This window comes from Rutilus rutilus (genome assembly GCF_951802725.1).
Source record: "Rutilus rutilus genome assembly, chromosome: 1".
In the NCBI taxonomy this organism is placed as follows: Eukaryota; Metazoa; Chordata; class Actinopteri; order Cypriniformes; family Leuciscidae; genus Rutilus; species Rutilus rutilus.
In genome coordinates, this window is record NC_140209.1 from 68,133,288 (window position 1) to 68,205,376 (window position 72,089).

Sequence of the window (72,089 nt, forward strand, 5' to 3'; positions counted from 1 at the left end):
CTTAGTAAGGTGTTGGGCCACCAAGAGCCACCATAACAACTTTCTGGACTGAAGCTGTTATGGTTTTGGACACCACCGTCATCAAAACACCAAATGAAAGCATATATTTTGGACGAATGGAGCTCCCCAGATTTCAGAGACTTAGAGAATCTATGCCAAAGAACATGAAACTCTTCTGGTGGCACGTACTAGCCCAACACCTTATTAAGACACTTTGTGTTGGTAATAATAATAATATATTTATGAACTATATAGACAAATCTTACCTTAATCTTACCTAACATATGTCAATAGTTTGTGCATGTTAAAATGAATTGGCTATGTGTTACCCATGAGAAGTCGTACATACCAGAGTTTGCATGGCTCCCACTCCACTTGCTTCCATTTGTTTCAAATATTTGCCATGTTTAGCAGTTATACCAATCACCAATACTTTTTCAAGACCATTACACCAATAAATGACCATTATGTAACCTGTATAGTGTTTTAGTGGTATTTAACCTTGATAACTCTGTATTTGGCAACCCTCTTCACAGGGTAATAATCCCGGCTCCCTGTCACTGTATGTCGGCATTCTGAAAGGAAAATATATTATTCACACAAAGCTTAACACTACAATAAACAAGCCATTATAGAATGATAATTAAGCTAGCATGGGTTGTACTTAGTTATAGTTTTCATATTGTAGTTATTATGGTACAGAAGTTGTATTGAACACTGGTAATTTACTGTAATCAACACAAACTGTAGGGTCGGGCAGTTGTGACAAATATATAGGCAAACAAAGACAAGTTAAATCCATGAATTCAAATGAATCTCTATTGTGCTGCCTGGGAGTTGTTAATCGCTTTCTCATAGCAGAGACTAACATGCTTTTGACTGTGAAAACCAAAACCAAAACCAAAAAATGTATGTTACTTTCTGACTATGCTGTTACGTTGCCAGATAATTGCCAGAAGACTGTAGCTAGATACTGCAGCTCATACTCATCCATTTTGTGGCATTCAGTCCACACTCCTATACAGAAAGCTGGACAAGCAGTTCATCAACACACCTTTCCTTTTATTTGGCCGCACAGTAGCAGGAGCAGGGCAGCCTCTTTCCACACCTTCATCTGTTAAACACAGGGAAACATTTAAAATATGTAAAAGATATTTAAGCACAGTTTATAATGAAGACTGGACTTTATTTGTCCAAATGTCTTTCCATGAACAACTAAAACTTTGTTTCAGGGATTTAAGGCAGCACACGGTCAGCACTTGATACATAAATGATGCATTATGGGTGAATTATTCCTTTAAGGATAACCAGGTCCTGCCATTAGCAGGCTAAAGCCGCTGAAGGACTTGTACAATCAGTCTGGAATAATGTCATCACAGTGAAGTAATCACAGCTGAAAATAGCCTATCATTCCACAACTTTATAACCTTGAATAGACAGTTAGATCTTGCAAATCAATTTCCATCAAAGTGCCTAATTAGGGTTGCACAAAATTGACAAAATGGGATATTGGAATATTGATCATGAATATTGTGATAACGATATTAATTTAGATATTCTTAAACAGATGTAAAAACACAAAAATTGATTGGCCCCATTTCTGATATCTTTCGCCTCCGATCTCCATAGTTTTGTTGTGTCCCAGAGCCGCACTCATCATGTGGTGCTCTATAGGGTATGCAACTGGCCAATGAAACGATTACTCTATAGGGTATGCAACTGGCCAATGAAACGATTACTCTAAATCGAAGACAACTAAGCCACACAGTCAACGGACGCATCTCTCCACAAAATAAACAAAATACTGCATACTTTCTGCAACATTTTCATATGATATTGCAATAATGATACTGAGTGAATATATTGTGCACCACGAATAGGAAGACACCGAAACACCCAAACAATGTCCTAAAATATGGGCAAACACAGGCATTATTGAAGTAATGAACTGCAGCAGTTCATGGAATCTGATGAGAGGTTCTGATCATATAATCGCTTTAAAATGTATATTCAGTGGTGGCCAAAATCATTAGAACGGTTAGATTTTTTTAATGTTTTAAAAGAAGACTTCCGGTCTCCAAGGATTTATTTGATCCAAAATACAGCAAAAAACAGCAATATTGTGAAATATTTTTACAATAAAAAAAAACTGTTTTCTATTTGATTATATTTTTTAAACGTAATTTATTTCTGTGATCAAAGCTGCATTTTCATCATCATTAGTCTTCAGTGTCACATGATCCTTCAGAAATTATTCTAATATCATGATTTGATGCTCAAGAAACATTTATATATATATATGCATTTGGCAGAAGCTTTTATCCGAAGCAACTTACAGTGCATTTACAGGGACAATCCCCCTGGAGCCCCTGGAGTAAAGTGCCTTCACTGCCTTGCTCACGGACACACTGTGTAATTTATTATCATTATCAATGTTGAAAACAGTTGTGTAATTTTTTTTTAGGATTATAATAATAATAAATGTTTCTGGACTCTGAATTTGTTTACAGTTTCACATTACACAAAGTAAGAGTATGGTTTTGTGGGGCTTACAACTTATTTTCAATACTCTTCATATAACTCCTTTTTTGCTTACCTTTTTCAAGAGAAACTGGGGAGGCTGCTGAAGGCCCTTCTGGGGAGTGGGGTCTGTTCCCCAGGTTCTGGGACAGCTGCTGCTGTGGTTGTACTGAGGGTGCTAAAAGGGACACTGACTGTCCAATTGGGGACTTCGGTGGTCCAATAAGTGCTGCTGGGGGTCCCGTTGGAGCTGTTGTGGGATTAAGCAGGGCCACTGTTTCCTGTTGATCTGGTGTGACCATTGGTGGTCCTGTTGGGGGATCAACTGGGGCTGCTGATGAAGGTTCATTGAGTTGTTCTGCAGCAACTTGTGGGGTCCAGCCTACATTGTAGAAGTACAGAATTATTTAGAAAACATTGATCGACCTTTTTCACAAATTTACGTCATTTTATAGAACAAACATCTAATCGATTAATTTAAGGGGAAAAAAACGACAGTAGAAATAATGGTTGGTTGCAGCCGTAGTAGCAAAAAGAGATGTGTATAGACCTAACAAGTGCTGTTCTACCAAACTACTTCTACCAAGCAGTATTGATTTAATAGGTGAATGTTCTGAAGACGTGTGATGGATGTTTGAGTTAGTCTGGTGGTTGACCAACTGTGCCATTTTTTTTCTACTGGAATTTTGTAATTAAAATTATAGCATGGCTAATTACCTTGTCTTCCGATTCAATGTCAGAGTTCGTTATAAACAAACAAATAATAAAATATAGGCTATCGTGAAGTTACTCTGCTAGGACCAGTTTTAATTGTAAGCGAAAACCATCAATGATAACCTGAATGATCTATTAGTCAAGAGAAGGCAACCACAGCCTTACCTGTGACAGCATCAAATACAGGACAATTAAAAAAATAAAATAACAGAATATTCTTACCTTGAATAACAATATCATACAGGCCCTTAATTCTTTCCAGGCATGTATGTGATGTCACATTCAGCTGACAGCGGGGTGCCAAAACCTCTGACACCCAAGCATTCGGCTGTTTTCCAGGCTTGGACAAAAGTAAAACCCCCTTAATCCCAGTGCCTGCTATTTTTCAAGCTAAAAATACAAGGACACACACATACAAAGTAACATGTATTATTTGCACTGCAAAAAATGCTGTTCTTACTTAGTATTTTTGTGTTGTTTCCAGTCCAAAAATCTAAAAATTCTTAAATCAAGAAGCATTTACTAGAGAAGTAAAACTACATAAGAAATTCTATTTTGTTTTCAGATAAACAGAAAGTATCTTAAGTGATTTTTGCTTAAAACAAGCTAAATTATCTGCCAGTGCAGTAAGGAAAATAATCTTGTTTTAAGATTATGTTTTTATTAAGTTTTTTTGAATTAAGTTTTTTTTTCTTACTGCACTGGCAGATAATTTAGCTTGTTTTAAGCAAAAATTACTTAAGTTACTTACTGTTTATCTGAAAACAAAAAATAATTTCTTATGTAGTTTTACTTCTCTAGTAAATACTTCTTGATTTAAGAATTTTTAGATTTTTGGACTGGAAACAACACAAAAATACTAAGTAAGAACAGCATTTTTTGCAGAAAATATATATAGCAACATTTGGAAAATAACCTGCGTAACCTGCATAAAAACAATGAAAGCAATCGCATACCAACAACACAGCTTCACCCTGGATATGAGAGGTGGTGCGATGTTGTTTCTGCATATCCTCCCAGCTCTCCCTCTTCTGATCACATTGTTTTAGTGTTTTTTTTAGCTTCAGCTTATGTGGCTGTTCTTCCTGGCATGTGTTGCAAGTTTTGCAGGCCACATTCATTTCTGTATGGCAAACCATACAATTTCGCCTTGTTGACCCTCGGCCTGGCATTTCTATCATAGATAGAGTAAGCGGGAGAGAGTGACAAAGACACAAAAAGATTTTGAGAAGTACTTCTTTCACACAAACAAAACAGGACGAGACTTAAATAAATAAAAAAGCAATACTTACTTGAAGACACCAGGCTTCTGGAAGAGAGGAAGACAATGTGACAATGTTATTAACGACAGCTTGTTATAGGACTGCATAAGATATGAGAAAGAGAGAGTGGAGATTGCACACCACAGAACAGGAAGTAGACTACACTGGATACTGCAAAATTTGGTATTGATCCGAGACCAAGTAAATAAAGGGTTCAATAACGCTGATACCGATACTTTTTACTTTTAAAAGCATGCACTTTGGGTTGATATATGAGGTCAATACATTTTCATGACCTCTAAAATAATTTGTGATTTGAGCACTCAATGCGCCTGTAATTAGTTGTGTGTGTGGTTACCGTAGTAAAACCATTGTTAATTTTTTTAAAGGGCTGCCAGTGTTGTTGTACCCCAATAGGTAAACCTTTTGCAAATTAAAAACTACATTTCTAAAAATGTTTTGGACAGTGAGAGAGAGAATAAGGTAAAAGAAAAATAAAGAATAGAGTAACAATACTTACTTGAAGACAGTGAAGCTTTAGAAGAAAGAAATGGAGATAGAGAGAGAGAGAGAGAGAGAGAGAGAGAATTAGAAATAGAGAGAGTGTGAGAGAGAGAGAGAGAGAGAGAGAATTAGAAACAGAGAGAGTGTGTGTGTGTGAGAGAGAGAGAGAGAATTAGAAATAGAGAGTGTGTTTGAGAGAGAATTAGAAACAGAGAGAGCGTGTGTGTGTGAGAGAGAGAGAGAGAGAGTTAGAAACAGAGAGAGTGTGTGAGAGAGAGAGAGAGAGAGAGAGAGAATTAGAAACAGAGAGAGTGTGTGTGAGAGAGAGAGAGAGAGAATTAGAAACAGAGAGAGTGTGTGAGAGAGTGTGTGTGAGAGAGAGAGAGAGAGAGAGAGAGAGAGAAATCTTAAAGATGTTGCCCTCGGCCGAACCCCTGGCAGTCCCTTAAAGAGTCAGAGAGAATCCAACAACCCTCGACTAACGAGACGCTTCGTACCAGCACCAGCACACAACGTCTTCCCACCGCATCCACCTGAGCCCTGGAGACTCCATCGCCCCGGCCCGCTGTACCCACAGCCTGAACCCCCACGCCCTCGCTTCCGGCCTCCACACCCACATCCCATACACGAACACCACCGTCAGCATCAGCAACACCAAGACCCGAGGCCACCATACCAGCGGAGGAAACAGCCAGGACCCAGAGAAGCCCCGGCGCTGGATAACAACACCTCGACAGCGCAGAGGTCATCAGCCCCGCAGCCAGACGTCCACAGACCCGAGCAGGAACAGCTGAGCTACGCCGCAGCCCTGAGAGGCCCAAACGACACGCACAGCACCAGTCTGAGAGAGATCAAGGACATGCTCAACCTGATCTGCACACGGCTGATGGACTAGTCGTGAGTAAAAGACACCAAATTCAACAGGTGCACCGATTAATATATATGCATGTGTATACGCATGTATAAAAAAAAAATTTAAAAAAAAACAACACTAACAATAACACTACAAATATGTAATGTATGTATGTTTACATTTTAAACGGGTTCAAGTTGAGTTGGTTCTATTCTAGAGGAATGTTAAAATTGTTTATTGACCGCATGAAACCACTGACAATCACAGTTTGGAACATCCAAGGCATTAACTCATCAAGTTTTGGATGTAAAATCAAAACCTTAGATTTTAAGAAAAGTGTTTTAGATATAGACATAATAATCTTACAGGAAACATGGCGCAGAACTGATGAGGTCACTCTCTGTCCCCCAGGATATCGGGAAATACTCATATCGTCCCAAAAACACAAAAAAGTCACACGCGGGAGAGATTCAGGGGGCATCATAATCTGGCACAAACTTGAAATTAATAAATACATCCAACTAATCAAAAAAGAAGAATCTCATATCTGGCTCAAAATTAATAAACAGCTCAGTCAAACTACACGAGACATATTCTTATGTGCTCTGTATATTCCTCCCTCTGAATCTCCTTACTATAACGAGAACATCTTTGAGACCCTCCACAGCCAAATCAACCACTTCCAGGCCCAGGGAAGTGTTCTGATGTGTGGGGATCTCAACGCCAGAACAGGATCCCTACCCGACTACACCACAGACAACGGGAATAACTATATATTTGGACAGAGCTTTCAACAAAACAGTGTTAACTTTTCAAGGACTAACTCTGATACTCAGGTGAATAAAACCGGCAGGCTTCTACTTGAGCTCTGTCGAAGTCTCGGTCTGTACCTCGTCAACGGCAGGGTGAGAGGGGACTCTCTAGGGAGATACACCTACAGCTCATCTCATGGTTGCTCAACAGTTGACTACATGATCACAGACTTAGATATATTCTCTTTCAGAGCATTCACGGTCAAACCACTAACACCCCTATCGGATCACAGCCAAATTACTCTGTATCTAAAAAGGGAAGAAAATACTAACATACACCCACAACCCAGTAAGCTGTACAACATCCAAAACATCTACAGATGGGCTCAAAACAACACTGAAAAATACCTGACCGCATTTGACCATCCCCAAGTGGGCTTACTCATGGATAACTTTATGGATTATGATTATCCTCATAATGAAGATGGCGTAAATCTGGCTGTAGAAAACATAAATTACATATTTGATTATCTGGCAACAATATCTAATCTTAAAACCACTAAGAAAAACCCTAAGCAAAAACAAAAGAATGAAAAATGGTTTGATTCGGATTGTAAAAGAATAAAGAAAAATTTAAGACAGCTTGCAAACCAAAAACACAGACAACCAGACGATTCAGATTTGCGTCTTCATTATTGTGAGGAGCTTAAAACATATAAAAACACACTCAGAAAGAAGAAAGAACAGTACATCCAAAATCAGCTCAAAACTATTGAAGATTCTGTCCAGTCAAACAGTTTCTGGGACAACTGGAATCACCTAAACAATAAGAAACATGAACAAATTACAATACAAGACGGAGACACCTGGAAAAATCACTTTGAACAACTCTATAGCAAATTAGACATGAATATAAATCAAACACAAATATATGAAAAATTAAACCATATAGAAAACATAATTGGCAAACACCAAAATCCACTAGACTACCCAATCACAGAAGAAGAGCTGATGGATAAAATACAGGCTCTGCCAACAAAAAAGTCAAGAGGACCAGACGGCATCCTAAACGAGATGCTTAAAAATATAAACCCCAAATTCAAATTGGCCATCATGAAACTGTTCAACTTGGTTCTGAGTGTTGGTCATTTCCCTGACACCTGGAATAGAGGACTCATAACGCCCATATTCAAGAGTGGAGACACATCAGACCCCAACAATTACAGAGGCATCTGTGTGAGCAGCAATCTGGGGAAGCTGTTCTGCAGCGTCATCAACACGAGACTCGTCCACTTCCTCACAGAGCACAATGTCCTGAGCAAAAGCCAGATCGGATTCCTACCAAATTTTAGAACATCAGACCACATCTTCACCCTGCATACCCTGATCGATAAATACGTCATCAACCAAAACAAAACCAAAATTTTCGCTTGCTTTGTAGACTTCCAGAAGGCCTTTGATTCGATTTGGCATGAAGGCCTTCTTTCTAAACTTCTAGAATCAGGTATTGGGGGCAAAACATATAGCATTATAAAAACAATGTACTCAAACAATCAATGTGCAATTAGAATTGGCCATAAACGAACCGAGTTCTTCACTCAAGGGCGGGGTGTGAGACAGGGCTGCCCACTATCACCGACCCTCTTCAACATCTACATTAATGAATTGGCGAAACTCCTAGAAGAATCAGCAGCCCCTGGCCTCACACTTCACGACTCCTCTATAAAGCTCCTGCTGTATGCGGATGATCTGGTCCTGCTGTCTCCAACAGAAGAGGGTCTACAGCAGAACCTGGACATCCTGCATCAGTTCTGTCAGACCTGGGCCCTGACCGTCAACCCAACCAAAACTAAAGTAATAACGTTTCAGAAAAGACCCAGATGTCAGGGAAAGGGACACAAGTTCACCCTTGGTATGACCAAACTTGATCATGTCACAAGCTACACATACCTCGGGCTGAAGATAAGTGCAAACGGAAACCTAAATTTGGCCGTGAATGAACTGAAAGAGAAAGCAAGAAGGGCCTTCTATGCCATCAAAAAATCTATCCAAATTGAAATACCAATCAGAATCTGGCTCAAAATATTCCAATCAGTCATAGAACCAATTGCATTATATGGCAGTGAAGTTTGGGGTCCTCTCCTAAATCACCAATTCGACAAATGGGACAAAAATCCGATTGAAACCCTGCATGCCGAGTTCTGTAAGAGTATCCTGAGAGTACAGAGGAACACGCCGAACAACGCATGCAGGGCAGAATTAGGCCAGTACCCTCTCCTAATACATGTGGAGAAACGAGCCATCAAATTTTGGAAACATCTAAAAATGAGTGACCCCAACTCTTATCATTATAAAGCCCTTCAGAACCATGAGATGAACCCTGAGAAGAGCCCGCTCATTCAGCTGGTCCTGAGACTCCACACACAGACTAACACCACTAACACTAACCAGCCTCAGGACACTGACACCCTCATCCACACAATCCGGCCCAACCACATTATAAAAGCTCAGCGAGAGCATTACCTGACCTACTGGACTCAAACAACACAAAAACAGAGTAAACTAGAATGTTATTTGGCCCTAAACAGAGACTACACAACCGCAGAATACCTGAGTGCAGTGAAGAACTGTACACTCAGAAGAAGAATGACGAGGTACAGACTGAGCAACCACAGCCTGACTGTAGAGACGGGCAGATACAGACAGAGCTGGCTGCCCCGAGAGAGACGCCTCTGCCCATACTGTGACCAGGGAGAGGTGGAGACAGAGCAACACTTTCTCACCAGCTGTCCCAACTATGAGGACATTAGAGGGACTTTTTACACAAAATTTGAAATACTTTGCCCTAACTTCCTAAAGTTGAACAACAAAACACAATTTCAACACCTATTAGGTGAAAAAAGAGATTGTATCCTACTAGCGGCAAGATACATCGATGCCTGCCACAAGAAGAGAGAGTTGACGACTATTCAATGATGCGCTCACACACACACACACACACACGCTTGTACACAAAACAAACACACAAACACTTACACACTGAATTCTAAGTTGTTCACAGAATTTTGAAATGTTCATAAACTGTTTTACTATTTTTATTTAATTGAATTATTATTATTTATTTTTTTGTACTAAATGTTCAAAATCATTTTATATGTTGTTTTCATGCTTTGGCAATACAAATGTATTTTTGTCATGCCAATAAAGCTTTATTGAATTGAATTGAATTGAGAGAGAGATCGCGGGCGCGATCGAACAGTGGAAACAAAAACATTCTCCGTTTTGTTCAGGACATCATTCAAACTGCAAAGTGTTTACTTATATTTGTGTACACACTCGCAATAAAACAAAACATTCTGCTTGCACAATTACTTAATTTCATTATTATTAATTATCTGCTTTTGTGAAAAAGTGGATCTGTGACCGGTTTTAACGGTGTTTTTGCACCCAGCACAAACGCAGTAATTCATCGTGAAAATACGCCTGCGTATAACTGTTACCTAAATAACTAACTAACTAAATAAATGTCCTAATCACTAATTCTCTCGCTCTATCACTCGTACAATTATCAACACAGCTCACAAACTTCAACTCTGAACCAAAGAGTATAGAAGTCTGAACTGGGGAGACGTCTCCCTCTTATGACGTCAAGCGATTCGTTTGGGGGGAGGAGCAGTTTTAAGCGAGTACTGAAAATAACGAACTTTTTCATCTTATATTCTGCCTTTAGGTATCGAAAAACATAAAAAACAATACATCAACTTGTCAAATGTGTATTTCCCCTAACTATTTTGTGTTCATCTAAAAAAAATTTTTAACCTGACATACACACTTTAAATGATTTCATGGATAGTTTTTTCTGTAATGTGTGTGTGTGTGTGTGTGTGTGTGTGTGTGTGTGATGCAGGTTATGTCCTCAGTCTGGAGCAGATGACGTTCAGCAGATGTCGTGTCTGGTTGAGTTCAGCGGCTGCAGGGTTCTGTGGTTGTTGAGCGGCCGCTGCGTAGCTCTTGTGTTGGGATGGAGGTCCGGCGGTCCGTCTGGGCTCTGCTGGAGGACGAGGGCTTCTTGGTGGCTGAGAGCTTCGGCTGTTATCGGAGTTTCTGTTGTTTCTTGCTGTGTTTCCAAGGGCTGTGCTTTTCAGCACTCTGGCGAAGACTTTCACTCCTTGCTTATTGAGATGTACGTGGTCATACATATGATGAGGCTGTATGTCTTTGTGATGGGCGAGATGAACATTGGGAATGAGTGCGCAGCTTCTGGAGAGTCCACATTATTCCCGTGGATCACGTGGAACGGCACATCGGTGCGTGGCAGCAGTGTGGACAGAGTTAGTCTAGCCTCTGGGAAGAGTTGTGTGGCTCTGATCGCCACCTCTCTCATCACAGGAGCCACACGGCCCTTCATGGCCCTTAAATCATTCGTCCCTGTGTGGATTACGATGTGCTTGTAGTTTTCATGTTTACTCTCAGACAGGATCTGAAAAGCACTTCTAGTGTTTGGGCACCAGATTTTCTTGGCTCTCATGTTTGGTAGTAGAAGTCTCTCATTGACATATTTCCCATTAGAGTCCGTCAGGATAAGAGCATGTGTTTCTCCCGGGTCCTGTGCAGAGGAGCTGTGGATCTGGGGTGCTGGATCAGTCGAGCAGTGAGGCTCTTCTTCCACTGGCAGCTGTTCAGGTTGAGGGTTTTCCATGAGCATCTCTGGACGAATCAAGGGTTTGGCAGAAGACTCTTTAGGTGCTGAAACAGAATTGAGTCTTTCTTTCAGATCTGTGATGAGTTCATCTTTGGTGTGGAGTACTGACTTCAAGGCCGATAACTCCTCCTGCATTTCTTTTCTAACGTCTGTTAGTTTTCTTCCTAAAGTTGATTTTACTTCCCTCAGTTCATCTTTAGTTTTCTGAAGTTCTTCTGTCATTTCTTCTCTGTGTCTCTGCAGATATTCAACAATGTTCATATTCTTGTCCACTTCATCAGACAGTGCCAGCTTTTTTAATGAAGACCTTGAGAGCAGACTGGACCATGACAGTGCCATTTTGATAGAAGTTCAGGGTCAAAAATCTTGTTTCATAATTTTTTTTCAGCATCTTCAAATGCTAAGATCTGTCTGCCTTTACAGATGCCTCTTTTCTTGGTAAAGGTGAGATGTTGACAGAAGGCAGTGTGCCATAAAGGGCTGTGTTCGGTGTAAAAGAGCAGGTTGTTCATGGCACTGTGGTCCTGTTGTTCAGCAAACAGTGTGTCGGGCCTCTCCTTCATCTGCTTGTGTCTGAGCATCAGCCTGGAGGCCTCAGAGCTCTTCTGAGGGTAGATGAAGGGGCGGGGCCAAGATGATGCGTTGGCCATCATTGATTTGGAATGTAAACAATCAACTGAAATAACTGCCACTGTTTTGAATTGTTTTTTTTTATCATCTCCCAGTGGAGATATAAAACTGGTAAAAATGAGTAAATAAGCCAAAAATGGGCAAAATATGACTTTCACTGATTTCTTTAAAATTCCAGTTGTGTCCAAAATGTCCAAGAATGTTTTTTCTGTGCTGTTCTTTCAAACAGGAATCAAGCAAAAGTCCAAAGAGAGAGAAATAGCACTGTCTATTCAAAATGTTTTTACCTCTCTTTTCCTCCAAGTTTTCTTATAGTGGCTGTTGTTGTTGTTTTGCTTGATGTTATCCTCTCCAACATGAGTATCCTCTTCTGCAGAGGTTATCCTGTGATCAGCTTCTCTTGAACTTTTCCTCAAATTCAGGTGTGACAGTGTAAAAAAAAAACCTGTCCAGATTCAACAAAATCTTTGTCTGAGATGTTGTTGTATGTTGAATCCTCTCTTTTCTATGGAAGCTTGTTTCCGCCAGAAAAAATAAAAATAAATAAAAGATAATTGCGACTTTTTATCTCACAATTGCGAGTTTACATCTCGCAATTCTGACTTTATTTCTGATATAAAGTCGCAATTGCGAGAAAAAAAGTCAGAATTCTGACTTTATATCTCAGAATTCTGACTTTATATCTCGCAATTGCGACTTTATATCAGAAATAAAGTCAGAATTGCAAGATGTAAACTCGCAATTGTGAGATAAAAAGTCGCAATTATCTTTTATTTATTTTTATTTTTTCTGGCGGAAACAAGCTTCCATACTTTTCTTTAGCTTGTTAGCAAATAAATCTTATTTTTCTTGCAATTTATCTGGAGCTCAACTCAAGTGTGACTCGTCTCCTCAGAATCCTCTCTCTCTCTCTCTCTCTCTCTCTCTCTCTCTCTGTCTCTCTCTGCGTGTGGGTTGCATGCTGGGAGCGGAAGTGTGGTGGGGGGGTTGAGAGCGGCACATTTTTTAATTTGTTTTCAAGTTTAAATTTATTTTACTGTGGTTTAGTTAAGTTTTTGTTTTTGTTTTTTGTCACATTTTTTATAATTTGAAAAAAGAAAAAAAAAATCTGGGGTGATTTATTTATTTTGATTAAGGCCATGGCGTCTCTCTCAGGCGAGGGAACGCCGGGGTTATCTATTAAGAACGGGTGTAAAGTGTTCTCGGATCAAGCATTTACCGTAGAGGATGTAGGCCTACTTTTAGCAATGGGTGAGACTGTAGGGCACGGAAATATAGCATCGGCATCTAGAATGAACAAGGCGGTGGTGGTGTTTTTAAAAGAGGAAAAGTTTGTAAACAGCCTTGTTGAGAAAGGAATTGTTGTTGCCGATTCCCTGGTGCAAGTAACGCCTTTGCGCGCACCTCCTACCAGGGTTACCATTTCAAATGCGCCTCCGATTATTTCTAATGAACAAATTATAAAAGAACTGTGTTGGAAAGTTTGCTGGATCCATTAAAATGTTGCTGCTTGGGTGTAAAAACGCAGCTTTAAAACATATTTTGTCTTTTCGAAGACAAGTATTCATGTTTTTGAACGCGCAATCTAAGGAATTGGATATCTCGTTTCGCATTCAACAAGGGGACAGTTCCTATATGATTTTTGCAACGACAGATAGCTTGAGATGTTTCGAATGCGGTGATTTAGGACATAAGAAGTTCACGTGTCCGCATAGGAAACAATCAGAAAATGAAAATAACAAAATAAATAAGGATGAGCAAACAGTTCAAAGCGAAAAAAGCGAAAGGCAAGACAAAGAAAAACGGCCCATAGTTGCAAAGGATGGAATGAGTTCAGGGAAAAAACAAAAGATAGAAGCGGTAAACGAGAAGGATCCGGAGGATACGGTTTCGGCAGGTGAACCCGGCGTTATTCCTCAGACTGGATCCCCACCCGAGAAGAGTGCTTTAGATCCCAGTTCAAAGTCAGAGGTGAGTGAGTTTATTTCATCTATGCGAGCTGGGGATAATGCTGTAGGCCCGACTGTTTTGGAGGATGAAGTTGATGCTGTTAAGGAGAAGGAATGTGTTCATGGTAAAGAGTTTGCGAGTGTTAGCGGGCTACAGAATAATGTGAGTATGGAGAGTGAAAACAGTGATGAAGAATTGGAGGATTGTGACAATTGTTCGGAGTTTCCGGAGTTTTGATTGTAGTCAGGCTTTGGAGGATGTGTATTCGGTCAAGGAATTAAATGATTTTCTGGACTTAACTAAAGGGAAAAAGGTTGATGTTGCGAAATATTTCCCAGATGTTAATAAGTTTGTAAAATCCGTGGCGAAAGCACAGAAGACGCCGGGCTATGAGGTCATTTCAAAACAGAAACGATTTCGGCTGAAGAAGTTTCTAACAAGCGTTCGTAAAACTCAGAAAGAAAACGTAAAATTGTCAAAATGGAAAAAATAAAGCACATGGGTGTGGGATCTATCCTAATTTTTGTGTTGCTTCTCTGTCTTTTGTTCTTTTCCCTCGCCCCTGCCATGCAGACTCTTAGACTATGGATCATTGAATGTTAATGGGTTGAGGGATGGAGGAAAAAGGGTTTTACTCTCTGAGTTTCTTAGGCTTAAAGATTCAGAAGTAATATTTTTACAAGAAACCCATAGTGATATCAAAAATGAAACAGAGTTAAATTTGTGGTGGGAAGGAACGCTTTGTTTAAGCCATGGCACCAATGTAGGTGCAGGTGTAGCTATTTTATTTGCAACTCACATAAATGTTAAAATTTTATCAGAAACGGAAATAGAGAGACGACGTATTTTGATGGTGAAAGCTAAAGTTGAAAATCAGATATTCGTTTTTATAAATATTTATGCTCCAAATAAAGGGTCAGATAGAATAATCATGTTTAGAAAATTAGGAGAGTTTTTTAAAAGTTATACTTTAGATGGTATGTTGATCATGGGTGGGGACTGGAATTGTTCTCTTAAAGGAGAACTCCGGTCAATTTTAACATTGAGCTAATTTTTTTGTACATTTGGAGTGCTGTCAATACAGAGAACAACGACAAAAATCGGTGTTGCCTACACCGAGTTATTCTATTTTTAAAATTTGCACCCTGTTGACTTCAATAGGGCAAGTATTAAACCTGCTTTTAGCCTCTTAACATCCTAGATGTGTCATTACAAGTGCACAGGTCATGTGAGTGATTCCTTCAGAGTGAACACGAGTGAATCTGACTGCAGTAGATGTGAAAGATATGAATAAAAATGATGTTATTTAAGCCAGCGCAAATACCTGTATTTACATCCTGTTTTCGGTTGAAGCCCAAAGTAGTCGATTACCGAGTTCACGCGCGTGATCATAGGTAACTAAACCTATGCGCGTGAACTCGGCAATCAGAGACCGTATTCCCCAGCATCAGGGTTGGTGTAAATGTAGGAGACTGGCAGGAGGGGGATGGAAGATTACTGTCTTTTACAACACCTGAAATTAGTCTCTTTGACACAATATCTAAGAAGGCTTTTTATCTTGTTTGTGTAAAATACTTAAATTTAAGAGCATTGTAAGATCTTTCAGAGACCAAATGGACTAATTTAGTTGAATCAGGGGCCTCTCCGAAAGGATGTTGGAGGACGTTGTATAAGAAACCAATCGAGAAAAGAAGTGGAGATTTGCAATGGAGGATTTCTCATTGGATTTTAGCAACAAACCGTTATAAAGTTCATCTAAATCCTTTGCAAGGAGAAGAGTGTTTGTTTTGTGGGCTACCAGAAACAGTGTCTCATATATTTATTGAATGTTTTAGGCTAGAAGGAATTATGGGTGTGTTAAAAGACCTGAGTCATGATTTTGGTTTCATTTTTACAAATAGTTTTTTTATTTTTGCACCTCAAATAAAAGCAAAATTGTCTTGATAAATGTTTTATTTGGTATGGCAAAAATGGCTATCTGGCTGACAAGAAAGAGAAAAATGCAGCTGAATAGTGAAAATGACCCTTTGGACATGTTCAGAGCTCTGGTAAAGAGTAGGCTGGTTATGGAGTATAAGTATTATGAGCTGGTGAATGATACCGATTCTTTCTTCTACTTATGGGGGATTGAAAAAGTTTTATGTAACACATTAACTGTCTTAACATAAATATTAACCCTTATAAATGAAATATGGTTCTTCAAAATAAATCCTCAACAGGCAATGAGAGCCGGCTGTCAGAGTGTTTCTGTTGAACACAAGCACTGAGACCCGGGGGAGAGAACAGCAGAGAACAGGAGACAGACGCTGGTCATTTTTATTCAATTTGTGTAACGTTACATTTTATTCATAAACATTAAAAACACACTCTTTTGTGGTAAAATACGAGCAAAGGTAAAAAAAAAAATGGAATTCCAAAAAATTAAACGGAAAAAAACGAAATTTGGAAAAATAAATAAAACGAAATTTAGGAAAAAATAAAACTGAATTCATTGGGCCCTACATAACTCCGACTGGTTTTGAGCAAAGTATCTGAACAAATAGGGTCCGTGTATCATCCGATCATTCAATTATTCCATTTAATCTGGCAAACCAAAAACGAAATAACGAATCAATATTTTGTTTTTCTGTATGAACCAAATATGAAAACTGACGTTTGTTTCATCGCTTTCAGCTCGAAACGGGAAATATAATAAACAAGGAAACCAAAACGAAATAATGGATCAAATTTACGTTGTCTTTATTTTTCTTTATTTGTAGGTCTAACCATTTCCCACGGTGCCGTCCTGCTTGCTTTGCGCATGCGCAGTGGATAGTTTCAAAGGAGTAGGTCGCTGAGCGCCAAAAGCGGAGGGTCCGGTCCCAGTTGGTCAAACTTTCCAGTTCAAATGGCACTCGAACCATACATGTCTTTTATTGAGGACATGTTTATGAGTGGAATGCCATATCATGAGATCTCAGTAAAGATGCGAGAAATGGGTGTCCAGCGAGGAAGCTCTGAGGTCAGCATTCGGAGACTGCCAAGCATAATATGCGGAGAAAAGGACACACTTCTGATTCAGACCTTGACATTGCTGTCTCTCTCGAGCAATAAATGAGGTAACGTTACGTGATATAAAAAAGTAAAACATGTAGCACACTAGACCAGTGGTGTAGTCTACGTGATGCGCAGGTAGCCTGCTGTATACCCACTAGGAACGGTCAGAGATTTCCGTATACCCACTTAAAATAGCGAGATGATATGTAACAACATTGTTCTGTGACACAACTTTCACGCGTTCATTCATAAATTCACCCCGTCTGGGTTGCGAAGCACTGAAATGACGTTTTCGGCTTCCATAGCCTGTGTGTGTGTGTGTGTGTGTGTGTGTGTGTGTGTGTGTGTGTGTGTGTGTGTGTGTGTGTGTGGGGTAGAAGTAGCAGTTCCTGGATGCTTGCTCATGCATTTCAGCTGATACAGTAGCTACATAACCTCAGTTTGACAATGGTTTTGGCCGATAAGTGTGCTTGAGATGATGTGGACACTTTTTGTGTTCTCACTGTTAATAATATTGTGTAATGAATGAGTGTTGGTGATATAACTGCACACAGGCCTATGTTCACTGTTATTACTGCTACTGATAAGCCTCAGCTTTCAATTATTGTTATTAATAGTTGCAACTTACACTCTTAAATGTGCATTGAAAATTGCCAGCTGATAAAACCTGTGCTCCAGGGACCAGTTTCATAAAACATCTAAGACTTCATGTAGCTCCTAACTGGCTGAGTTAGATGGTGATTAACACTAAACTTTAGAAAATCAGTCTGTTCTCCCCAGCACCTGTAACTGTCATTGGCTGTTAAAGTCTGTGCAGTGTTGACAACACACAGCCTAAGCGGTCCTTCAGGATGCTCCATATTACATGTACATGCATACTGTATGTATTAGTGAGTGTAGTGGTGCTTATGGGACGTCGTTCTGGGACGGGGTGTATGAGGCTGGGAGGGAAAAATCACAGTAAACTCACTACAAAAAACTAGACTACACCTGTCAGGATACAGAGGTAAGTGAATCCAAACACAGCTTTATTCAAGCAAACAAGAGTGCAAGGTGAGTATTCAATGAGTTCAGGTGCAGATACGGTGAAGATCACTCGGTGCGGGGCAGACAACAGGTGAGCATGTTCTCTTCAGGTTAGTTAATGTCAAGCAGTCACAGTTCATTAATACTTGTCCTTTCTCTTTCAGATGCAGTCGTTAGCAAGCAAGCTCGGAGGAAACACAGGAAGCTCGGGAGGATGCAGGATCACAGGTAACATGGAGTCGAACAGGATTTCTGGAGTCAGCGGATCAATGATACAGAGGTTAGTGTTTCACAGGGGAGCATACGTTACATCTCGAAGTTCAGGAGACAACGGATCATGGTCTGTTCCTGTTGGAGGCTTGACCAGGACTGACATCACAGTGAGTGTTTCATGAGTTGGCTGATGAGGTAATTGATGATGAACAGGTGTGTGTGATTATTAATCCGGAGAGAGTGAGTGCAGGTGCGCCAAAGAGGATTCTGGGAATTGTAGTGTATGACAGAGCCAAGGAGAACCAGGGAAACCGTGACAACACCACTGTACTAGACCTAGGCTATTTGATGGTAGACAAACAATTGTGTACCTGTGTATGTGTGTATTTTAACAGACTGGATCAACGTATGGTCGTAAAATGATGGCAGGCTACCTGTCCTCAGGTGGGGTACGTGCAGGGGAATGCCGCATTGGGAGCGTTCTGAGAGCAGCCCAAAAAATGAAAGTTCAGGGAAAACTTGTCTTCCGTCTGCTGTGGCTGTCAATCATTCTCCGTTCAGCTGCAGCATCCCAGCGTGCCTCATGCGGTTACGACAGTCAGCACGGTACAACTCTCTCTGATATGATATGATTCCTCTATAATGCTTGATCTGTATATAAAGGGCTGTGGATCTGCATAAAATGACTTCGTCTTGCTGAAGTGTGTAATGCGGTTTCTAAACGATGTCGTCACTGCTACCGGCGTCTGTTAGGCCTCGTTCAGACTCTCAGTCCATCACACTAACGTACACTAACTGGCATCATACGCAGCATAACTGCAATTTAAAACTGTAAAGAAACGAATGATCTATAAACTGTTGGATAGATATACACTAGGATGTGTATTTTTCATACATTTCAATGCGCACTGTGACTCCATGGGCAAATTGCAAACAGCAATGTAACTTAAATTGTTTTTAATGAATGTATTTCATAAGTATACATATAGTAATTTGTATTTTATTATTAACATGTGAAGATTTTATAGAATTACTGTCCAAAGATTTTTTCAAGAATTGCTGAATTATACACTCACTAATCTTTTAATACTTTCTTTAGGACATGGATGAGGATCTGTTTCACAGTGCCATTGAGAAGACCACCATGGGGATCTTTGTGATAAAGCACATTGTTAAGAATGAACCCCGAGTTGTGGGAATTGTCCTTGAGGGTGTGATTGTGCTTCAGGACCTTGAGAATGTGGCTTTTGCAACTGCAATGTTGTTTGGTCTCATTTATTCTCTTAACCTGAAGCACCCCACAACGTTGCGCTACACTTTTGAGATTTTGCAAAAATCATCATGGAGTTGGATGGGGGTGAGCTCTCTATCAAGGCCCAAAACTTCAAATCCAAACTTCACCTGTGAGATGTACTGCTTTTTCGCAGGATACATGAACTAACAGTTCTGAGTACTGCCTTTTCTTAGGCACTTACAGTTTTGAGGTTTCTTCTACACATTCAGCACAAGTTCTACACATTCAAGTTGTGCAGTGGAGTCAGAGGACAGTTTTTTTATTTCATGAAATCAAATTATTTGTGCTTCAATGTTCTATTTGTTTATAAAGACACAGTTTCATGAATGCAGGTATGAGCTATAACTCATGTTCATGATCTAACATGATGTTCATGATCTTGTTAAAACATTTCTTATGAAGAGTTCACGTCTTCGATCTAAAATGGGCATGTATGCATATTGCATAGAACAGTACTTTTTTTTTTTACATACTAGTTTAAGTCATGTTGATATTTAATCACCAAAGAGATTCTAAAAAGATGTTATTTCATAGTCATTTAAAGATGTCATAAAATTTTGTTCAGTGCTGGACTGACCGTTTTGATGTTTACATTACACAAGGTCTGCACATTAAATGTGTTGAAGAGAGTCTGAGAGAACAAAGTTCTCTTTGAATTGTGCAAAATTCAGTTTTCACAGAAATATGAGATGTTATATTCTTATCTATCTATGATATGAATCTGATGGTCTTCGTAAATTAGATTATATGTCTAAAATAGAGACTGTCACTGCGTACATCAGATTCAGTACTTTTTGTACGTTTTTACATGCATAATTTTGAATTGAAGTGAATGAATGTTCAATAAATGAAATAAATTGTTTAAATGAATGCTTTTTTATTGTTTACTACAAAAACACATTTAAGTAACAACATAAACCATTAAAAATTTAACAAAAAAAATTTATGTAGAGATAACTTGATTAGATTGTGTAGAATTAACATGATCCAGGCATGTATCTAAAATAAAAGAATAATATTCAGCTAACATGACTGAATTATGTTAGATTAACTTAAACAGAGCATGTACACATTACTTCATTAAAATACATGTGATTAACACAAAACTATTGTACAGAAACTATGTGAATGTGTAGGATACTGTGAACCCAAACAAATTATGTGGAACCAGTGTCCATAATTCAATTGAGTAAATCCAATGAATTTTTTTTTTTCAGTGTAGGCTAGTCCTGAATTTTATATGTTTATAATAGACAGGGTTTTGCCCAATAGGGTCTGACTGCAGACCTCCTATGTGGAGCTCAGGCAATCTGGCTGTCATCTTATCTGTCCGGATGTAAATGTCAAGGTTTTTATGGCAAGCCCTTTTACCATTTATTCTTTAAAACTTACTAGTTGTTATTTAAATACTAGTAACTAATTGCACATTTTTGCCATTGCAATCTATGGGGCTCTGTAGAGATCACCTTTTCATTAGTTACTAGTAACTATTCGAATAGTTATAGAATAAAATATAAAAAAATGTGCAATTAGTGACTAGTATCTAAAAATAATTACTAGTAACTAATGGAATAGTCACTAGTAACAAAAAATTACTAGTACTAGTATGTAATCATTTGTTACTAGTAAAACGGGGATAGTTACTAGTAGCTAATAAATAAGTACTAGTAGTTTTTAAATAGCGACTAGTACGTTTTAAGGAATAAATGTTTAAATGGCTTTCTATAAAGGTTTAAGATAACAGATTGGGATGATACACCTCCTGTGCATTTCATTAGCCAACGCAAAGTCATATCATTAAACCGTCATATAGCCTAAGTTAACATTAAAGTTCGGCAGTTAAAATACCTTGTAAATCATATCTTATATCAACATATTCTGACCAGTCGTGAAATCTACAGAATTAGTCTTTGTGTTTTGTGGCCTTTTATCCATGCACATCCAGATAATATTTTTCAATTAATTCTGTGCATTATTGTATCAACTTAAATATTTGACATGAACTGTTTATGTATTACAGTGGTTACCTTTAGTTTACAGAGTTGTGGGTGATTCTGATGTAATTTCCATCCTGACAGATGGGATGAGTCCCACAGAGTTCTGCTGGCAGACCCTTCTGGCCATGTAGCCTTTACCATGCGCATGTATACCTAATAATACCTAGCCTATATCTAATGCTGACTAATATATTTTCTTGCTTGCATAGGGTTCCCGTAACTTTAACCCAATCCCATATAATGCTGAGTATATGGGACACAAGATGCACATGGACCAAAATGAGAAATTGGTCATGTTTGGAGTGACTCGTGTGATTGCTGTAGATGGATACAGCAAGAAAATTGTTGCAAATGCAACTACGCCTGTAAAAAACAATCTAGCCATCTATGAAGAGGTGTACAGGTCAGTGTTGTATGTTATGTTTGATCGAACATATTTTATCAATTGTAATAATATTAATAATTGAGCGTTTCATATGTGTTTATGTAGACCTGCAGTAACACATTATGGAATGGGGGATCAACCTCGTGTGGATCATGGCAAAGAGTTTTACCTGTGCCTCTACATGCAAGAGAGGCTGTCAGAATATAGACACAACCAGCAAAGACAGCCATACCTCCAAACACAGTCACCAAGGGTAATGTCAACCATCTGCATTTACATTACACCATTGGTGAAATGTAACTAAGTATATTAAGCCAAGTAATTCACTTAAGTACAAGTCTGAGGAACTTGTACTTTACTTGAGCATATCCTGCTACTTTATACTCCACTACATAATGAGTAATCTAATCATTTCAAATATATCAATAACCTGGGCCAATTGTCAAGAGTGGTTACAATCAGTACTTCAGATAATACTTATTCTAGGATTTTGAATACAGAACTTTTTCTTATGATGTTTTCAACATTGTGTGGTCTTGGGGATTTTACACAACAAGGTTATTCTTAGTCTATTCACTAGTTCCCAACTGTTAATAACATAGAAACACATTGTTAACAGACCTGTATCATCTCCTTTAAAAACAAAAAAACACAGAATCACACAGTGGAAAGGATGTGGCCAGAAATTAACAACAGAGTGAATTATCCACTAAAGGAGGCCCTCATCCAGCTACAAGATCAGGAAGCAATAGATATGGAGGACAGTCTGACAAGGTTCTGCACATCTAATCTGACCTGCCAGATGTGCCAGATTGGCATAAACATATTTGTGCAATGCTCACAGGATTCCAGGTATGTCACATTTCCCTTACGAGTTATTCAGTTTAAGTGTTTTATCATTGAACATCACAACAAACATTTCTTGTGTTGTTAAAGAGAGAGGGATACCAAATCACCTAGCAGGGACTGGAACACCAAGATAAATCACAACCGATCTTCTACCAGATGCCACAGCTGACATGTATGACAGGGACATGGGATTCTCCCTCACCAGAGTATCTTCATTCGGAAGTGACCCCTTTCTGTCTGAGGCAGACAAAGTGAGAGCAGAGCAGCACTTTGCACATTATTACCCCGACCTTTCAGTTATTTTTGACAGTGCTGTCAATTACAACTATGCTCCCTTCACAGAGGCCTTGATCTGCCTCATTGATGTAACAAAGACAAAGACAAAGACACTGGATTGTGAGGAGCCTTGTTACAGATTGCTGGACATCCGTGTCTGTGGACACCATTATGCAGTTACTACTACAACAGTAGAGGGTGTAAGTATACCGTCTGAAAACACAATACAAGATATACTAGATGAAGAATGAAAAATATTTTCCAATTGAATGTCAGACAGCGTTTCAAAAAGCATCCTTTATGTAACTGAGTCTATGTATGGCATAAGTTCAGTGAGAATTAACAAATTCCTTTCTCTGTCTACAAATGCTCCAAGCACACCCCGTACCACTTAATATCACAGATGTGAATTCCTGAAGTATGCTTAAGGAATGGCTCTTTTTTTATGGATTGGTTTCCTTAATTTCAATTGGCTATACAAAGAACACCAGGAGCAGGACACTTAAAAGAACCGTATGTAAGAAATGTATTTCAATTAATCATAAAATGGCCCTGATATGTCACTAGACATTAAGAAATCATGTTCATTTCAAATACTTATATCACTGACAACAGTAGTCCGGCCAGGATATTGTCATTTAAAAGTGAAGTTGCAGCCCTCAACTGATGTTGATGTTGTCATGCTGTGTTTTGGCCTGATGCCCCACCCTCCACCTATCTACCAATCACGAAGTCAGTAGTGTTTCGGCATCCGGGTTGCCAGCTCTGCTCTAGTTACCACAGCTGCAGCTACAAACGTGTCGGATAAAACATCTGCCTATCTGGCAACCTCGAGTCAGGGGGGGGGAGGGGATACACCGCTCTACAGTAATTTGAAAGTGATTGCAGTACCAGTTTTGGCCACAATCTTACATACGGCTCCTATAAGCTTTTAAATGACCACTACATCACAAATTCCACCAAACAACAACATGTTTGTCAGGGTGAATACATAATTGTTTGTCTTCCTAAGGACAAGACTTACCTCTGCAAACCAGACAAGTGAATGTATCCCTAACATTCCTGGACTGTTCTTCTGTCAGTACCAATGTTGTGTTCCTGTTTCGATGGACCACGTCAGAGAGTCCCTGAATGGCAGTTGTCACCTCAGACAAACCCTGAGCCGCCAGGACAAGCTCCTCGATCTTCTCGAACACACTGTCCAGTCCACCCTCATCATCTCTGCGTCTGTGAAAGAGAAACATCACATGTACATATTAAATAATTAGAAACTGTTAATGTATGCAAATGATGTGACATGCCATTACATTCAGATTGATTATGGACACAAAAATGATTGCTTTTGTGCCAATCAAATATTGCATAAAGTGTCCATTGACTGAAGCTGTCCAATTGTAGGAGATATAGTTGTATCAAAGAAAAGACTCAGATAAACATGGCAGTGTTTCTGGACAGACTGACGGAGAAATGTGCCATTATTTTAGGTGCTTTCATGTAGTCTCTTTGAATATGTTGTATCAGACCAGCTCTGCTCTTTAATTCAGGCCATGCTTAGCCTTTACAGTGCCTGATGTCAGGAGGATAAACTGAGGGGATGTAACAGAAGCCACTGGTAGTCCGACTTACGAGATTCTTCGCCTCTTTTGTTGCACAGCTTGGAAATCAACCTCTGGTACAGCCATGATTTTTCACGAGTTCTGCTTCCAATAAAAGGTGCCTAATTGAGTACAAAATATACAGTATGCATGAATAAAAGCTCACTCTTGAAGATGGACAAGTGAATGCATATTCATTTAGTTTTTATCTGAAATGGCAAAGGTTTGACATTGTTTATGGCTCCAGTTTAAAATGTGAGACTTTATAAATGTTGATGTGACAATTTATAGCCCAATATATTTGCCACTTAGCTGTGAAGCAACTTAAAGTTCATGCTCTTGTCACAGTACATTTTCAAGACACAGGGTTACCTAAACTATAATTTGAGATGGTAAATAAAATTGTTCAAATGAAGCACCTCTTGTTCCTTCTGAGTCCAATATTTCCACTCCATTGTGGTCTGTCAGGATGAGTTGTTCATTGCTTCCTAAGGCATCTTTTACTTTGGCAATCATGGATGGGACACTGGCCTCCTGCTCAGTAAATCTTACAACCACCATTCTGCTGTTCACAAGCTTTCCACTCTGTACCTCTCCCAGACTGACAGTCCTGGAGTTCAGAACAGCTAGATTTAGGTTCATTCAACATTTTTAACATACACGAGAACATTTATATTTATATTCTATTGGCAAGGGCATGGGAATTGAAAAAAATGTGCCTTACCTTGTAAAGTATTACACAGAACCTGGGTGGCACTGAGGGGCTTGCTGAGCTAGCCAACCTGGAGAAGCGAAACTGGCCGCTCGAGGAAGGAGTAGGTAGTGGCCCCGCAGCAACGTTAACACCTGCATCCAGCACAGCCCCGGCCCTATGTATTTCGTAATGGGCCTTGTCCCTGAGGTCAAATGAACTGAAGTGGCCCTCTGCTCCAGGGAAAACTGCCACATTGGTATCGTCAGTGAGGTACAGGCTCTGGCTGGTTACCTAAAAAGTAGTAAGATTTAGGCAAAATCCTGGTAATGGAATTCAATAACCGTATCCACTATTGTTAGGTGCATAAATCCAGTACTATTATCGGTTGCTAGTTTATTAGGTTCACCTAACGTAAGCTAAAATTAATGTAATCCAATACAACAGTCCTGCAAAAAAAGCATGCACAGTTATTATAATGCAAAAGTTATAATGCCATAAATTTATACATTTTTGTTGAAACTGTTTTAGAGAGGCATTCCATCAACTGTATGATCATTTTAGAGGATGGAGCTTGTGGTGCTATTCAGAGCCGGATTATCCATAAGGGCACTTGGGCCAGTCCCCAGGGGCACCAACCATTCACAACCACTAGGGGGGCACCACATGACACAAGCTTTAAATATATTTTTTGCCCAGGCACCACACTGTCTTAATACGGCCCTGGTGCTATTGAACTGTATTTCCTTAAAGGTGCATTGCGCATCTTTTCATGTTAAAAATACCCGTTTTCTAACCCATACATGCTTAAACAATTGCCTGATGGGCTGACTGAGCCCTTCTCTGATCACTGCGATTGCCTCTATAATCCTGTACAGTAAAATAAATAAGAGGGATTCGGGTCGGAATCTGAGACTGGGCGTGACGTCATGCGCGTTCACGGCACGCTCATATGTCTGGCAGGTTTGTGATTGTATATCAGGGGGGAAGTAAGTCGACCGGAAGTTGAAGTCGGCCGCGTGCCGCCATCTTGTAGCAGAACTTCACCTGCGGTTAGCATCCCATTGACTCCCATTCATTTTGGCGTCACTTTGACAGCGAATAACTTTACATCTGAGGCGTTTAAAGACTCCATTTGTCCATTATTTATTTCTAAAGAAACACGACAATGTATAAAATGCTCCATTACCTTGTAGCTTATGTTATGGCCCCGTAGAAGCAGTTTTTGTAAAAGTAGGCTAACGATTGCGTCATAACCACGCGACTCTCTGTCGCACAGTAGAGAGATTACCGTATGGACAGGAGGAGAAGCTCGCGGGCAATCGGGGGGACGTGGAGGCAAAATGACAATATAATTAATCAGAATACCTAGCAAAAGTTGCTCCTGCTCCAAGCTTATGGACAGCTCCTACTCACACTCTCCGTCTCTGCAAGATTCGGAAGGGAATGATTCAGATTTCTCTTGGCACAGCTACTAGAAGACAGACGGGTTGCTCACGTGGTCCGTGTAAAGCTTTGCTCGGTTTGAGTCTGCGCGTCAGGAAAGGAAGTGCTAAGAAATCGCTAAAAATGGGCTTCACTTGTCTCAATTGAGTTCCAATGGGGTCGCTGTGTCCATTTCTTTTACTGTCTATGTTGTATATGCGCCGACGCCGCCATTCTCCGTAGAAAATGGATTCTAAGAGACCGGCTTGTAGTTCATTTCAAACACCAACGCAAACTCCACGTAAGATAAAAAAAAAGAGAACTTTTGTCTAGTGCAACCAAAAGGTCCAAATTGGAGTCAGACAGGCGTCGGGGTAAGACGAGAGTAAACATAGGGAAGGCTTTCAACAAATGGAGAGATCTCCGGTCTGCTCTAGGGCTCAAACGGGATCCTCAGTTGGCTTTTTTCTTGATAAAAAGGTAAGATATATCCCATTCTCTAATGTCTGATACGGCCAATAATGACAATAAATGACGATCCATAAAATGTGTAATGCTTTAGCGTAAGCTAGATAAATGTACAAATTACTGCTTAATTACGATGTATTGCTATTGGAATATGCTACTTAGCTGATCAATAAAACAGGCTAAACCCCCGCAAATCTTCGGCGGATTAGCCTGTTTGGCTTTTATGGTAACGTCATAGTGCCACTTGATTGTTTATTACCTTGAGACATTTGGGTGTACTTTGTTGACCGACTGTGTATGGTATGGTATCATGATTACAATTTTGAGCTTTTACAAAGTTATAACTTATATTGTTCATGAACGTGTTTCCATAATAATAGTCATAAGTGGATACAGTAAACACATAACACAGGTCAACATGGAGATAGATGGGAATAAAAAACGAAGTTTTCTACTACCCCCATTTTTTCCCTCACACATAAGTGTGTTATTTACTCAGTTGCCTTTCCTTTCACATATTTTAAATTACTTGCAGATTTAAAACTTTATTACCTCTGAAGACATTATGATTGTAAACAAAAGATTTGTGCGGCTGATGCTCCTTGGGTTATGACCAGCTCGAGCTCGTGCAAGCGTGCGTGTGTCATGATTCTGCCTTCATGTCCTAGATCTTTCTTGTTTTGAGGCAGGATCATGACAGACCCATGTTTTGTGTACAAGCACATGGCCATTTGTTTGGGCCATGTGCTTGTGTTGTCTCGTTCTCTTGCCCCGCCCCCTTGTTATCCTCGTTTTGTCTTGATTGCTTTACCCATTATCACCTGTGTTCCTGATTAGTTTGCTCCCTATTTAATCCCCTCATGTTTTCTGTCCTGGGTCGGTACATTGTCTTACATTGTCTGTTATCCCCTGTGGTACATTGCTTGTTCTACACTGTGAGTACTTTGTCAGCGACCTGTTATTTCAGTATTGTGAGTTTGTTTCCCGTCATTGTCAAGTCAGAGTTTAGTCTTTATTTGTTATCTAGTCTTAGTCAAAGTTACCTGTCTTCAGTCCTGTTTTGCCCCCTCGTGGGTTTTGTTTTCTGTTTTTGTGTATTAATAAATCTTGAGTGTCTGCGCCTCGTCTGCTTCTGGGTTCATCTCCTCCACATCCCATAACAGCGTGTGCGTGTGGTCCGTGAGCGTGCACACCTCTGGTTGCAGTTTCGCTTGCCGCCAGAGGGGGCGTAGTTCTGCGAAAACTCAGACTCTCGCGCAATGCACCTTTAAAGGGTAACTAAGGGTAAGACTGAGGCTTTAATAATGCTGTTCATTGATTCAAGTAATTTTTTGACATTTGGGTATAAAGTGTTTTAATTCTACAATATATGGTGTAAAAGCGTCTGAGTGCTGCCCTCTTCAGGTTGAACAGTGGCTACTGCAGTTGTGTTTTCCTATTGAAAGTTGTGGTGCCCTGTGACGTCAAGGGTACCAGCTAACCAGGCTCCGCCCACTTTTACAGTATTTTTCAAATATTGCCAGTGGGTGGAGTGAGTCAGGCTCTGACCAGGGGTTTAGTTACCCTTTAAGTTACAGAATACAGAAAGTTACAGGTGATACAGAAACACCTAACTTAACTTATATGTCATTGAGCCTATCCTAATTGACACGATTACGGGTTGGAAAAATAATAGAAACGCCTCTCTGTACAACACAATACTTCAACATCACCACTAACTAACACCTATGCGGCTGCCAACTAAGTTAGCTGTCACAGTTACTTAACAGTTCACCCAATGTCACACATTAAAAACATAATGCTAGCAAACTAGCATTCATTAACTCCGCTGCTCGTCGTACGGTTCACGCCTCGCCGTCGTCCATTAATACCTGACAATGGACACCTCGTCAGGCATTAACCCTAGCTAACGTTACGTATCTTTGGGAGATAAACTGTGTGAGAATAATAAGCAACGTTCGATTGCCATACCTGAAATATTTTAGAAATCTTTTCCACCATCATGTCCTCCTCTCTCAGCGTCACTCTTTTGGCGGCGCTGAAAAGCACAAACGATGGATCCATAATGTAGCACCACTGAGTGACACTGCTTCGTAGGCTGGTTACCTGTTCCACGCGGCTGGAGATTATCCACTGCGCATGCGCATTATTGGCACCGTGGGAAATGGGAAAACAAATAAAGAAAAATAAAGACAACGTAAATTTGATACATTATTTCGTTTTAGTTTCCTTGTTTATTATATTTCCCATTCGAGCTGAAAGCGATGAAACAAACGTCAGTTTTCATATTTGGTTCATACAGAAAAACTAAATATTGATTCGTTATTTCGTTTTTGGTTTGCCAGATTAAATGGAATAATTGAATGATCGGATGATACCAATCATGTAGAAGCGGTCGAAGTCTCGGACGTGGAGCTCTCGTTTATATACTGTCTATGGGAGCTCTCGGCATCTCGAAAACACCGCGCTGATATTGATTCTCGTTTTAGTTCTCCTTTTTTATCCAAAGTCTGCTTGCCATGGTCCATAATGTTTGAACGAAACAACAACAGCGTGCAGATAGACATTGCGAACTCCACAGTTGTCTGCGTCTGTCGCTTTGGTTAATCAGAGGGCTCTGCTCATAGCTCTGGTTACCATGGCAGTACGAGCGGAAACCATAGGCGGAAACCAGAGACAACGCGGATATGACGCCATTGACTGCGACAAAACGGAAATAAAGACACGGTCCGTGTCTTCGAATTAAAATCTTAATTTCTCTGGATTTAGAAGTTAATTGGAACTGTCGGGATAATGTAAATACACAACTTTAAAAAATATATAACATAGATATAGTTATTTTTGATATTTTTAAAGCAAAAAAAATACATATTGTGCCTTTAAAGGGGAATTTATTGAAGTTGAAAATTGCTGGCTCAGAGTATTAAAACAAGATAAGAAAATATGAGATACAATTTTGGGGATTTTTCATCTTTGCATGACAGTTTTATTTTTTCCATTGAAAAGAAAATATTAAAAACTATGATGTTGGGATATTGGTTTTAATCTGTAACATGATTTCTTACATATGGAAAACATAATTTCATATTTCATTAATTATATCACAAACTTCTGCAGCTTCTTTCGATTTAGATATGACAGTTAATTGGAAAGTGACGTGAAAACTTTATCCTTTTCAAGTGAGTCTCAAAGAGCATGTGATATCAAAATGGGCCTGGCCAAAATGAGTGTGAAGGACTTGAAACCCATTTCAATGGTAGAGGGTCAAGGTTTCCGGCATTTTATGAAGGTGGTGGATACCCGATACCAGATCCCTTGTCGGAAATCCTAGCCTGGCAAGCCAGACCTACATCAAGATGTTAGGTCTGGAAACTCACCATAGTCACGGCTCAATCCGAGGGGCGGGATAAACGGCTGTCTTTCAAATTCCCTCTGCACGCAATAGGACAGCGCTTCAACCAACCAGAGCGTTTTCCCAACAGCGGAGCTTAGTTGATAGATTCAACTTTTGCCATATCTGGCCGGCAAAACGACGAACACACATTCCTTTTTTTAAGAATGACTTAAGTGCCGTTCTTTGCTCTTTTCTCAAAGAAAAACTTAACTCCAAGTCCTCCAGAGTCGCGGCCAAAGCCGATTCGAAAGACCGTTGTTCTCCATCAGCAGCCGCCATTCTTTGTTTTCAAGTAGCAGCAGCCAGGTAACCGTCGCAACTCTGTCGTGTATGTTAAGCCCGCCCCCGCCTACTCTACACACAACGTGATTGGCCTGACCCAATCTGGGTTTTTGCAGCGAGAAGGTTTATTGAGAGTTGCTAGACATACCTGGCTGCGAAATACATTTTGCTGCCGCTAGGGTGCGTCTAGATTTCTAGGCTACGGAAATCCATGATGACAGGTGAAATTCCCAAACTGTACGAGCAAGCACAGAAAACAGTAAAGGACTCCATACAATCAGCAAGCAGTCTGGTTTTAACAACCGACATGTGGACTGCAAGAACCACCGAAGCTTATTTGACTCTGTCAGGACATTTTATTGAGGAGATACTGGCAGATGCAGTCTTGCAATCTTACAACAATCCATGTAGACAGGAATGTGCCCATATTGTACGGAAACAGAAACCGTGAAGCATGTACTTCTGACATGTAGGCAGTACTCTGAAGAGAGAGAACTATTTAAGAGGGTAACAAAGAACTCTGTTACTTTGAGCAACCTGTTGAGTCTACCCAGTGGCGCCTCCAGAAATTTTTCATAGGGGTGGCCAGATGGGGCCACTTAAAATCTTGGGGTGGCACACCAAAACTATAAACCATAATTTCAGAATTTTTTTCTACTGTTGTAGTAAACCGGCATATTTTAAAAATAGAATAACTCGGTGTAGGCAACACCGATTTTTGTAGTTGTTCTCTGTATTGACAGCACTCCAAATGTACAATAAAATGAGCTCAATGTTAAAATTGACCGGAGTTCTCCTTTAACATTTTGAGTTACACAACAATTCTGTTTTATTTTGCAATTATATTTGGCATAAGGTGTACATTTATTGCAAACAAAACAGTTACTGGGGAAAAGCAGATACAAATATATTATATTTATATATTAATGTCAAGAATTCAGAAGTGTATATATTTATATAGCCTACACTACAAAGAAATAATATACAATTAAATTATGCTTATTTTAAATGTATTGAGCAGGCTAGGTATATAAAATATAGGCTTTTAATAATCTTTCAGTGCGCAAAACCATGATAATATGAAATGCTTCAAAACAGAGCGCACAAAGCGCGTATGCGCATCGCGGGTGCAGAATGATGTGCTCAAAGCAACATGGAGTCACAGTGTGCAGCGCTGCGCTGAACAAGTGAGCATTTAAAGTCTGCGTGAACCGGAAGTTGCAAACGACTTTTCTCCAGTGCTGTGACGTATTTCCCAGTGAAAAGGAATATTGAACAGAGGGCAGGGTTTTACTCTAGCGCTCCTCCTCTCCATCTCTCGCTCATAGCAGACTAACGGTTTGAGGGGAGTGGTTAAGCGTTTCCCAAACCAAGCCGTCAAACATACGTCATCAGAGAAGGTCCTCCATGCATTTAGCCAAGGCTGCAAAGCCAACTCCGTGTTTCAAATATGTGAGACCTATCACTTCTGCCACTAAAGATTGCTTTATTAATAATCTTCCTGATCAGTTTCATCATCTCAGCATCCCAGATAGCTTAGAAGAACTTGATATTACAACAGAAACGTTTAACTCTCTCTTTTCCAGCACTTTAGACACAGTTGCTCCGTTGCGCTTAAAGAAGATTAAAGAAAATAGTCCAACGCCGTGGTACAACGAGCACACTCGGGCCCTTAAGAGAGCAGCCAGAAAAATGGAGCGCAACTGGAAGAAAACAAAACTAGAGGTATTTCGCATTTCATGGAAGGAGAGCTCGATTGCTTACAGAGAGGCCTTAAAAGCTGCTAGATCTGCTTATTTTTCAACCCTATTAGAAGAAAATAAACATAATCCTAGGTATTTATTTGAAACAGTGGCTAAACTAACGAAAAATAAAGCTTCAAGCACCGAAGTCTCCAAGCAACACAGCAGTAATGATTTTATGAACTTCTTCACTTATAAGATAGAAAATATCAGGGACAAAATTATAACTATGCAACCGTCTACTACAGTATCGCATCAGGCAGTGCATTGTAGTCTCCCTGAGGAAAAATTTGATTCATTCGTTGCTATAGGAGAGGAAGAATTTACTAAACTCGTTAAATCATCTAAATCGACAACATGTATGTTAGACCCTATACCGACTAAGCTACTGAAAGAGATGCTTCCAGAGGTCATAGATCCTCTTCTTAATATCATTAATTCATCTTTGTCTCTAGGATACGTACCAAAAAACTTTAAGCTGGCTATGATTAAACCGCTTGTTAAAAAAACGCAACTTGATCCTACAGAATTAGTCAATTACAGGCCGATCTCGAATCTACCTTTTCTGTCAAAGATATTAGAAAAGGCAGTATCCTCACAACTGTGTTCCTTTCTTGAAAGAAATGATATCTGCGAGAATTTCCAGTCTGGATTCAGACCGTACCATAGTACCGAGACAGCTCTCGTTAGAGTCACAAATGATTTGCTCTTATCATCCGATCGTGGTTATATCTCGCTATTAGTGTTACTCGATCTTAGTGCTGCGTTTGACACCATCGACCACAACGTTCTTTTAAATAGATTAGAACATTATGTTGGCATTACGGGAAATGCACTAGCATGGTTTAAATCATACTTATCTGACCGTTATCAGTTTGTAGCAGTAAATGATGAGATGTCTCATCGATCACAAGTTCAGTATGGCGTACCACAAGGCTCAGTACTAGGACCGCTGCTGTTCACTCTGTACATGCTACCATTAGGAGATATCATTAGGAAACATGGAATTAGCTTTCACTGTTATGCTGACGATACTCAGCTGTATATTTCTTCAAAACCTAACGAAACTTATCAATTCACAAAATTAACGGAATGCATAGCAGATATAAAAAATTGGATGACTCGTAATTTCCTACTTCTTAACTCTGAAAAAACAGAGTTTTTAATTATTGGACAAAAAACTTCCTCACGTAATAACCTAGAATACTGTCTAACACTCGATGGCTGCTCTGTCAAGTCTTCGTCGTCGGTTAGGAACCTGGGTGTGCTCTTTGATACCAATCTTTCATTTGAAAGTCACGTGTCTAGTATCTGTAAAACTGCATTTTTCCATCTTAAAAATATATCTAAATTACGCCATATGCTCTCATTGACAAATGCGGAACAATTAGTTCATGCGTTCATGACCTCAAGGCTAGATTATTGTAATGCTCTACTGGGTGGTTGCCCTGCACGCTTAATAAACAAACTACAGCTGGTTCAAAATGCAGCAGCTCGAGTTCTTACCAGAACCAGGAAGTATGACCATATTAGCCCAGTTCTGTCAAAACTGCATTGGCTCCCTATTAAACATCGCATCAATTTTAAAATATTGCTGATTACTTACAAAGCACTAAATGGTTTAGCTCCGCAGTACTTGAGTGAGCTCTTAACGCATTATAGTCCGTCACGTCTATTGCGATCTCAAAATTCCGGCCAGTTACTAATACCTAGAATATCAAAATCGACTGCTGGCGGTAGATCCTTTTCCTATTTAGCACCAAAACTCTGGAACAGTCTTCCTACCATTGTCCGGGAAGCAGACACACTCTGTCAGTTCAAAGCTAGACTAAAAACACATCTCTTTGACCTAGCTTTCACATAATACATTATAGACTTCTATAATTTAATGTTAGGCTGCATAGATTAGGTCAGCCGGAACCGGGAACACTTCCCATAACTCCTGATGTACTCGTTACATCATGAGAAGAATGGCATCTACGCTAATTTTAGTGTCTGTGTTTATCCCGAGGTTTTCCTGCAGCCTGCCGGATCCAGGCCGTATCCAGATCTGACGAAGGACCTTCGCCTGGACCGATGACAACGCAGTGCTGAAGTGCCAACTAGTCTCTCCCTATGGAGGATCCCTCTACCACTATACAGATAAGGCGTTGTCGGGAAAATTTGTTTCGTGTTCCTACCCCAAAGCAACAAAATAAAATAAAATTCTTTATCAAAATTTATAAGGAAAGACAAGTACTTTGTTTAGGCTTGGCTTGTAGGGAATTCCAAACCTGCGTATTTTCAAATGCACATAACTATATAACCCGTTCTTAATGCGCATGTGAACGCCATCAGCGTTTCTCACAGGTTCGCGTTTAAAGTCTGTGTAGAGGGAATGGTGTCGTCTTAGCGGCCCCTAATTTAATAACAAATGATGGTTGCGACGGAAGCAAATCAATCAAAACTAACTTTAGATGGAAAATAACTTAACTCTGCTATAAAGCCAAAACAATATCTGTTACCTTAAATTATACGCTTATCTCTGTGCATGACTTGACTTGACTTGACTCCAAGGCAGAGGGGAGGAGCATTTTCAGATTTTGATTAAAGGGGTGGTTTACTGCCTTTTTTCTTTGCTTGATTGTGTTTATGGGCTGCAATATAACATGTCTTCGTGTTTCGTTTGTTAAAAAACGCCTTATTTTTCATAAATTTCACCTTTATTGTAAGCCGCTTTCTCCTCTGTCATTTGAACGACCGGTTGACTTCCTGAGTCTATGAAACCACTCCCTCAGAAAGAGGCAATGAGCTCAGATTGGTTAGTTCGGCCGGTGTGTTGTAATTGGCTAAACTGCGTCCGGAATCTTCACGCCCATTACCTTTACGGGCGACAGTTACATGTGCTCCTGGCCCGGTCAAATGTAATGGTGTCAATATTGCCTCATCAGTTTGAGCCAGAATCAGACCCAGAGAGCGGTGATGAAGAGAGTCAAGCAGAACCTCCGCAAACACGGCTCTTACTAAACGTTTCTGAATGGTAATTTTTTTTTAATTATTGTTATTTTCTCAAAGAATTTCCACACGCTGATACTTGAAAATGCTACTGCTGTTTGTTAGCTTTTGAGATACGCTTTCCCCCTGATTAAACATTTAATATAACTGAATACAGGACTGAGTAATACCGTTTTTTAAACATATTGTTTTATTGATAGAATGAACAACCGTTTAACTATTCACAAAACTTACCGGTAGTTTACTCAGTTTGTCGTTTTCTTTAGGTGTACATGTGATAACAGCAGCTGAAGTTCGCTGTTGCGATAATTTTTTGAAGTTTGCACACGTTTCTTATACACACAAAATAACATCGAACTAACTAGCTACTATAACCAAACAGCTTTGGCATTGGTTTGCGTTCTTGATCAAATAAAAAAAATACGTCATAAAGTAGCTATACATGGAAAATACGTTTACAAAATTTGTACATATTACAAATTCGGGTCCAAAATGTTTATACGCATCTGATCATATACTAAAGCCAGCGCTGGCATTTTTTTACATCCTTGATAAAACTAAAACATTACGTCTTAAATTATACAGGCAAATACATTTAAAATGATTAAATCATACTTGCAGGTTGTGGCCTCTGGTTTTAAAGCTGTAACTGCTTCATGTTGGAGTAATAGTTTCTTGTTGAATCCGACATTGAACTCGTGTAGATTCTGGAAGCTGTCTTCCGTAAAATGCGCAGCACAGAGAGCTAAACTACGATTGTAATTGTCAGGAACATAATCAAACTTAAATTTTAACCATTGTTGATGAACTACAGCGTCTGTAGGAAGCCTGAACACAGAAGACCTGACAGCTACAGCTCTCTCCACTATAACTCCTCCTCTTCGACAGCAGAACATGTTCCGGAGGGAGGGTTGATGTAAATGTATGGGTTAGTTACGTATAAAACCCGGGAAGTATCTCGTTGTAGTCCCATTCGAGTCGTTTTTGTAGGCATTAAACTTCCTGATTTTTAAAAGACGATATCTCCGCTTACGTTGAACTTTCAGCGCAGCAACTTTGCAGATACTGTTCATGCACCAACAGCAACATTACACAGTATTTAAAATGAAAAAAGTGAAATAGCAATCAACCACCCCTTTAAAGATTACAAAGCCAAAAAATTTTTTTGTGTGGATTGACTTGCATGGATGAATTGTTCACCACAAAACTAACAATTTAGGCAAACAAAGTAAATATGGTCAATTTTGAATTCATGTGGACTTTAAAAGTTCACGGCACAAAGCAAAGAAATGTCGAGCACACAAATCCTAGTGTCTATCTGTCCAACAGTTTATTGATCATTTGTTTCACAGTTTTAAATTCCAGTTATTGTGCGTTTGATGCCGATTCATAGTCCTTGTGATGTGTGTGATCTAACAAGCACACGGTAGTGAGTCGTTTAAAAACAGCAACAAACTCCAACAAAATAAAGTCATTTTATGCAAATCCACAACCTTATATCTACAGATAATGCATTATAATGTGAATATATCATATTGGAGAGTTTTACCGTGCATCCAACCGGCAGAGGCGCGCGCGCTGTTTGAATACTGAATGGAGAATGATTGACCGCCACAGAGGAGGGAAAACGAGTTTCCATAAACTTAAATGATGTAAATAGACTTCAGTCCCTCACATTAAGCTATGGAATGACTTCAGATGACTTTGTCACCCAAACTGACGCGGTAGTCTTCTTCGTCTTCTTAACTTCTTTTGAAATTGTTGACTGATGGGCACGCGCTGAGCTGTTGCTGTCTGAGCGCGCAACAGCGGCATTGACGGAGGGGCGGGGGGGAGTACTGGCTACTGTGTGCGATCGAAGGTCTAGAGCGGCCTGCCTGCCTGGCTGTGCATTAGGGATGAAATGCATAACTGATGCTACTAAAATTTATACTGGCCAGCGGGGTGGCCAGTGGGGTGGCCAGGAGTCGGCCAAGGGTGGCCACGGCCACCCCTGGCCACCCCCTGGTGGCGCCATTGAGTCTACCTGGAACACAGTCTACAACCAGAGCCCGTCTACGGAGAGCCTGGCCACTCCCTATTAAGTCCTATTGTACCGAATTTTGGTTGTAGTACCACCAGAGTTCCACTGGGGGCGATCGCCATGAGTGCAAAATGAATGGGAGTCTATGGGGCTAGACGGCTAAATTTGTCTCCCTCACCTGATTGCCGTTGAGAAATCTCAGATCTGATTGTAGATTTTGCAAGTTCAACATGGGTTATAGGTCGAAAGTTAAATGAATGAGTACTTATGTCGTTTTGATTTCTTACAGGTTGAGTTGTTGTTGCCCATAACACGCTAGCATTCTGCTAATGACGTCAGATTGACATTTTGAAAGACTTTTTAAAGCAAATAAGTGACTCTAAAAAATCTAACACCCAGCAATGTGTAATTTCTTTGCATCTCCTTTCGAATACAACATTCAAATTACTAGACAAAAAATTATATCCTGAGAAAAGTGGATTTTGAGGGTTTTTCGCCATTCATTCTGCACTCGTCCTGTGAGCGCCCTCATGTGGAGCCAGAGTGGAACTGCAACCAGTTCAGAAGCCGGAAGTGTAGTGAGAGTGAAACTTCTCGCCATATTAGACATTCTCTGCTACAACCAAAGCAGTGATAGAGTTTCTAAAAAACACACAACTAGCAAGAAGACTTTAGCCCAATGCAATTTTTTTTCTTTTTTTTTCTGGAGGTTTGAGCTGAGGTTGAAGCTGGAGGAGCTGAACACGCAGCGCTAGCTGAAACTTGGGCTCTGATCTCCTTTTTTTTTTTTTTTTTTTTTTTTTTTTTTTTTTCAATATACATTTATATATAACTTCCCAATGTGGTCACACCTCAATCCAGTAGATGGCGGTAATGCACAAAGATTGCAAGCTGCCAATAAAATTCACTGAAGAAGAAGAAGAAGGAGAAGAAGAAGAAGAAGGAGGAGGAGGAGCTGGAGCTGCTGTGTTTGAAACCGAAAGTAGGACTGTAAAGACGCCATTACCGAAGATAGATAATCAGCAATCGCTTCACATGTGACAGTAAGTTCGTTAATCTTTTCATAGCTGTAATATCGATAGAGTATTTGCGTCTCAACAGACCTTATGACGAACTCAAACTCAAATACATGATACAGTGGAAAGTTACTTTCGTTATCTAGACCTACAACACGTCAACTCATAAAATGGCTAAACTTGCACTTTTTTCCTTTAACAGGAGAATATTAGTTTAATGTTGACATCTTTGGTTGACTTTAAACAACTAATCATTTCTATAATCTAGATGTGTTCAGTGACGCAGTAAGACTGGGGAAAGGAAGTGTAGATGTAAGCTGCTCGTCCCCAAATAAGGGGAGTGGCAACGCTAGTAGCGTCCACAGTGTTTTCCTCATGATGTGTCGGGGAAGAGAAACACCTGTGTTTCATTATCAATCAGGGATCAAAGCCATTAAAGGTAGGATGAATTTGTTGTTTGGGAGGGTTTTTGTGCGTGCTGCTGAGTTCTTTGCCGAGGCTGCCGTGCCGGGACGTGGGTTGGAGATAGACGCGTGTGACTGGGAGGGATATTTTGTTGGGGCTTTTCCCCGTAAAGTTTGGCGGCCGCCATCGATTTCCTTGAATGCGTGAACCCACGTCCGGTAGCGGGTAAGGAAGCCAGCAGTACACTCTCATTTTTAAGGTTATTGATGTGTGTCTTGGTAGTGCTATGTTCGCTGGGGAGGCCTTATTTATGTGTGTGATTACCGGTCCCCCAGCGCCATTTGTGTGTAAAGTGAGTGCGTGTGCGTAAGGGGGTAGGAGAGCAGGTTACCTCCCATATGACTCTTGTACTGTACAGCTATTGACGACGTCTATGTATTTAGCGTGAGTGGTATTGATGGTATGTCCTGATATTTGGTGTGTATTTATTGGTGTGGTATTTAAGTGATTTATACGACTTTATATGAGGTTTGCAGTGCAATGAAATTATGCGTGTTATGGGTGATCACTAGGGATGTCCCGATACCACTTTTTCACTTCCGATACCGATACCGAAGCTTTGGCTATTTGCCGATACCGATATCAATCCGATATTTTTATTTTATTCTTGAACTAATACTAATAATAATAAAATATAATGGAAGCACTTTGCTCATTAGCCACATAAAAACATCTCACTCAAATGGAGAAAAATACTTTTCCAGTGTATAGTCCACAACAACAGATGATAATGAAAGACTGCCAGCCTTTATTCAAAAGACCTTGAGATATGTTTGGTGAATGAATTTAAAATTAATTTGCTATATTTCAGATCAATATATTTGTTTCCTTAAAATTTTAATTAACTTTATTCTCATCTGAATTATAAATAATTTATTTCTGTATAAAATAATACTACTTTTAAAAACACATTTGATTTTCTTTTTTATTCAATGTAGAATGTGTAACTTAAAAATAAACAGATTAGTGCTCTGTTTTAGGACAAGAAATGAAAACCAATGCAATGATGAATGTCCAACAGATGAGATCATTTTTGCTTTTAAACAGCGTGTGTGTGTGTGTGTGTGTGTGTGTGTGTGTGACAGTTAGACAAGAGTTTACAGTTTGACAAAAGCACAATGTTGTGTTTTACACAAATATAAGTAGGCTAAACACTTTTTGCAGTTTTAATGATGTCCTGTATGAAAATGACGGAGTATGTTTTTATGTTTCCACTGTTCGATCGCGCCCGTGCCTCTCTCTCTCTGACACACACACACACACACACACACACACACTCCAGCACTGCAATCTTGACATCGCAGCCTGTTCATTTTGCTGCGTTCACGCCAAACGCGAATAGAGCGGCAAATTTGCGTCTATCGCGTCTAGTTCGATGCTTGAACAGTTTGAATCCATTCGCGCGTCCAAAGCGAATAGGACGCGCCGCGCGCGTATAATGATAAAGTGAGCGTTTGAAGCAATAAAGACGCGCGTTCAGAGCTAAGGTGGGCTACAGATTAGGTGTCCCTAAAGAACCCGGATATGCGCTTATCTAACAGTAACGTTAGTTCCGTATTACATTAATTAATGTGCACGCGAGATTTATTTATTTTTATACCGTGTATTCTCTGTGTAAATCCATGCACCGAACGTACGTTCAGTACGAATAGGCCTACGTACCGTTCCACCCCTAATGGGTATCGGATCATAGGTTTCGGATAAATTTTTTTCTCCCCTCCGATATCCGATCTAGCGTTTTGGGCCAGTATCGGCACGATACCGATGCCGTGGATCGGATCGGGACATCCCTAGTGATCACATGAATTGATTTAATGCATGTATTTAACAACCTTGGTAACCTCGTGCTGAATATATTGTCCTGTTTGATTGATGCTTTATTTCTCTTTAAGCTTATTGATTAAATGTTATCATTAATTACAAATACATGATTATAATCGTACCTGTCATTGCATCAACCTGCTGTCCCCCCCCTGGGTTTTACTATTATGCTTGTCCAAAAATAAAATTGTTATATTTATATCTAAGAAATTGTGTACTTGAGTGTTTTCCTTGGTTGTTGAGCCACAGAAAATCATTGGTCCAGTAGAGAACCTGTAGTTCACTCTATTATATTGGGGTGGTTACAACTTGGCGTAGTTTTGGCAGTCTGGACTGTGGGCAATAACCAGGAAAATGTCAACTGCACAACCATCAGTACAGTTACCTTCTACATCTAGTGAGGGGCAGCAGAGAGTAGAGGGTACACCTGATACGGCTCAGAATCAAGCAACAAATGCAAATATGTTTATGTTTCCAATGATGATGGGGACACCTTGGTGTCAAAAATTTAATGGAGATCAAATGGTACAGGGGAATAATTTTCAGGATTGGTATAATATGCAGACATCAACGTTTAATATATACCCTTTTTCTGAGGTGCAAAAGGTTTCTGCTATAATAAGTAATCTTGATGGGGAAGCAAAGAGGGAAGTGTTAGCTTTGCCAACAGCACAGCGTACGACAGCTGATCAGATATTGTCATTTTTGAAAAGCATTTATGGAGATATTGTCCCCCTTGCAACCCTTCATGCCCAATTTTTTACTCGTAAACAAAGGACAGCTGAGAATGTTAGGCAGTTTGCCTTGGCACTTCAAGAATTGAGTAATCGGTTGGAGAATAGGGGCGATGGCACCATTATGGGTAATGTTTTACGTGACCAATTTATTTTGGGACTCTGTGATGCAGGATTGCGTAGGGAACTTCGGGGTATGGTTAGGGCAGCTCCTGATAGTTCTTTTGTAGAAGTTAAACAAGAAGCAATTCTACGAGCAGAGGAGTTTGGGGGGGTAAGGCAAGCAGTAGCTGCAACAGTACAGTTAAAACCAGCCCCCGATACAACAAAATTGGTAGAGGAGATTAAACAGGAGGTCTTTTTGCAGTTAAAAGGAGAAATAAAGGAAATGGTTGCTGGAATGATTAAGGAAGTTCGTGAAGGAGTTCAGCACTTATTGCCAAGTAGTGATAATGCAAGATCTAGGTATGAGGTAAGGAGGGGTCGAAGAAGTTCAGATCAATTTGACCATCAGGGAAGACCTATCTGTCGACGTTGTAAACAAGTTGGGCATATTGAAAGACGTTGTGGAGTTGCAGAGGGAGCACAGAGGCCTTTAAACGTTTAGAACCCACTGTACAGGCCCAATCAGTGGGTACATTGGGTAGTGGCCAATCAGAAAAGAAAGATCATTTAATAGGACAATGTCCAGTTGTGGAAGTGGTGATACAGGGGGTTAAAACGCCTTGCTTGATTGATACAGGTTCACAAGTGACTACATTGACCGAAAGCTATTTTAAAAAATATTTTGAGACTAGAGGATCAACAATGTACCCACCAATTCAAAAGTTCAATTTGGTAGCTGCTAATGGGTTAACGATTCCGTATATTGGATATATTGAGGTGGATTTGAATATATGTGGGAAAGTTATACCAAAAAGGGGAGTGCTGATTGTTAAAGACTCAAATGGATCATTGTACCCAGGACTAATTGGCATGAATGTGATTAAGGAGTGTAGAGATTTTCTGATGACACAGACTGGGGATGGTTGTGTAGGGGCAGAAGGTGAAGTGCAGGTTAAGGTGTGGCATCAGATGTTTTCGGTGTGTGAAGATCTGTTAAAGTTTGCTGATGAGTCAGGACAGATAAGTTCAATTTACTGGTCGCAGGGAAAACGAAAGACAATACCAGCACAGTCAGAGGTAGTGATAGAGGCATGTACACGTTTACGACCTGATAGGAAGGATTATGTGGGTTTAGTAGAACCTTGTCAAGATGTATTGCCGGGTCAGTTATTGGTAGCTAGATCACTGAGCACAGTTTCAAAGGGTAAAGTTATGGTCCGAATTTTAAATCTTTCTACAGCCCCAGTGACTCTTTTTCAGCGCTGTCGAATAGGGCAGATTTTTGAGGTTGAGTTGTGTCCAAGTCGGCAAGGAGATGTAGAGTTAAGATCGTTGGATGATGAGACAGTGGAGGTGGGGGTAAGGCAGAATAGAGTGCAGGATGTAGAACAAGAACAGGTGTTTCGGTCGGTGACTGTCCCATTAGACCCACTACAATTTAGTACTGAACAACAAGAGATGATTTCCAAATTGTTATCCAAGCATCAGAAGGTCTTCTCAGAACATGAGGAGGATTATGGGTACACTGATAGGGTGTTGCATGTGATACCAACAGGCGATACAGCTCCAATTAGAGAACGGTATAATAGGATTCCACCAAAATTGTATCAAGAAGTGAGGGGACTTTTGAGTAACATGCTGGAAAATGGTATTATTAGGGAGAGTTATAGCCCCTGGGCAGCGCCTGTAGTGCTCGTCAGAAAGAAGGACGGCACCCTTCGTTTCTGTGTAGACTACAGGAGGTTGAATGGTGTTACACATAAAGACTCGTACCCCCTCCTCAGAATTGAAGAATCATTGGCTTCATTGAAGCAATCTAGAGTTTTTTCAACATTAGATCTAGCACATGGGTACTGGCAGGTGGGGGTGCATCCAGCTGATAAGGAGAAGACCGCCTTTGTGACACCTATGGGGTTATATGAATTTAATCGGATGCCGATGGGGCTATGCAATGCTCCAGGAACATTTCAGAGACTGGTTGAAAGTTGCCTGGGTGACCAAAATTTCGAAACATTGTTGCTCTATTTGGATGATATAATAGTCTTTTCCCCTTCTTTTGAGGCCCACATTGCCCATCTGGATTTGGTTTTCAGCCGCCTGGAGAACTTTGGCCTGAAAGTTAAACCTACTAAGTGCTTTCTTTTCCAGCCTGAAGTGCATTACTTAGGCCATGTGATTGCAGAAGGAGGGGTGTCACCAGACCCTGAGAAGTTGCGAGCAGTGGAGGCCTGGGCAACTCCTCAGAATATTACCCAGCTGCGTGCTTTCCTGGGCTTAGCAGGGTACTATAGACGCTTTATAAAAAACTTTGCCCATATCGCAGCACCCCTGAATTCTATGATGTGGGGGACATCAAAACGACGCATCCGACCGGCCATAGGTAAACAAAACTGCTGGGCATGGGGTGCGGAACAGGACCTGGCATTTAAGAAATTAAAGGACTCTCTTCTACAAGCACCCATACTGGCTTATGCAGACTTTCAGTTGCCATTTTTGTTGTATACTGATGCCAGTCAGACAGGCTTGGGGGCAGTACTGGCACAGATACAAGACGGAAGGGAGAGAGTGATCTCCTATGCAAGCAGAAGTCTCCGTCCAACTGAAAGAAACGATAAAAACTATAGCTCATTTAAATTAGAACTGTTGGCGTTGAAATGGGCTATAGTAGAAAAGTTTCGGGAATATCTTGCTGTGTCTCCCTTTACTGTGTTCACAGATAACAACCCACTGGCTCATTTGAATACAGCAAATTTGGGTGCAGTGGAGCAGCGATGGGCGGCCCAGCTCGCAGGATTTCAGTTTGAGGTGCGATATAGACCGGGGCGGACAAATGGAAATGCTGATGCCCTCTCCAGGTGGCCTGTGAATGAGACTACTGTCAGGACGACAGAGGATGGGATGGCCCCATGTGGTGAGGCTGGATATGTAGCATCTGAAGTGGTTCGTGCCTGTGTCCATGCTTTTGTTCCAGTGGTTGAAGATGTCGTATTGGAGGAGGGTCAGAAGATGGAGGCAGGGACACAAATAAATAAAGACAGAGTTGGCCCCAGCTTACTGGCCGAGTGGGTGAGGGCACAGCGGAATTGTCCAGTGGTGTCACGACTGTGGGTCTATATGGACAGAGGAAGAGGGCCAGTTCCAAAAGAGCGAGCAGCTGAAGACCGGCCCACTCAAGTGCTGCTGCGACAGTGGGCCCGCCTCTGTGTGGATCAGGGGCTGTTGTGCAGGGAGGTATGTGATCCAAAGACATTTGACACATGGAAACAAGTGATTGTACCTCAGTGTCTGCAGAATCAAGTCCTGGGATGGGTGCATGACCACGCAGGACACCTTGGAATGGAAAAGACCCTGGGCTTGGCACGCCGACGTTTCTTTTGGCCAGGACTGGCGCGAGGAGTGGAGAAGTGGTGCCTCCAATGTGCTCGTTGCAATCTGCATAAGACTCCAGTTAATAAAGTGAGTGCTCCCCTTGTATCTATACAATCAGAATATCCTCTGCAGATTGTTTCTGTCGACTTCCTGTCACTGGAGACTTCACGCAGTGGAATGTGCAATATTCTAGTAATGATGGATCACTTCACTCGTTATGCAGTTGCAGTGCCAACTTTGGACCAAACAGCAGTGACTACCGCAAGGGTGTTGTGGGGACATTTTATACAGCCTTTTGGGGGGTTTGATCAGCTGCACTCTGACCAGGGCCCCAATTTTGAATCAAAAGTCATCAAAGAATTATGTTCGTTGTACAACATCAGTAAGTCTCACACAACGCCCTATCACCCAGCAGGAAATGGACAATGTGAGCGTTTTAATCGGACACTGCTGAGTATGCTGGGGACATTAAGGGACGACCAGAAGGAGAACTGGGATCAGTATGTGGCAGAGTTGGTACAGGCATACAATAATTCACCCCATTCCTCTACAGGGTATACCCCTTATTTTCTAATGTTTGGCCGTCATGCGAAATTGCCCATTGATGTGATGCTGGGCCGGGGAGATGAATTCTCAGGCACAACAGGTAGCTGGGTGCACCACCACCATGAAAGACTAGTGACTGCCTATAATCAAGCCAGAAAACACATTCAGAAGGCTCAAGTGCATCAAAAGAAGGGGTTTGACCGTAGGGTCAAGTGGGAACCTTTGTTGGTGGGTCAGAGAGTTATGGTATTGAATAAGAGGGCCAGGGGACAGGGTAAATTGGATGATAAATGGGAACGTAATATATACATAGTGGCGTCACAACCTAATCAAGATATACCTGTTTATGTGGTTAAGAAGGAAAGGGGTGATGGTGGCGAGAGAGTGTTGCATCGCAATATGTTAAGCCCATGTAAGTTTGAAATTTCCTTGCCCTCAGAGGAGGAAGAAGTAGAGGTATTGCATTCTAATTCTGATGTCAATCCTATGAACAGTAATTGGTGTATGTATCCTTGGGTGGGGGGCGGTCTTACAGGTCTGCCAGTACCCACACAAAAGGACGGAGAGACTGCCCGTAATATGGACATTGATGAAGCAACCCGTAATATGGACACTGATGAAGTAACATTACAGACTGCACAGGGGGAAAATCCCTCATGTTCACCTGCTTCACAGGTCGAATGTTCAAGACGGTCCACTCGGGCCACGAAGGGCCTGTTGCCTCAACGTTATAGAATGTGAAGTATTCGAGTGGGAATGTGCGGACACATTTAGAGTAGGGGGGGCGGATGTAAGCTGCTCGTCCCCAAATAAGGGGAGTGGCAACGCTAGTAGCGTCCACAGTGTTTTCCTCATGATGTGTCGGGGAAGAGAAACACCTGTGTTTCATTATCAATCAGGGATCAAAGCCATTAAAGGTATGATGAATTTGTTGTTTGGGAGGGTTTTTGTGCGTGCTGCTGAGTTCTTTGCCGAGGCTGCCGTGCCGGGACGTGGGTTGGAGATAGACGCGTGTGACTGGGAGGGATATTTTATTGGGGCTTTTCCCCGTAAAGTTTGGCGGCCGCCATCGATTTCCTTGAATGCGTGAACCCACGTCCGGTAGCGGGTAAGGAAGCCAGCAGTACACTCTCATTTTTAAGGTTATTGATGTGTGTCTTGGTAGTGCTATGTTCGCTGGGGAGGCCTTATTTATGTGTGTGATTACCGGTCCCCCAGCGCCATTTGTGTGTAAAGTGAGTGCGTGTGCGTAAGGGGGTAGGAGAGCAGGTTACCTCCCATATGACTCTTGTACTGTACAGCTATTGACGACGTCTATGTATTTAGCGTGAGTGGTATTGATGGTATGTCCTGATATTTGGTGTGTATTTATTGGTGTGGTATTTAAGTGATTTATACGACTTTATATGAGGTTTGCAGTGCAATGAAATTATGCGTGTTATGGGTGATCACATGAATTGATTTAATGCATGTATTTAACAACCTTAGTAACCTCGTGCTGAATATATTGTCCTGTTTGATTGATGCTTTATTTTTCTTTAAGCTTATTGATTAAATGTTATCATTAATTACAAATACATGATTATAATCGTACCTGTCATTGCATCAACCTGCTGTCCCCCCCCTGGGTTTTACTATTATGCTTGTCCAAAAATAAAATTGTTATATTTATATCTAAGAAATTGTGTACTTGAGTGTTTTCCTTGGTTGTTGAGCCACAGAAAATCATTGGTCCAGTAGAGAACCTGTAGTTCACTCTATTATATTGGGGTGGTTACATATTCGCAGGATAATCACAAACGCGTAAAAGTAACATCATATCTGCTTAATGCGAGACGAAAAACGGATTGTGAAAAGCACCTGCTAGAGTTCAGCAGTGTCGGGTTAAAGTGAAGGTGAATCCAGTGTTTAAACGCTGTGTTTGAAAGTGACACTTTTATCCTGCGACTACACTTCCTTTCCCCAGTCTTACTGCGCCACTGACACATCTAGATTATAACAATAATATTAGGATTCTGCTGTGCTTCACTACGAACACACGTCAACAAAACCAGGCGAGTCACTCTGGCATTGATTGATAAGACTGGAGTTATTTGCTGTGCCTTGTCAAATTTGTCAGAGTCTGTGGTCCCACTGGAGTAAAAAATTACAAAAACTACCAGAACATGGCATATAAACGGGTCATGGTTGATAAAAGTAATACCTGTGTTTAATTTCAGTGTAAAAGAGAAAAAAGCCAGTAGTGGTAGTGCACACTAATGCAATAATCGACAAACTATGAAGTAAACTTCTGATAATAATATTCTCCTATTAAAGTATACGTTAACGTAACACTCATAAAATGGTTGACCTTACACTTACACAGGAGAATATCAGTTTAATGTTGAAATCTTCGGTTTACTTTAACGTATTTAAAAAAAAAAAAAAAATGATAATGTGTTAAGTGACCCATATTCTGGCAAACCGTTTGCCAATCACGTCTAGCAATCGGCAAAGCAAACTGTGCTACACCATTCACCAACAAGCGATGGGTAACTCACAAAGCACAATGTTCCTTCCTGTTTTCCCAACACGGTACCATACGGCATAAAGTAAGAGGCTTGGGAATAAGAGGCAGGGCACCAGTCTAACAATTTCTAAGTTAAAGTGCACTCAAACAGGTATAAATAGACACGTTTTAGTCAAATATTGATTGTTTATTGCTGAATTAGTAGAACGCAATTATATTTGGAACATTAGAAAATAGCCTATTAATCCAATAAAGAATCCAACGATATAATATAGTGGCATGACAACCCCATTCTTATGTTATATCTTAATAAAATATCGAATTTCTAGTTCACACCTCCATTGTGTAATATAATTGTAAAGTCTATTAACATATATTTTAACCTAATAGTGGTTCTCAAACTGGTGGCCATGCCCCTGTATATGGTTATAATCATGGTGAGATGGTGAAATTAGCAACCCTGCAGCACTTTCATAAGGTTTTAGTTCAATTCTACAAGCTTACCACAACAATTATGTTAAAAGAATTATAAGTGGTTCAATTGATCAACCACAAAGCTAAAAATGACCCATGGGGGTATTTTGGGAAAAAACAATCCTGCTGTGATTGTTCTGTTATTTTTACATTGCTTGCTCAGTTGGTAAACTGGTGTCTTTATTAAATCCTAAAGTGAAGTGCTATTATTTTTTTCATAGTATCAAAAAACATTCCCAAGCCTTTTCCCCCCAAAAATGATGCATTTAGTTTTGAAAATGACAAAACATGAAAATTCTAAATAATTTTGCACGGTGAATCGTGATTCAGTTTAACACAGTGGAGATATGGAGATATTAAACTGGTCAAGTTGTGAAATGAGCAAACCTGCAGTACATTCACAAGGACATGTTTTAGTTCTACAGGCCTTCCATAACAATTAAAATGTTCACATTTTAATGACATTTTTTTAGTGGATAAAATAATAGACCATGTAGTAATTTGCACATTTACTGTAAATATCAAAGATAAAAGTAAATGAGAGTAGTTTAATTTTTAATAATAATAAAAAAAGAGCAACTGATTCTGTGTTGAAGTTTTATTCACAAACAAGGAGAAGTAATGACATAAATGTCATATAATTAGCAAAAACACATTTATTTAAACATGGGATCCCAGAAAAATCAAGGTTTGGTCTGCTCATGCAATCCCAGTGAGACCAGCCTTTGCAACTGAAACATTCAATCAAATACTCAAATAAAAAATATAAAATCGCTTGTTAGTAAATGGCGTGTAGCACAGTTTGCTTTGCCGATTGCTAGACGTGATTGGCAAATGGTTTGCCAGAATATACCCTGACCCAGTAAGACTGGGGAAAGAAAGTGTGGTCATAGGATAAACATTTCGTCTTGCTTAACGCAAGACAAAAAAAACGGAATGTAAAAAACACCTGCAAGAGTTCAGCAGTGTCATTAAAATGAAGGTGAATCCAGTCTTTAAACGCTGTGTTTGAAAGTGTGGCCGACATCACAGCTAACAGACTTTTGTTATAAGAATGTTCTCCAAATATGCAGTGTTGGTTCTGGGAAAGTAAAAATTGTTTTCTTGATGTTTGAGGAACGTTTTTTAAAAGGTATAATGTTCTTCAAACATTCTTTCAATTCAAAAAACACTGAAAGAAATAGAAATAAGACAGCCTTTGATGAACTGAAGATAAAAGAAGACATTAACTCAAGATCTGATTAAACAACTCCACAGACAGCATTACCAACTTCACTTGTTACTGACCAGACTGACTTTATTATTTCTGTCAGACGTCTAAAGAAATTCTTATTGAGAATTAACAGAGGTTTAGATTATGTTTGGTTGAAAATGTTTTGTTCGAGGTCACCATCATGGTGATTGGGCTATGGACCCTTGACTTTCTTTAAGTTGCTGCTTTATCAGCAATTGCAGTCTGTTTTAGTAACAGACAAAATACTGTTTTTTTTTTTTCTGTAATTGATGACTTGAGGAAGTATAGCATTATTGATACATTTAAAACTCAACAAATGTGTAAAAGATCATTTATATCAACATTATTGTTTCAGATGCTGTATGTTGATTTCTGTGAGTGTATATACAGTGCAATGCATAAGTGAATACACCCATGCTAAAGTTGACTAAAAAGAGGAATAAAAAATCATATTTTGGAAATTGAACTTAATGCCTTCATTTAAAAAATTAGGAAAAATCCAACCTTTAAGGACACCAATTTTCTTTGTGAATGAATAATGTATCGTAAATAAATAAATGTTCTTCCTTAAAATACATGGTGCATAAGTGAGTACACCCCTATGTTAAATTCCCATAGAGGCAGGCAGATTTTTATTTTTAAGTATTTTTTTTTTTTTTAATTTAGGATACTATGCATCCTGATAAAGTTCCCTTGGCCTTTGGAATTAAAATAGCCCCACATCATCACATAGCCTTCACCATACCTAGAGATTGGCATGGGGTACTTTCCATAAGATCATCTCTCAATGCAAATCAAACTAGCTTTTAGGCTAACTGAAATAAAACCATGCCAATCTCTAGGTATGGTGAAGGCTATGTGATGATGTGGGGCTATTTTAATTCCAAAGGCCAAGGGAACTTTATCAGGATGCATAGTATCCTAAATTAAAAAAAAAAAAAATACTTAAAAATAAAAATCTGCCTGCCTCTATGGGAATTTAACATAGGGGTGTACTCACTTATGCACCCTGTATTTTAAGGAAGAACATTTATTTATTTACGATACATTATTCATTCACAAAGAAAATTGGTGTCCTTAAAGGTTGGATTTTTCCTAATTTTTTAAATTAAGGCATTAAGTTCAATTTCCAAAATATGATTTTTTATTCCTCTTTTTAGTCAACTTTAGCATGGGTGTATTCACTTATGCATTGCACTGTAGATGACGCTGTCATTGTTAACTTTCTGTAGAATACATGTTTCGTGTTACTTATACACTCACAGACATCAACATTGGGCATGAATAAATGATGCATATTAATTATTTTTTGATTGCCACCATTGCTGAGGTTTGTATGATTAGTGCTGATGTCTAAAGGGGGTCGCACACCGAACTCGCAGCGCCACGTCTTTAAAATTCGAACACATTATTCTCTATGAGTGTACACACACCGGCGGCGCCATTCGGCGTCTGTCCGCGGTGCCCAGCTATGGCTCAGGACCTGGTTCAAAATCCTGCCGCGCCACATAGCGCCATTTACATAGTTTTACATTAAATGTACAGTTATTTGTCTCAAATCGTCGTTAATGTATATACTGACTTCACCCTGTGCTGCAATATACATTTAGTTTTACATTCATTCACAGAAATCAGCTGCTTGAATGAAAATAGCTGATGTTATCGGATTTTCAGGGGATATTCTCAATTCATTGAGTTAACGGACGCTCTGAGGTAAAGTGAATTCAGACTGCAGACTTAGCAACGATTGTATTTAATTGTACAGTACAATCATAACATAGTACAGGCATTATCATAATTTCATAATGTCCTTAAACAACAATATTGCTGGCCATAAACTGAGAAAGTGCGTGTCCGGTGTGCGATACCTCGAGTTGTCCTAGACGCAGCGCTGCGCTGCGTGTCCGGTGTGCGACCCCCTTAAGTGTGTCGGTTTTAACTTTTAAATAATTTTGGACAATCTTACGCAAATTTCTTCAGTGTTACAAATGATTTTTATCACATCTTTTGAGTTTATTACTTTCTAATGTTAAAATTCCAAAAGTGAGAAAAAATACATTAAAAGCAGTTTAATTGCTTAACCACTCTAATTGCAGTCCTTTGTTATTAAAACAAACTTGTTGATCTGCTTTTTCAATGCAGAAATGTTCTCCATAAATACCTGCAATTACTGATAAAGTAACTTGAAAGTCAAAGGTCAAGAGCCCAACTAAAGCAAACACTGATCTCCATGATGGTGACCTCAAACAAAACATTTTCAATCATTCATCAAAATCTAAACCTCTGTTAATTCTCAATAAGAGCTTCTGTAGACGTCTGACAGAAATAAAGTCAGTCTGGTTAGTAATAAGAGAAGCTGGTAATGCTGTTTGTGGAGTTGTTTAATCAGATCTTGATAGAGTTAGTGTTTTTTATCTTCAGTTTATCGAAGGCTGTGTCTGAAGAAAGTTGTAGTTTGTGTTCTTATTACTCTTTCGAAAGATGATTGAAAGAATGTTTCAGGAACATCACACTAACCTTTAAATAACGTTCTAGTAACATTCAGGAAACTGGATATTTTTATGTTCTTGGAATGTTAGAAATCAGTGTTCCTATAATGTTGAATTTTAAATCAAAATTAAGTTAAAAGAATGTTTAAGGAACATTATACTTTTAAAACACACCTCTAATGCCAAGAAAACTGGACAATTTTTACGTTCCCAGAACCAACACTTAATATTTGGAGAACGTTCTTATAACAAAAGTCTGTTAGCTGGGATGTCGGAAATTTGCTCTCAAAACCATTATTTACAGTAACTGGAGAAAAACTGTGTTAAGTTAAAATGAATTAAATGCCATTTAAATAAAATGTGTCAAAATTCAATTGTGTTTTGTGCATGTCCTCTGTGTTCACATACAGGCCTTTACATAAAGTGTCACATCAAGGAGGAGGAGGAGAACCGGACCTGTAAAATGAGTGTGTGTGAGGAGAGAGAGGAGGAGGCGTCTGTTCACACTCAGAGAGCAGCATCTCCAGTATCCAGCTGTGTGTCCATGAAGAGTAACAACTCCATGCCTTTGCCCCCTGTGTTCAGTGATGGACCATCTTCAGGATTCAGCTGTGTGTCCATGAAGAGTAACAACTCCATGCCTTTGCCTCCTGTGTTCAGTGAAGGACCATCTTCAGGATTCAGCTGTGTCTCTATGAAGAGTAACAACTCCATGCCTTTGCCTCCTGTGTTCAGTGAAGGACCATCTTCAGGATTCAGCTGTGTCTCTATGAAGAGTAACAACTCCATGCCTTTGCCTCCTATGTTCAGTAATGGACCATATCCAGGATTCAGCTGTGTGTCCATGAAGAGTAACAACTCCATGCCTTTGCCTCCTGTGTTCAGTGATGGACCTGCTGTGACCTCTGACCCTGTGTGAGTATCATGAAGTTTAGGGCCGGTCCAGATTCTGCTGGCGCTTTATATTATATTATATTATATTATATTATATTATATTATATTATATTATATTATATTAATTGCCCCTAAAAACTACAACACTGGCAATAACACACACAAACACAAGTGTGTGTATGGCTGCACAAATAAGGGTAAAAAGGCTATTTAAAAATTTGGATGTATCCAAATTGACTATATCTATAAATGATAGTCTGGGAATCCAGATAACTAGTTAGTCTCATTCACCTCTCACCTTGTGACCCTATTCTTAAACATAGACTCGAAAATTACATATCCAAACTTAAATGGATGCTGAACTTAATGTGCTGCTTTACATTTATTTTTATTTTCTGTTAATATAAAACCTGTGCCTGGTCACCCTAAAACTGCAAGTCAAAGTGGTAAATCCAACCAAGTTGTCTTTCAAATTTGTCTCAAACTATCAATATGCTCTGGGAGTTTTAGGCGCAGTAGCCAATATGGCCGCTAGGAGACATTCAAACTCCATTTGGTGATTTAAAAACTTGAAGGGTTTGAATTTCAGGAAGGCTTTGGACTACTGGCCTCTTTTGATAAAAGACACATATGATTTTATTGCTGAAGTGAAAGCAAGCAACAACAGATGTAAAAATAAAGTTTAACACTGAACCTATGTTGTGAAAAGCGCTATATAAATAAACTTGACTTGACTTGACTTGACTTGAACTTGCATTAAATGTAAATAAAATGAAAAAGTTTCCACTAGTGGTCCGTCCCAGTTAAAATATTCTAAAGTAACTCCTTAAAATATTAAATAAACATCAATGACTCACACAAATAGTAGTTATGATTCTTACTCCTAAATAAAAATAAATAAAAAAATCTATTACTGACAAAAATAAACAACATTGAAAGTCATCTTATGACAATGAATTAAATAATTCCCCATTAATAAATTTAAGTTTAATTTGACACTATTTTACATTAATACATAGATTTAATGCTCTGTTTGTATTTATAATTTAGAAATTATACTTTTGTGTGCAGAGGGTTTATAGAATGTTTCTAATTGTATTATTAGGGCTGCTTGATTATGGCAAAAATCATAATCACTATTATTTTGCTCAATATTGAAATCACGATTATTTATCACGATTATAGGTGGGTGATATGATCAAAGTCTTATTTCATGATATGAGTCACTTTAAATGTCAGTGAAATTTCACAATTATCAATACTTAAGCAAAAACTAATACAAGGTTAATTATTTTAAGTCAGTGGTTCTCAGACTGAGAGTGGCACAGAAGTTCTAGAACACTTTTTTTTGTAATAATTAAAATAAAAATAAATTAAATGTTTGATATTTATCTGCATTTACTGTGAATAATCAAAAAAAATTAATCAACTTAAATTAAAGGTGCGATGTTGGGTGACGTCACTTCTTGTTGATGTTCGAAGTATTGTCAAACAAAACGGAGGGACCCTCCCTCCTCATCCCATCCCCTCCCCCTCCCTTCCATGTTTCCTGAAACAGTCATGAACGAGTCAAAGGCTTTTCCGATGCAAATTTGGGACTTTGCGCATTGCTTCTCCTTTTCCCTCTTCTTTGCTATTTGTTCATTGGAACGTCGTCTCTTTACGGAACGTTGTAAAGGCATTTCGAGATATTTGTGTGTAGGCTATTTGACCGTTTAGGCGAGTATCTGAAGGCCACAGTGTACTTTTCTTATGCATGTTTAGCCCCGTCTCGGAGAACGCACACAGGAGGACGCCTAGGGAACAGCGTTTCTTTCACGGCTTAATGCACTTTTAATAACACCGTTTAATATCAAGCACTTCCCGCAGTTTATCAAAAGTAGACTATATTTTACAACAATCTTTTTTGGCTGATTTGGATGTTAAGTTTGACTTAGGTAATGAAAGCGCTGTGAAGGAAAGGGAGGTGCGCTGGACAAATGCGGCATCGTCACAATAATCGATTCACGTTGATTATCTTGTTTTCATAATCGTTGGAAGCCGAAATCGAAAAATCAATTGCGATTAATCGTAATTAATCGTAAGCCCTAAATGATAGAATTATTGATTTAACTGCAGTGACAAAAGCTTGAACTAAATTGAGCTGGATAATGACAATATTGTCTTTGACAATCTGCTTTATAGGTGAATTGAAGCGCTGCTAAACTGCAGTGGAAAAGCAAACCGAGCCAAAAATAAAGAGAGCTGAGCCCAGTCGTGCCGAGTCGTACCACACAGTGGAAAAGTGCCTGTAGACATTCTACTAAATATAAGTAACTTTGCAACTACATGTCAACTAACTCTCATTAGAGTATTAGTAGACTGTTGTTAGTAGACTGTTAGGTTAGGGTTCGGGTTAATAGAATAAGTTGACATTGTAAAGTTGCTTATAGTCAGTAAAATGTCTGTTGAAGATCATCAAAATTAGGGCTGCACAATATATATTGAAAAATGATCATTATCACGATAATAGTATATGCGATATCCGTATCATAGAGAGGTGCTATAAATTACATTTATTTTATGTGCCAAGCATTTGTGTGTTGCATGCATGCATAGGTTGTTTATCCAAATTCGACCAATCAGATGGGGCCTTACTATTTTTATACCCGCCTCTTAGTGTACTAGCGGCAAAACTTTCATAAAATTAATTTTCTCAGAAACAGGACAACGATTTTAGAAACCGATTCGCTAGTTTTTGCATGATATGAGGGAATACTCACCCTCTATGTTGTCGATGTAGCTCGAAATACAGACCCTTTCCAAAAAATTTGAATATCATGGAAAAGTTTATTTATTTCCATAATTCCATTCAAAACGTTGAACTTCCAGATTATAGATTCAGGGCCCACAACCTAAACTAATTTAAGTATTTAGTTGTTTAGTTGTACATAATTTGGGCTTCCAGCTCATAAAACCCACGAAAACAGGATTTCAAAAATGTTTAATATTATATGAAATCACACAGTAATTACACAGTGATACCATGGTCATTGAACCAGGTTTTGGTTCTTTTGGCAGTGTGGGCAGGTAGACGGCTAAATGTCCTGGTAGACGGCTGCGTTGACTCTGGATTTAATAAAGCACAGTGGACCAAAGTCCTCTTTTCTGATGAGAGCAAATTTTGCATCTCATTTGGAAACCAAGGTCCCAGAGTCTGGAGGAAGAATGGAGAGGCACACAATCCAAGATGCTTGAAGTCCAGTGTGAAGTTTCCACAGTCTGTGTTGGTTTGGGGAGCCATGTCATCAGCTGGTGTTGGTCCACTGTGCTGTCCACTCAACGCAGCCGTCTACCAGGACATTTCCAGAGCACTTCATGCTTCCTTCAGCAGACAAGCTTTATGGAGATGCTGACTTCATTTTCCAGCAGGATTTGCACCTGCCCACACTGCCAAAATAACCAAAACCTGGTTCAATGACCATGGTATTAATGTGTAATTACTGTGTGATTTCATGTAATATTCAAATTTTTTGAAATCCTGTTTTCGTGGGTTTTATGAGCTGGAAGCCCAAATTATGTACAACTAAATACTTAAATTAGTTTAAGTTGTGGGCCCTGAATCTATAATCTATGGAAGTTTAACGTTTTGAATGGAATTATGGAAATAAATAAACTTTTCCATGATATTCAAATTTTTTAGAAAGGGTCTGTATATAATTTAAAGCCCTTCTCTTTCTTTCTCTTAGGTGTGACAGCTAACTGCCTCACAATATTGTTAACATCATTCACTATTAACCGCTGGACATTCTTGTAAACAGCGAGTGTAATTTACCATTATCTCCATTCAAAAGCGGCTTCTGACGCAGCACCGGATGTAACTGGGCGGGCTGAGACAAAACGTGGAAGCGATTGTGCATAGAGCCTATTGATTTCTAGTCCTTGCATTAGCTTTACTACTAGATATATTTATGGAGATGAGAAATAAAAACCCTCCCTGATCAGCTGTTCGGCCGAGCTTTCAATATTGTTACAGAAAGGCTGAAGCTGAATATCAGAAGAATATCTTTTAGCCTACCTGTTTTGTATTATCATTACATATATAAATGATAAAAAGATAAAAAAGCTTAATATAAATAGCATTTCTCTAGGGAAATGTTATATCGCAAGAAATATCGTTATTACAATACTCAACAAAAATATTGCCTATTTTCCCAGTATCGTGCAGCCCTAATCAAAATAAAGTCTTAGCAGATATTAAACAGTCTACTCACTCTCTAATGACTTGTAGTTCACATGTAGTTGCAAAGTAACTTCTGGTTAGTTTGATTTGTTTAGCACTTTTTAGAATATAAACAGTTTAAAAGCAGCTTAACAGAAGATGAATGTATCATATATGCACAAAACAGCGTAATTATTTTGATTAATGCCAATATTATTTGAGGTTCAGATGAATGATGTTGCTCTCAGTGAAGAGTCTGATCAGAGCAGCATCTAAAACTTCTCTAGGCCGACAGAGCTGATGATATTGATCAAACGCTGCTGTCTGACATTATTGTTATGTTGAGGGTCTAAACACTGTCAAACTGTGGTGAAGTGAAGGTGAACTCAGGTCTGCAGTTTTAATACTAGTATTGATCTAATATTAACTGAGTATTACTAGTATGTTTTTCTGGCTGCCTCTGGAATCTCACTCTCTATTCAGAGCCATTTGCTCTTTATGCATAGAATATGATTGCAGAACAAATACATGTTTTTAATGAATATTGATGGATCAATACATTTTGTGGGAAAATAAATCATTAAAGTGGTTTGTTTTGGTAAAAAATCGTATACATGTATGAGGCGGCAATAACCTTTAAGCATTTTACCACCGACTATCCAGAGTCTGGGTTAAAAAAAAAAAAAAGAAATTATTGCCACATCATACAGTTATAATAACATTTAAAAGATTCACCAGGATGGGGCAAAAGGCCCCCAGTATTGATACAAATACTTTAGCAATAAAGTAATGTGTTTTGCATAATATCTAAGTTAGTACTTGTTCAAAATAATATATGTTTAATAATATAACCGTGTGACGAACGGCTTGATTTGAGACGGGAAAACATATAAAGAGATTAAAAAAAAAACACTGGATGGATTTTTATCATTTTATGATGGTTGTGTACAGGCACTGCCAACACACATTTCAGTACAATCAAATTGTAAAAGTGCATGTACCATTATATGACCCCTTTAAGTATCATCTGTCGCCATTTACAAGTAAATCAATTGCATGTAATCATTTCACATGAACACTGCTTTTTCATCATGTCAGTGTTTCTGTGATATTTTAAAATAATGGTTTCTGCTAAATCTGGTCAAGAATTTTAGCCGCCTTTCTCTTTTATTCGAACATTTTGACTACTGAAATATTGATGTCTCATTACTTTTAATATGCAGGTCATTATCTGCCCCCAAATGCCTGATGTGCATAATTCATTAACAGTTTGTTGGCAACATGGGTAAATAAAATCTGTGTGAGAACTTGCGAGGATCTCCATGTGTGATATTAGGAAGACAGTTTCTACTTGTAGTATGATTTTATATATTTATTAACAGAAGTTATTGTGTCTCTGTTCATCTTAATGTGTTTTCAGTGGTGTGAGAGCTGACCAGATCAGAGATGTGTCCTGTCAGACCAGCTCATCCTCCTCCTGTCAGAAACACATCAGTCATCATGACACAGAAGCAGTCCTGCAGCTCGACTCTCACCAGCCAGTGCATGATGATCTGCAGAGAGTCAAAGACCAGCACAAAACCAGCATGAAGAACAAGTATGAGAGCGTATTTGAGGGAATCAAACTACAAGAGAATCAGACCCTCCTGAACAGGATTTACACACAGCTGTACATCATAGAGGGAGAGAGTGAAGGAGTGAATGAAGAACATGAGGTGCTACAGATGGAGAAAAGTTACAAGACACTCCAAGACACTCCAATCAACTGCAATGACATCTTTGACCCTTCACCTGAACTAGGATATGAGGAGAAGAGAAGAGAGAAGAAGGACAAAATCAAGACTGTTCTTACTAAAGGCATCGCTGGAATTGGAAAAACCGTCTCTGTGCAGAAGTTCATTCTGGACTGGGCCGAGGGAAAAGCCAATCAGGATGTAGAATTCATGTTTGTTCTTCCATTTAGAGAGCTGAACTTGATTAAAGATCATCAGTACAGTCTTCACATACTTCTGCTGGACTTTCATCCTGAACTTCAAGATCTGGACTCAAAGATTTATGATGAATGTACAGTTGTGTTCATCTTTGATGGTCTGGATGAAAGCAGAATTACACTGATGTTTTCAGACAGTGAGAAAGTTTCTGATGTGACTGAGTCTTCATCAGTGGGTGTGTTGATGTCAAACCTCATGAAAGGAGATCTGCTTCCCTCTGCTCTCATCTGGATCACCACCAGACCAGCAGCAGCCAATCAGATCCCCTCAAACTACATCAACCGTGTGACAGAAATTCAGGGATTCAATGACCCTCAGAAGGAGGAATATTTCAGGAAGAGAATCAGTGATGAGGATCAAGCCAGCAGAATCATCTCACACATCAGAAGAGCAAGAAGCCTCCACATCATGTGTCACATACCCGTCTTCTGCTGGATCTCAGCCACTGTGCTTCAAAACATCCTGAAACAAGATCTCAGTGCAGAAATCCCTCAAACTCTGACTGAAATGTACATACACTTCCTCCTCATTCAAACTAGTATGAGGAACCAGAAGTATGAAGAGAGAGATCCAAAGAAACTCCTGCAGTCTAACAGAGAAGTGATTGTGAAACTTGCTGAACTGGCTTTCAATCAGCTGATGAAGGGCAATGTGATGTTCTATGAGGAGGACCTGATTGAGAGCGGCATAGACGTCACTGACGCCTCAGTTTATTCTGGGATTTGCACTGAGATCTTCAGGGAGGAATCTGTGATTTATCACAGGAAGGTTTACAGCTTTGTACATCTGAGCTTTCAGGAGTTTTTTGCAGCACTGTATATGTTTTTCTGTTATTTACACAAGAACAGTGAAGTTATGAAAATGTTCCTGACAGGAAAGTCCAGAACTCGATCTGGAAAGGTCAGAAGTTGGTTTAAGAATGTTTACAGAACTTTCAATTTGCGCTCAAGTAAGACTGTCCTGACAGGAAAGTCCAGAACTCAGTGTGAGATTGTTTCTCTGGATGTGTTTCTGAAGGAAGCAGTGAATAAAGCCTTGAAGAGTAAAAATGGACACCTGGATCTTTTCCTTCGATTCCTTCATGGCATCTCGCTGGAGTCCAATCAGAGGCTCTTACAGGATCTGCTGATTCACACAGAGAACAACCCAGAGAGCAGAGAGAAAATAATCCAAAACCTTAAAAAACACGAAAACACAGAAAGTCCAGACGACAGTGTCAGCCCTGAAAGATGGATGAATCTGTGTTACTGCTTGATTGAGATGAAGGATAGTTCTCTTGTTGACGAAATGCAGGCATTTTTGGAATCTGAAACAAATAACAAAAACCTTTCTCTTGCACAATGTTCAACTTTGGCAAACTTGATCTTGATGTCAGAAAAGGTGATGGATGAGTTTGACCTTAAAAACATCAGATCATCACCAGAGGGTCGAAGGAGACTGTTACCTGCTCTGAGGAACTGCAGAAAAGCTCTGTGAGTGTGAAAATATGAACATAATATCAACTGATTTGAAATATGAACATAATACCTCTCATGTAGGCTAATAGTTTAGCTGAATGCGCTTTAATTACTTTATTTACATACATTTGAAGTGTCTACAGATTAAAATATGTAAAATAATTATTTTAATTTGTAATTATAATTGAAATCCAAAGTAATTACATTTCTGAAGTTTTAAAAGCTGAATATCTTTTCAACCAATGAATTTACATGACTTTTCCATTGTTCATAATTTGCTGGATAAGGATTAAGCATTTTTAGAAAGATATATTCATTTTCCTGGTCTAGAAATCACACTTTTAAAATTAGGCTACCTCATATATCTAGTTGCAGTGATGATGTTTAAAATAAGAAATATCTTGATTTAGGTCAGTGGTTTTCAATCCCAGCACTGTACATTTTTAATGTCTCTCTTATCTAACACACATATTAGAGGTCTTGGAGTGTTTATTAACTAGCTGATGAGTTGAATTTGAAAATGTGCAGTGTTGTGGGTACTCCAGGAACAGGATTGAGCAGAAACGTTCTCTGAGCCTACTAGTCCTTGCCTTAATGCTATGGGACTGTAACTGTGATAAGAGCACTAAAAATGTTATGTGGCTTGGATGGCTTGAGTCCTTGTAGAGTAATTGACCCTTCGCTAAGCCCCGCCCTCCTTAGTTACTGTTGCTACGCCTGTCAAGCTTTTGCGCCTGGCACGTCTATTACAGTATGTATGCACCGGTTTCAGACATTCCTAAGGAGATAATTAGTCATTTTTGGCAAACAGGTGAAAATATGAGAGTGCAATACTGCAGTATGCATTCGAGGGCTATATCCACGACATAATATGCAAACGATTAGAGAATAATTTCATCAAAATTGAAGTTAAAGCATAACGTTAGGTCCCAGCGCAAGCAGCAGCCGCCTCATACGCTGACCATTCAAATGGGAAACACACAAATTTGAGGAACAGCTATGTGCATGCCCAGCAGGGTAACTGAAATTTGAAAATATTCTAATATTTATAAAACAAACAGCTTATCCATATGTATCGTGGAATAAACACAAGACATTAGCCTGACCACTTTGCAATGATAACAATAATCCCGCTTATATTTTTAGCGCGCCAGGCTAGCGTTACTGCTCACACGTCGGACTAACTTACTGTTATGAACTGATTAAAGGGTTACTTCAGGATTTAGCATTAAGCTTTGTATTAGTAGAAAACCTGTAGTATTTTCGAATTACCATGCTTTCCACCCTCATATGACCCTGATACAAGAGATTTATGTATTTTTTGTCTGGAAAAAATCCTCCAATGACGCAAAAATCGTCATTTTGCGTCATCGGAGGATTTTCTGGACAGAGGCTAAAGACTACAGCCAGTAGATGGCGTTGTTCCGCATGTTTTCAGCCCGCCCATACAGGGTGGGATCTCACTCACAGAATGTACACACAGTCAGCCTTTCTTTGGAAGCTAAGCTAGCAGGCTCTTGTTCTGTGGAGAAAGCTGAATAGTAGGAGAAAGCTGAGTAAGTAACCATCCTCCTTTTCCCGGACTTGTCCGGCGGGCGAGATCGTTCAAAATGTCCGGGATTCAGCTTTTGCTTTCTGCGGTCGCCATTCATTGTTTACATGCACACCTTTCAATCTAACTGAATTCATTCCGATTGGTGAATTTTAATGTAGTGTTTACATGAACGCTAAACAAGTGATCGGTTGATGTGCGTTTTACCATTGCTAAGAAAAATTCCCGCTCCTCCGTGAGAGATGCGAGACCCGGCGCGTCTCAGTAATGACACCACCGGCCTCGCGCCGTTCTCCCGCGGCCGTCAGCCTCGTCCTGCTCGCCACAGTAAACATGATGAATGGCGACTGTAGAACGCAAAAGCCGAATCCCGGACATTTTGGACGATCTATTAATTCCTCGCAAACTCATCATGTAGGCTAGCTTTGTTGTTTTCAACAACTGCGCACTCTTACCGATAGGCGTGGCCTCCTAAGGCAGCGAAGCAAGTGCATTCTGGGAGTTGTTGTCTTTCATCCACATAAGACACAAATACATTTTCTGGCTTTTCTCAGTCTAGAAAGCTCCAAATTCAAAAATTTCTTCACATTTCTTCTACTTAAATGACCTATTTTAAATACACATTCATCTTCCCAGAGGTGAAGTATCCCTTTAAGTTTGCATACCAACTTTTTCCTTGGAGATCTCCGGCAAGCCCCGTGATGTTCCCTCCTTTTACTAACTAAGTTACCTTTTACTTTTACTAGAACTAACGGGAGAGTCGCGATCGGATTGGGGTAACGGTTTGGCCGTCGATTAACAAAATGTTGAAATATATTTTTAAGTAACGTTAAGTTATGTCAGTGAGCCTCCGTCTTGCCTTTAATCACACTGCTTGATCCACGAGCTGGACAATAACTTTATTCTAGAGCTGCTATAAAGCCAAAACACTTTACTTTTAATTTCCTATTGTAATAAACCTCTAGGCTGGGGTTTCTTTTAAGAGGTTTAATTAGATTTCAATGGAGGACAGAGGGTACACCACACCACAGGCTTTAATAGAAAATATTACTTTATTGACAATGTTCAATTTAGAAAAGTAGTCATTATGTGAAACAGCATTTAGTTCATCAAACATCAACTCAGTATGCTCACTAGGACAAACGGCGATACACCAGTGAAACTCCAAACACGTCACTCCACTGCACTCTAGTGGTTAACCTCAGACCAGCACAGCACAATATAAATCATGATCACACAGCAATCAGGTTTTTAAGTGGAAAATCAGCACGTCCCTAGTCCAGCATACACGAATTATAATGGCCGTAAACCTCAAAATCTTAAAATACAACATACACACTCACTCATACATGCTCACAATGGTAATTAAAATATAGAACACTTCCCCGTTTCCATGACACAAGACCCCGACCCGGGGTCTAGGGAAAGGAATCAGCCGTGCCAGGCAGTCCACAACAGCACGCGCTCTCCTCAGCGTTGTTCCCGTCCCCACAGTCACGACAATTAATCACTGGTTCTGGCCTGAATTAATCCTCTTTGGCTGTCACAGCTCTCTTTAGAACTTATAAAGTGTCTTTGGGCTTTACGAGGTCTCTTTGGACAGCACGGCTCTTAACCGTTCCTGGAACATGTGGCCATAGCGCTCCTACACCCCAGCCCCACTATTATCTAACTACACAGGTCGGTCTAGCTAGCTATCTTCGTTGCCTGACAAACCCTAACGGTCTTGAGCAACACAAAACGTCCCCCTTTCTTTCCCGAGCGCGACGAGCCAGTCCCGTGCTCCCTCTCTCCGCTTCTCTCACTCTCCTTAAATCTCCTCACTCCAGGTGAGATCAATTATCTCTTCCTTCAGGCCATCAATGAAATGTGCTGCAGAAAGTTTCAGATGGGCCGAACCAAACCAGGAAGACAAATCCCCAGCGTTCATCACACTATTATCAAAGCTGCTTTGGAACAATCTACATTGTTAAAAAACGCTATATAAATGAAGATGACGCCCGGCATTTCTCCCCTTGGGTTTTAGGTTTCGGGAAGGGAACAAAATCCACCACCCCATCCAAACTTTTAGGATACCGGGTATCAGATTTGCACAATCCATACGCACAACGCGGCATGTTTCCCTCTCGCTCGAAAGCTTGCCAGACCTCCCGCGCCTAGTTACGGTTGCTAAGCCACGATTGGCCTGTGGCGGTTTTCGGGCGTGGCTTAGCGAAGGGTCAATTTACTACGGCTTAGAGCACGGCTCAACCATTCAGAATCAAGGTCCAGAACTATCTGTTTTATAACTAATTATTGACGTATAAGAGGGCTTTTCACACTTATAATAATAGTTAACCCTGGGTCATTGTAAACCTTTACAGTGATCATAATTTACACAGGGTTAACAATTAATGCTGGGTATTTATAAACTGATGTTTCATGCTGTACACTCCTAAATCCTCGGTTAACTTTCTTATTTGCATATTTGCGGTATTAGATTCATTGATTGAACGAACGCTGCATGCCACCTGTTTACATGAAGGCTCTTGCATTGCACATCCTCATATTATATTGCCGAGTACTATCAAGTTTTTTCTCTCTATCGACTTTATGGATCTTCTTCACTCCAATTGGCGAGTTTTCTGTTGCCATTTAAAATGTTTCTCATAAAACACTGAAATAACTGTTTACACAACGTTCATGGTGCATCCGCAATTGCGTACTGTCGAGGACGTCAAGTCAAGTCATCTTCATTTATATAGCGCTTTTAACAATGTAGATTGTTTCAAAGCAGCTTTACAGAGATAAATGTATAATTTAAGGTAACAGATTGTTTGGGCTTTATAGCGGTTCTTTAATAAAGTTATATTCCAGCTAAAGTTAGTTTTGATTGATTCGCTTCCGCCGCAACAATCATTTGTTAATAAATTAGGGGCCGCTAAGACGACACCATTCCCTCTACACAGACTTTAAACGCGAACCTGTGAGAAACGCTGATGGCGTTCACATGCGCATTAAGAATTGGTTCTATAGTTATGTGCGTTTGAATATATGTGCTAGGGATTCGATTAATATTTTTTTTTTAGTCGATCGTCGGGAGAATTAACGATCGACTATCGATTAATCATTAATATTTTTATATTGAACTTCATTATTTCTTTAACTTTTTATAAATTAAAAATGCAATGAAAATACAAAAATACAGTTTGTTTGCCCTCGATGAGATCTTTATTACAAGATGATCAACTTGTGGCAGTGAAACTGGACGTTCGGTAGACTTGAAGATATGCCCTGCGGTGCTCTAAAACAGCGGAACCTGCAGCTGCGAGCCGGCATACTTAAACAGAGACCCATGGCCACTTCATCCGTTTTCTGTGATCGGATACCTATCCGATCGTGAAAAGACCAAATGTAAATGCCCTCCGAAACGCATTAGAGACGGATTTAAATCCGATCGCTCAAACCACTTCAGGAGGAGATCTGAGACGCATTCCAGACGAAACTGCACAAGAGTAAATGCATCTGGTTGTTAAAACCACATATGTAAATTTGACTTATCCCAAAAATGCTAAGAAATAAATGTGTGAGAGCGTGTTATAGGCTATATGTCATGTTATAGCCAGATATGACGACGCTACTTCAACACGCATCACCACAGATGAGCATCTATTCATCAAGCCAACGTGCAAACTATCACAAATCAAAGTGAAAGTCATTCATCAACACACAATCATCTTCATTAAAAGTAAAGAACCGAAATGATCTTACCAGGGCTGTTGCCGCAATATCTTGTTACGGTCTTTGATTTAGAAATTTTCGCTGATGATCAATAAAATGCAGCTCATATCAGTTGCTTTCGGTGACATGCAACAATTTAAATGTGCATATAGCGCGGGAATTCAAGATCGGATTTATATCCGTTTTGCAAAAACACATTTATGTGACCAGGTGTAAATGGAATCGTTTTGATAAATCAGATATCTGATCTGAGAAAACGCATGAAGTTCCCATAGAACTTATGCACCAGTCTACTGATTTCTGTTGAGAAAGATAAGCATGTTGACATGATCTGGGATCAGACGCGACCGCAACCTGGTGACAGCCAGTCCAGCCTCCGAAAACACCCGCTCTGAGGGGACTGACCGGGATGCACAGGTACCTCCGCGCTAAAATTAATTCCATTGCTTCAAGACTCACACTACGCAACGCAACCTGCATTAGTTTAATCGATAACAAATAAACGTGATCGACGGAATTCTTAACGATCAATTATCGATCGTCGATTAATCATGCCCATCCCTAATATGTGCGCAGGTTTGGAATTCCCTAAAAACCAAGCCTAAACAAATTACTGGTGTTTCCTTATAGTTTTGATTCAGAATTTTATTTTATTTTATCAATTCGGGGTAGATACGCAAATTGTGTTTTCCCGACGACGCGTTATCTGTAGAGTGGGAAAGGGATCCTCCATAGGGAGAGACTAGTTGGCACTTCAGCACTGCATTGACATCGGGTCCAGGCGAAGGTCCTTCATCAGATCTGGAAACGGCCTGGATCCGGCAGGCTGCGGGAAAACCTTGGGATAAACAAAGACACTAAAATTAGCGTAGATGCCATTCTTCTCATGATGTAACAAGTACATCAGGATTTATGGGAAGTGTTCCCGGTTCCAGCTGACCTAATCTATGCAGCCTAAATTTGAATTATAGAAGTCTATAATGTATTATGTGAACGCTATGTCAAAGAGATGTGTCTTTAATCTAGATTTAAACTGACAGAGTGTGTCTGCTTCCCGGACAATGGTAGGAAGGCTGTTCCAAAGTTTTGGTGCTAAATAGGAAAAGGATCTACCGCCAGCAGTTGATTTTGATATTCTAGGTATTATCAACTGGCCGGAATTTTGAGATCGCAATAGACGTGAAGGAGTATAATGCGTTAAGAGCTCGCTCAAGTACTGCGGAGCTAAACCATTTAGTGCTTTGTAAGTAATCAGCAATATTTTAAAATTGATGCGATGTTTAATAGGGAGCCAGTGCAGTTTTGACAGAACCGGGCTAATATGGTCATACTTCCTGGTTCTGGTAAGAACTCGAGCTGCTGCGTTTTGAACTAGCTGTAGTTTTATTAAGCGTGCAGGACAACCACTCAGTAGAGCATTACAATAATCTAGCCTTGAGGTCATGAACGCATGAACTAACTGTTCCACATTTGTCAATGAAAGCATATGCCGTGATTTAGATATATTTTTAAGATGGAAAAATGCAGTTTTACAGATACTAGACACGTGACTTTCAAATGAAAGATTGGTATCAAAGAGCACACCCATGTTCCTAACTGACGACGAAGACTTAACAGAGCAGCCATCAAGTGTTAGACAGTATTCTAGGTTATTACGTGAGGAAGTTTTTTGTCCAATTATTAGAATCTCTGTTTTTTTCAGAATTTAGTAGTAGGAAATTACGAGTCATCCAATTTTTTATATTAGTTATGCATTCCGTTAATTTTGTGAATTGGTAAGTTTCGTTAAGTTTTGAAGAAATATACAGCTGAGTATCGTCGGCATAACAGTGAAAGCTAATGCCATGCTTCCTAATGATATCTCCTAATGGTAGCATGTACAGAGTGAACAGCAGCGGTCCTAGTACTGAGCCTTGTGGTACGCCATACTGAACTTGTGATCGATGAGACATCTCTTCATTTACTGTTACAAACTGATAACGGTCAGATAAGTATGATTTAAACCATGCTAGTGCAATTCTACTAATGCCAACATAGTTTTCGAGTCTATTTAAAAGAATGTTGTGGTTGATAGTGTCAAACGCAGCACTAAGATCGAGTAACACTAATAGAGAGACACAACCACGATCAGATGATAAGAGCAAATCATTTGTGACTCTAACGAGAGCTGTTTCGGTACTATGGTACGGTCTAAATCCTGACTGGAAATCCTCACAGATATCATTTCTTTCAAGAAAAGAACACAGTTGTGAAGACACTGCTTTTTCTAATATCTTTGACAGAAAAGGGAGATTCGAGATCGGCCTGTAATTGACTAATTCTGAAGGATCAAGTTGCGTTTTTTTAACAAGCGGTTTAATCATAGCCAGCTTAAAGGATTTTGGTACGTATCCTAGAGACAAAGATGAATTAATGATATTAAGAAGAGGGTCTATGACCTCTGGAAGCATCTCTTTCAGTAGCTTAGTCGGTATAGGGTCTAACATACATGTTGTAGATTTAGATGATATAACAAGTTTAGTAAATTCTTCTTTTTCTATAGCAACGAACGAATGAAATTTTTCCTCAGGAAGACTACAATGCACTGCCTGATGCAATACTGTAGTAGACGGTTGCATTGTTATCATTTTCTCCCTGATATTATCAATCTTATAAGTGAAGAAGTTCATAAAGTCATTACTGCTGTGTTGCTTGGAAACCTCTGGGCTTGAAGCTTTCTTTTTCATTAGTTTAGCCACCGTTTCAAATAAATACCTTGGATTATGTTTATTTTCTTCTAATAGGGTTGAAAAATAAGCAGATCTAGCAGCTTTTAAGGCCTCTCTGTATGCAATCGAGCTCTCTTTCCATGAAATGTGAAATACCTCTAGTTTTGTTTTCTTCCAGTTGCGCTCCATTTTTCTGGCTGCTCTCTTAAGGGCCCGAGTGTGCTCGCTGTACCACGGCGTTGGACTATTTTCTTTAATCTTCTTTAAGCGCAACGGAGCAACTGTGTCTAAAGTGCTGGAAAAGAGAGAGTTAAAAGTTTCTGTTGCAATATCAAGTTCTTCTAAGCTATCTGGGATGCTGAGATGATGAAACTGATCAGGAAGATTATTGATAAAGCAATCTTTAGTGGCAGAAGTGATAGGTCTAACATATTTTAAACACAGAGTCGGCTTTGCAGCCTTGGCTAAATGAAGTTTACACAAGACTAGATAATGATCTGAGATGTCATCGCTCTGCTGCAGAATTTCAACGGCATCAACATCTATTCCATGTGATAATATTAGATCTAGAGTATGATTACGACAATGAGTAGGTCCTGACACGTGTTGTCTAACTCCAATAGAGTTTACAATGTCTTTAAATGCCAATCCCAATGCATCTTTTTCATTATCGATGTGTATATTAAAATCACCAACAATTAGTACTTAATCTGCAGTCAATATTAATTCTGATAGAAAGTCAGCAAATTCTTTGATAAAATCTTTATGGTGCCCTGGTGGCCTGTATACAGTAGCCAGCACAAATCTCAAATGTGATTTATAATTAATACTGTATATTTTTACATTAAGTACTAACACTTCAAAAGAATTATATTTAAAACTTGATTTCTTAGTGGTTTTGAAAATATTACTATAAATTACAGCCCCTTTGTGTTTCAGACGAGGCTCATGTTTATAACAGTAATCTTGCGGGGTGGACTCATTTAAAGTAATGTAATCGTTTGGTTTTAGCCAGGTTTCTGTCAAACACAGCATATCTAGGTTATTATCTGAAATCATATCATTTACAATGAGTGTTTTTGAAGTAAGCGATCGAATATTCAGCAACCCAAGCTTTAGCATTTGCTCATCTGTATTATAGCTGTTTTTTTATTTGTTGAACATCAATTAAATTTTTAACCTTAGATGGGTTTAAACGTTTTTTGGATTTCCAAATTCGGGAAACAGACACAGTCTCTATATGATGATAGCTAGGTGAAAGAGGCTCTATGTGATGGGATTTATCTGACCTTGGTGACGCGAGGCCGCCAGCAGACGGTCGGTTTAGCCAGTCTGTCTGCTTCCTGACCTGAGCCCCAGATTGTCATGTTTGAGCTCTAAGACTATGTGCCATATTAATAGAGAGAAAAGCAGCACCATCCCAGGAGGGATGAATATCTCTTTTCAACAGGTCAGGTTTTCCCCCAAAACTTTTCCAATTGTCTATAAATTCTATATTATTTTGCGGACACCAATTAGACAGCCAACCATTAAGAGAACACAATCTACTGACTATCTCATCACTCCTGCGAACAGGAAGGGGGCCAGAGCAGATTACAGTGCTTGACATCGTACTTGCGAGTTCACACACCTCTTTAATATTAATTTTGGTGATCTCCGACTGGCGGAGTCGAACATCATTTGTGCCGACGTGTGAAATGATCTTAGAGAATTTATGATTAGCATTAGCCAGCACTTTTAAATTTGCTTTGATGTCAGGCGCTGTGGCTCCCGGCAAACATGTGACTATGGTGGTTGGTGTCTCGATTTTCACGTTCCGTGTAATAGAATTGCCAATTACTAGGGCACAATCATTCTCAGTGGGTGTTTCACTGAGCGGGGCAAATCGATTTGTTATGGCTGAGCGCACGGGTGGCGCGTTAACAGGCTAGCGAATTACTAGTAACGGAATTACTAGTAACGGAAGCTAGCGATGTAAGGTTAATCTGAGATGTTGTAGTAGTAGTATAAACAACTAGAAATTGTAGTAAATGATGGTTCAAAACAAGGAAATACAAGGCTAAGACGGAGCTTACAGCACCGAAGCAAACACACTCACAGCAGGCAGCGAGGAGGCGAGTAGGCACTACATTTGAAATAGAACTTCATGACCGTTAAAAATGTATGATATATATATATATAATATGAATTAGGGATGCATGGTATTGGAAAAAAAAACTTACATTGCGATATTTAGTTTTTCTCCGATATCAGGGCTCTAGAGTGCGACCAAATTTTGTAAGTGTGCGACTAACATTTTTCCTAGGTCGCACCGGTGCACCTAACGTCCTCGCATCCGCTGCCTCTCCACGAACGTTTGTTGGCGTTTGTTCTCCTTTGACGGAACTCACACTCTTCTCTTTTTTTTTTTTTTTTTTTTTAAACAAAGCTTTATTAAATTCTTACAAAATACAGACAACAAATTTAAGAACAAAGTACAGATATAACATATAGCGAGAACAAAGCAAAACAGAAAAAAAAAACAAAAAAAAACACGAGAGCATTTCATGTGAGCAGTTTCAAGGATTTACAGATGTCAATAGTCCTTAGAGCCTTTGTGTTTTTTGACAAAGAGATAGTCATCACATATTGTTCAAGTTCTTTCTTCAGTAGAAAGAGTTCAGGCTTTCTATTGGTGAATTTGCTCTTGTGTATATGAAATTTAGCTAAAAATAAAAACAGATTTATAAAATAAAAGGCATTACCATCTTTGTGATTAAAGTGATGAAAACGTACTCGGTTACTAACGTAACCTCGGTTCTCTCTAGAGAGAGGAACGAGTACTGCGTAGAATACGCTAGGGGAAAATCCTTTTCCACGAGAATACTGAAGCCAAAAAATTATCCTTAATTTTGTATTAATGTAAAACGCGTTGCGGCAGCATACAGACATAGGCGAGGCAGCTCGCGCGCCTATTGGCTGGTCTGCTGGCAACTGCTTAAGCCTATCGAGCGAGACCTAGAGTGACGTCAGACCCAATGAGGGCGCTTCGCGCCCTCTGCGTCACGTCCCGCCGAAACGGGCGTGGCTTAGGTCTATAAATACCGCTCACAGGCTTTATATCTCTGGTTTTTCATAGTCGAAGCAACCAGAGCGCGTGCATGCACGGCAGGATACGCAGTACTCGTTCCTCTCTCTAGAGAGAACCGAGGTTACGTTAGTAACCGAGTACGTTCTCTTACGAGAGA